The sequence below is a fragment of the Neopelma chrysocephalum genome, unplaced genomic scaffold (genome assembly GCF_003984885.1).
Source record: "Neopelma chrysocephalum unplaced genomic scaffold, ASM398488v2 Primary Assembly neopelma1_26, whole genome shotgun sequence".
In the NCBI taxonomy this organism is placed as follows: domain Eukaryota; kingdom Metazoa; phylum Chordata; class Aves; order Passeriformes; family Pipridae; genus Neopelma; species Neopelma chrysocephalum.
In genome coordinates, this window is record NW_020897695.1 from 7,820,632 (window position 1) to 7,892,720 (window position 72,089).

At 38.2% G+C, this 72,089-nt stretch overlaps 2 protein-coding genes across 4 annotated transcripts in view; one reads left to right on the forward strand and one right to left on the reverse strand.

Moving 5' to 3' along the window:
* The first annotated feature begins 14,942 nt into the window (after positions 1-14,942).
* On the forward strand, positions 14,943-59,879 carry CMC1 (C-X9-C motif containing 1). Its single transcript, XM_027675437.1, has 4 exons — positions 14,943-15,041; positions 27,472-27,564; positions 58,189-58,279; positions 59,614-59,879. The coding sequence occupies exons 1-4, from the start codon at positions 15,017-15,019 to the stop codon at positions 59,726-59,728; spliced, it is 324 nt and encodes a 107-aa protein (XP_027531238.1). The 5' UTR covers positions 14,943-15,016; the 3' UTR covers positions 59,729-59,879.
* A 4,844-nt stretch (positions 59,880-64,723) lies between these two features.
* AZI2 (5-azacytidine induced 2) overlaps positions 64,724-72,089 on the reverse strand; it is a 24,552-nt gene continuing 17,186 nt past the window's right edge. For all 3 annotated transcript variants that reach the window (XM_027675434.1, XM_027675435.1, XM_027675436.1), the window contains exons 7-8: positions 69,783-69,898; positions 64,724-67,033 (exon numbers count right to left, since the gene is read on the reverse strand). In XM_027675434.1, coding sequence (XP_027531235.1) covers positions 66,645-67,033; positions 69,783-69,898 — 505 coding nt within the window. In that variant the 3' untranslated portion in view covers positions 64,724-66,644. The remainder of the gene's footprint in view (positions 67,034-69,782; positions 69,899-72,089) is intronic.

Genomic DNA, 72,089 nt, shown 5'->3' on the forward strand with positions numbered 1-72,089 from the left:
GCTGACTGACAACCATGGTCTAAACTCACTAAGGTGCATGAAATGTTCACTTTCCTTACCAACACATGTCCTTATTTACATTAGAGGTTTGAAAGCAAAAACCATAACCTTTATTGGGGTATGTAACTCAAGTGTTCCTTACTTCTCAGGTCAGTCCACTGTATCCTGGAATGTTTTCCCAAAGCACTAAGTGATACTAGCTCCCCTCTCAGGGAAGTAGAAAGTCCTAAAATCCCTTCTCTCCATTCTGTAACTTCATATTGCTTATTTGTTTGGTGGACTGACAAAGCAGTTAGAACAAATAGTCTTGTTGGGTTTAAAGCATCTATGAAGCTACAGAAGCAGAGGGGAACACGCTGTCAGGAAAAATGAAATGGTTGCCCAGTCATTTTGGCAGAGCACACTGAGGTGCTGAACTGTGAAGGGGAAGGTCTTAAAAGCACTGACAACATGCCGTGATCAAGCAATGCATTACTTAATACTAGCTTTTGCACCTTCATCAACACCATGGCCTTGGCATATTCTAGAGTTTTGATTAACTGCTGGTAAATTTTACAGATTTGGGGAGACTAGATTTTGTGTTTCACAGGGTTTTTTTGCAAAACATACCAAACATATAATTTCTTTCATAAATTAAGACACTTCAGCAATAAACAGGAACACTTCCAGAATACATTTAACACATGTGAAAACAACTGAATGCTAATGCTTGGATCAAGCCAGCAATTGTCTTTGTTCTCTCCTCCAGCTGAGTAGAAGGCTTAACACATTGCCTTGCTGGAATGGTATTGGTGGAAAAACCTGTGCTCCCATACCAAAAACCAGAGTGGTCTGGCCATAATAATTACTTCTAGGGCATAGGTTCCACATGATTTCTTCAAAGTGATTGGTAGTAGTTATGTTAAGAGCTGTGTGATATCCCAGTGAAGTAATTTATTGCTCTTCATTTCTTGATGAACCTGCCTCCTCTGTTTCTTTCTTTCTTGTCCTCTAGACATGTAATTTTAAGATTAGAGAACCCATCTTCATAGGGCCATTCTTATTTCCTGCTGCGGAAGGACAATCCCTTGGCAAATATGGAACAGTTGCATCAGAAATAAGACACACAAAAAAAAGGCAGCTATGGTTAAAATATAATATGGCATAAAAGCCAACTGTGTTAAAAACTGTCTGGAATGTTTAAATTCAGATTTTCGGAAAACTCTAAAATAATTATATCTGCCCTTAAACCACGCTTAAGGACAGCTGCAAACATCAAGCACAGGGAGTGTGTAGAGACACTTTTCAAAGCCTGTGACTGTGAAGAGTAGACCACTGGGTACTGTCGGTCACAGGCAGGAGGAAAATAAAGCTGACCCTGCTTAAGAGGGAATTAAAGAATCTAAAGACAGCTGCTAAATATAGGCAGAGTTTACCCTGCTGCTGGACTTTGTAAAACAACAATGTTGTCAGAGCTCCTTCCCAGGCAACCCAGAAAGGTGCCTTAACAGGATGAAAGAATCAATTCAACCACATAAAGATGGCTTACAGAGTACCTGAATGGCAACTTTATCCCGTTTCTACTGGAAAAATATACTCTGGGCCAAGGTAAACTGATATAGCACAAGTGAAGGAAGTTTGCTCCTATAGTACAAACCGAGCCAATTCAAAGCCAAGCTCAGCAAGTCAAAAAGTCCATTTCTATCTCCATACCTGAATGTAATTTTTAAAGTAGTTTTTCTTCTGCATGAGCTTCAGACTAGAAATTCAACAGACTGCTCCTCATGTGCGAACTTCATTCAGCCTTGACAACTGAATGACCATTTCCTAGACTGCTTACAAAGATTTCTATTTTGATTTATAAATACAAGTATTATGTTTATTTTTTCCTTTTGCAAAATACTAATTTATGCTTAGAAGAAATAGTATGTGCCTATCCCACTAAATGCATGCACACATTTGGAAACATTTGGGGTTGCTTAAGGTATTCTTAATTTTGCATATTTTTCAAGAGCAGGAGGTTAACTAAGGAAGTCATTTGAAAGGCATTTATCTGGTGACATGGTTTCTGCTGCAGTCTCAAGACAGTGGAATTGAGGAGGGGAGATAAAAAGCAACAATTGTCATTAACAAACATACACAGTTTATTTTGTGGTTTGTATTTCTACATTCTAGGTTTGAGCATGTTTAAGGGATCCGAATCTTCTGAGAATCTCTTCTCAAAGAGACTGCTGTTGGTCTGCACTTCTGCATGTTGCAAAATATCCAGTGCTGCTTGAAAGGGAGAAGATATTTTTCAGGGCAAAATGGCATTCAGTTTTATAAGCTTTATCAATGAATTATCCAGGTAATATTAAAATGTCAAATACTTTATTTTGAAAAATACAAGAACTTTCCTTCCAAATGTGAGTCAAAATTACTTTTAACATTTATAATACAACCTGGACAGAAATTTATACATTTCTAGCTGAAAGGTTAGGAACATTCTTTAAAGTTTTCTGTATTTCAGACAGGTTATACTAATCTTAAATAAAACACCACTTAATTCCTACATACCTTAAGAATTTTACATATTTCACATGGACATTTTTGTCACCATTCATCATCAATTTTGCAAGAAAATAACTCACTCTCTCTTAATCTCAATTTCTTTTTCTAAGATGGGCAACACCAATATTAACATTCCAGGAATGAGCCTAGTTGTTGTGAAATAGTAAAAGGAAAAAAAAAGTCCTTTGTTGGGTTTTTTCTTGGAAATAGCAAAAGAAAAAAAACTACCAACGCACAAAACAATTATACAAATTACCTTTCTAAATGGATTTGAACAATCTTGATATTTGTTAGTTGAAACCAAGGGAGCATTTCTGGTTCTCTAGTAATTTTAATGGCAAAATGACCTAGGTGTGCCCCCATACAACCCAAATATTGAATTCTTTATCACCACTACCAACACAAGAGGAGACCTAAAACTTGACATTGACACATACAATATCTGGTAGTCTAGAAATCAATAAGAGCAGTGACCTGCTTTCAAATGAAAAGCAGGAAGGATCTCTCCCAAAGGCCCTAATGTCTATATGGCCTTCCAACTAACCACCAACATACAAGAAAAATGTAGGAGCTTCAAACATGACTATGGAATGGACAGAAGTACAAAACCCACTTCTTTCTATGATTCAGGTTTATATATGCTACTAGTTGGAGTTTTTTATACTGCAGAAGTCAGAAGTGGTCTGAAGTAAATGACAGAGAGGAGAGAAACTGAATGAAGAGATGCTAAGAAGAGTCTATGGCAAAACCACCTAGCCAGAACAGCACAGCACTTACAGAATTGCAGTAGTCTTCTGACTAGTAGTGTGTGAAAAGCTAGGAGGGTATTTCTGGTGTACATCAAACACAGTAAAAGCTGAAGTGAGACCTCGAAGCTCTTTCTCTTTTCTAAAACAGGATATTAATTTAATTATGCAGAAATGGTGTGTGCATTTCTTCTTTTTCTGAGCCTTGTAAATCCTTCTTAGAAAAATTGTTGCTTTACAGTAGCACAGCTTCTAACTCCAATGAGTTTTAAGTATGCTTGCTGCTCTTCCTTTACTGCAGACTCCAGCTCCTCCCTGAGTCACCTCTTTAAAAAACAACTATTCTGACAGTATGTTCATCCTTTCTCAGGGTTTATTGCCAATTTCAAGAGCCTAATTGCTGTAGTGAACTGTGAGGAATATACTACATCCAAACTCTAACTGCAATGAAAAACTACCTTTTCCCCCGCTCTGTTACTTCCCTATTTCAGAAGCAGATTTTCTCCCTTGCTAATGCAAGTATCTGTTGTGGAGTATTTGTCCTTTACAATAAAACCAAAACATCCTTGGTTTCCAGCATGATTGTTACAAATCAACACCAATTTTGACATTAGTGTTGCTCTTTAAAGCAAATTTGATAGTTTCCCAGCAGTAGCATTGCATTTCTTTAATGCTTATTGACAGGCAGGTCAGTAGCCAGTGACTTTTTTTTTAATGACTATTCTTTTGTTCTCTTTGCAGTACCCGCAAGGACTTGAATGACAGAAAGTTCATTTTTCTCCGAATGAACATCTGATTAGAGTAGCCCATGCTTTACCCCCCTTTGGGAGACATGCTGTCAGCCAGCAAAGCCATGGTGGTCGTGGTAACTGTCACTGCATATCCAACAGCTGCTCTGTTACACATTCCCTAACCTGGCAAGAACCACGCCGCTGAGATTCTGCTGCTTTTCCCCACCCTGGCTCTGTGCTGCCCTAGCCCTGCACCTCCAGCAGGCAGGCTGGGCAGCAGCTCTGGCTGCAGCTGTTTCTCACTCTCCTAGTGCTGGTTCACCACAGCAGATCTCCCTAAGGTGTCTTCTGGAGCAGACCCTGAAGGCTGAGTGTCACCCCTGTCCAGGAACCAGAGCTTCTCAGCTGGAAGCCAGCAGTGCCCTAACCTGGTTGCTACTCACAATTTGCAGATGGCCTTATACTGTGGGGATTTTGCTGTACCAATGGAATGAAATTATGAGGGAAAAAATATGAAGTGAACATTTTTAATTGTTTACATTCAAAGCAGAACATGGCATGATGAATAAAAGGTCAATCAAATCAACAACATATGTTCCCTTAATATCAAAAGAATCATGTTCGTGCAGTTGCCATGCTCTAGCCGAGTGTTAGCTCAAGGAGAACCTGGGCTACGTAAGGCAGAACTAAATGCAAATTGCATTCAATAGCTCGATGTCCTAATCATCATCTGGGCAGTCATTTTAGTTTAATGCTAAATAGTTCAAAATGGTATTGTAATTATACAAAGATAGGTACCATAATATTTTCTTTGGAACGATGCTTTAAATTTCAATCTTTGTTGAAGATGCAAGTAGAACATGAATGGAGCTTAAACTACCACCACAACAGGTTAAACCTTCCTAGAGGTATTCTGGTTGCATTCATGCAGGATGTCCTAATTAGGATTGTACTCTATGTCTCTTACATATGAGTAGCTCTGCCTTCCACAATGAAATCTAGAACTGAAATCTACGCAAGACATTCTTAAACACGATGATATTCTAGAAGTCTAAAGGTAAAGCAAACTGTTGGTGTTTTTTTTAAAAATTAACATACATTCCTGCTTGTGTAAACCACATAGAGCTTAAAATAATGAAATTCAGAATTTCCCCTGATTTTTTGACTAAAAAATTTTGAGTCAATTAAAAAAATATGAAAAGTGAATTACAATGGTGCTTATATACTCTCAGTTACATTATTAATAGCTGTCATCATTTCTGTCAAAGTGCAAATGCATTTAAATACTTTAAAATGATAGCAATGATCTGTATGCAATATTTTAAATGACATTCCAGGTTATGAATTCCTTTTTATGGCAAGTTATCATGCAAATGGTTAAACAAGAAGCAATGAATATGAAGGAAGTGTAAAAGTTGCATCTGCAAACTGCAGTTCAGCCACACACCTGATTAACCGTCCATACTAGTACAAGATCAAGTGCCACTCACCAACCAAACCTTTATATTTAAAAAAGTAAGCAAAAACTTTAACGGACAACAAAGTATGGCAAGAAAGACAATTAATATGACAGATTTAGAGATGAACTGGAGGATACTGGATGACAGCATAACTGGCATACCAATGGGTTTGAAATTGGAACCCTTACAAGAATAGCATTTGCCAGAGATGGTAGATAAAGTTTTGCAACATACTGCTTCTTCACCTGCTAAAATTGACCAAAAGTGATCCTTATGCATTACAAAGGGCAAAGCTGTCACATTGTAATAGAAAGCAAAAGAATAACAATTTTTTTGTTTTGTTTTGTTTTGTTTTTTCTATGCCTGAAAGAGCTATGGAAGGAAAGATGTAACATTAAGATACTATACTTACAGTATATATTTCTGGAATCCCAAATCTTTGTTTGAGAAGCCTAGCCATGAATATTTCTGGAATGAAAAATCAAGAACCATAACAAAGTGTAAGAAGCACTTGTTAAGGACCCAATAAAAACATATTAAAAAAAGAAAATTTGATTCTCTAAAGGTGCTATGATTTCTCCAGTTAACTTGGCTGTCCCTTTTTTGCTCAGATTTCCTAGCTGAGGAAATAAATACCAACCTATGTAAATGTCCATGTCCTTGCTAAACAGGGAGGAAGGACCCTCAGAACAAACAGAACTTTTATGCCTGCAGGTGCCAGCACAGCGTATAGCACAGCCAAGTGAAAAAGAGTTATTCTTACATTCCAAATGCAATGTTTCTTTAGAATGCAGGGGTTAAAATCTTGCTGTTCCTCCTAATCTGTTGTTCCGTATCAGAAAATGATGAAATTGAAACTTCAGCTTCTCCTCTCTACAGCTTATCCTAGCATGGGAATTGATTCATCACACACTGCAATCAACTTTTTGGTACTTAACTGAATACAAATTATGATACTGAGGGAGATTTACATGTTTGTGTTGTTGAGCACAATGCTCATGAAAAAAAAGTTGATTTATCTACTGCAGTGGATTCTGTTACATTTCCAAATACCCACTCAAAGTAAAACACAGAAAGACTGGGAGGATGGGAATTTTAATTGTTTTTTCTGCTTTTCTACTTCTCTATGCTAATTGATGTAATTGTTAATTTTCAAAAGGATCATTTTCTGTTTGTTCCAAGCCTTTGACTTACCAGAAATATCAAATTTGTTCTCCCATAATTTTGTTGTAGAAGTTCTGGGAAATCTCAGAGATGTTATGAACCTTACTGAAAGTTTAGAGCACTGAATATTCTTTTCTCTAAAATGTGAATTAGTCACTGAAATTAAATAAAAGGTGTTATAAAAAGTGGAGTTAAAAAAAAACCTCCAAGAAACAATGAATTTGAAATAACCCATCAAAAAATCCCTGCTTTTCTGAGTTGAACAACACTTTGCTCCAGTTATGCAAAAACATGACAGAAAGTTAAACCTTAGTTAAACCTTAGTTGCACTTTCTTTTGACACATCACCATTCAATCATGTCTTCCTTGATGCTATGCTCCTTCCTAATTCTATAGGAAAAGTAGGAAAGAGAATTAAGTACACATACATATAATACTTACACTACATTTCATATATATTACATATGTATAATAATAACAGACATGCAGTAGATGTCTTCATACCAAATATGACATTTTAATGTCTTCTTGCTCTCTGCCCTTATTCAATTCTGCCTGTTACTCCTTTCAGTTGTTTATACTATGATATCTTTGGAACAGATATGCAGACAATGCCTGAAAAAAAGAGACCGAAATCCCTGATACTGATGTTAATAATTTACAATAATTAAACTAATGCTGGAGATAGGTAAATAATAAAAATAATAAAATCTACAGTCCCAAATTTCAGCTTATTAGGAAAAATTGAGAAATACATTTAATTGGAGAGCAAAGAGATGAGCTAAGAACCAGCCATCAGAACTGGAGTCACACAAAGCCTATATTACTTATGGATGTAAATATCCCAGTGAGGTAGATAATTAGGAACACATCAGAATCATATCATAGGGAAATACATGTCAAGAGCTGAGTTTTCAAATCAGATCTCCCTTCCCTGCATTCAGTGCTCCCTTAACACTGAAATGAATGTCAGTAAATGAAAGTGCAGCAGCTGTAAAACTACATTCAGCAACATAAAAAAGATCAGAAAGGGAGATGAGGATAGAAATAACATTTCTTTGCAGCTACAATGAGAATTTATTTCTCAACTCAAAAATATGCGACATGATAATTTCACTGACTTCCCCAATAAGCCTCCTGTACTTACAAACAGGCAAATGCTTAACTGCACGACATAGATAAGATACTAGGAACTAAGAAGTTGATTTTCAAAGCAATGGATGAGCACAAAAAAGCAAAAAAACTTTTTTCCCCTCACTGAAATTCAGGTTATGGACTTTTATGACTGCCAGTACTTCCTCTTGACGACATCCATTTCCCAGTAAGTAAAACCACAGTATCAGTGCTGGTCAGTTGAGGCTCCTTAGAAGAGCAGTGTTAAATTTAAAGTCAGATTGAATTTTCCAGACTGGTGAATATGAAGAAGCTAAGTGTTCAGCATTATTATTGTTCCATCACTCCTGTGCACCTAAAAACTAAAGGGAAGGGAAAAGCCTTGACAAAAAAACCCCATGCTTTGGGATTTTTCCTACCATATCTGTCATGGTAGGAAAGCATCTTTCTCTACTCACATTCTGTTTATCAGTCTTTAAGTGTCAAGTCTGAATTAGAAACAAGTACAGTTAATATATTCAATTATTGTAAATTTTAAGGAAAATAAGTCCCTGTACCTCAGATTGTTTTTCATGTTTTATGGAGAAGTAGACAAATAACCACAGACTTTTTCACAATGTAAACTAAGGAGGTGAGCAAATATAACATTATAGATAATTATATAAAACCATCCTACTGTAAATTTGGGTAGGGAGAGGTATGCGGATTTACTATAAGTTAAATACTGAGAACTTGATGCATGCAAAAAGAAGCTGCCTGCTTACAGGAAGATTTTTTTAGACAGCATCAGGCTCATATTGAGCAATGACATTTTTTCTCTTTCATTTCTGCATCCTTCTCTACATACGTTGATAAGTAGCTTTGTCTTCTGCCCTGATGACTCAGATCTTAACATTTTCAGTGATGGCAATCCAAATGCAGAAGTATGGACCGTACTTAGGCCTAATTTTCTGAACTATGAGTAGTGTTACAATCTCAGTGGACTATAAATTGAGGAACTTGATCTTCAGATCTCTAGTTTACCATTAACATTCCTCCACAATGCCCGGCAAACTGCTTAAGCTCTTTGTGCTGTTGTTTCCCTATCTCTGAGGCTTTTTGTGGTTTAGAAATGAAAGAAGCAACTACTGTGGTTGAACTTCAAGGCAGAATGATGATCCTACATTACAGGGTGGTGTGCCCAACGAGAAGCAAACATTTCCAGAACTAAAGAAACAGACAATGATTCTTAAGAGGATCAACCAGCAGTTAAGAGGATTTGTATCTCTAAGCAGGGATTTACTACACAAAATGAGTATGTACAAACAAGACTAGCACTCAAACAGAACTGACTACCTAGTGCGTTTCAGTTATTAAAAGCTTACTCTTCCTTTTTCTTTACTTGTAATACAACCCCTGACATCAAGGATGGAGCTGTAACCCCTGTCCGTGCTATGGAATGGATTTGAAAGTACCTTAGAACTCGAGGGCTTGCCTCCACAGAGACGTTCTCTGCTCTGGCACAACTCTCCCCCCAACACATAAAAACCAGACTAAGGAGTGATTAGGAAATGTCCAGGCTACTACTAATGGCAAGATACCAGGAGGGCTCTTGTGCCAGCTCACATATTTAGAGGACTGCACCACACAGTGGTTACAGTGACCTAGAAGCCACATCGAACACTGAACCATTTCCTTTTAAACATATATCATCAAGGACTAGCCCTTCTCTGTGTGGCAGGTAAAAAAATGGGAAAGGATGAAGGAAAAGAATGGCTAAGTAACTTTTCAAAGAAAATCACAAACAGAAGGAGAACTTGTTACTGTATACAGAGCTGCAAGGAGGGAAAACAAAAATCCTAAGCTTCAGTAGTGGCTAAAATAAGTTTCTAAATAAAACCTCCAGTGCAAATGACAGTCAGTCTCTAAGTGTTGTGAATGTATTCAGACAGCAAAGCACTCTGATCATAGCCTGAAAAGTAATTGTTCTTGTAAGCAAGGTAAATCAAACAACGAAAGTTCATAGTTTGCTTTGTTTTCGTGGTGAGCCTTCCCTTGCTTTTACACTACTGAATTACTACTATTTGAAAATCTTGGTACCAGTCAAGTGGTCTACATCTGGTACATCATATAGTTTATATCTCTGGGGTACATCTAGTCTCTTGAGATAAAATGAGGACATTTTGAGGAAAAAAAAGCCAATGAAAGATTGTGTTGTTGTATGCAGACTTCAGAAAAGGAACTGAAGTGTTTTGCACTCTGCCAATCAGATCTAGGAGTGACTGGCAAACATAATTATTATTTGATGTAATTTTTCTACTTGAGCAGATGGCCAGCTCCCTATATACTACTTCAATGGCATCTTGCTAGAAAGACAACAAATTTTGGTAGTCACCCTGATCGGATGGTTCCAACTCCTCTGAAACATCAGGGGAAAGGCCAGGCCCATGAAGGGAAGGCTGTCATTCCTAATGAAGTGGTAAGAGACAGGCCACAGGACTTGAGATAGGCCCTACCACCACAGAGCTTCCTACTTAGCAACATGCCAGTTGCGGTTCTTCTAGAGAAAGAGAGAGGCCAAGGCCACACAGTGCTAATGCCTGCATTGTGAAGATACTGCAGAAGTCTATCATCAGTTACGTGAGACTTGACAGGCTGCGGGTTCAGAGGTCTGCAAGATACTAATATCCAGAACAAGAAGAGTTAGAGATTACTAAGACAGGACAGAACTAGTCCAACACGCCTAGTGCTTCTTCCTACAGGAGCAGATTCTGATGTAAAGACCTCCTATCCTTAAACAGACATATGGATAGGTTTAATTTTATGGGGGAGTAAAGTGCTGCAACTTGCACAACCAAAAGACACTACAAACTCCTTCTTCATGTTTTTCCCTCTCATGAAAGACATGTCTCTAGTCAGTGGCAATCTCAGATGGCAATTGCAAATAAGGCCCTGAACAACTTTGCAGTGGCTCCCATAATAGTATCCTCCCTCAAGAAAAGGAAATGTTTCTTTGATTCTAAATATTCTCATTTAAAGCTCCCCCACATCTCGCTCTTATGAGTGAATGTATTTCACATGGGTAAGCTTAGAAAAGAATCACAGCCTTTTACTGGAAGTTACATTTCATGAAACAAGATCAAAAATGTCAACAGCGAAAATGTCGAAGAGGTGCCATTTGAAAATATGCCTTTGAACTTATTTGACCAAGGCTATTGTTTAAAAAAAAAAAAAATCACACCTGTGTGTAGACAGATAGGCTCTTTATCTGGTAAGAACTAGGTGTGGAGACACGTGGGATAGATAATTAATCTCTATTGCTATCTATAGTTTCATTGTTAACACCGTCTTGGTTGAAGTGTGAAAATATGTTCACACTTTTATAAATGGGCGATTAATCAAATGACAACATGAATCTTAGGAACACAGAAATTACTGTCACCCAACACTATTTCTGACAATATATTTTTAAAAAATTTTATAAGAAAAGCATCGTCTCGGGTATCCTTCAAGAATATAAGGGAAGCTACCATATCTTCCCCACAGCAACAATCAGTGCATAAATTGTGACCACCATCACCAGTCTACTTCCCCTAGTGCACCTAGTATTTTATCCTTGGGGAATTAATTGCAGGGAACATTTTCCTTATATAGACAAGTTCCAAGGAACTGTAACAGAGAGATGACATAAGCAGCACTGAATAACCAGGAGCAGTAGGCAGTAGCCACTGTCCCGTTAAGGCCCTGTTAAGTAGCAGTTGTGTGTATTAAGCACTACTGGTCTCACATCAGTGCCCCAGGAGATGTCCCAATTAAGCAAGTTTACAGGATAAGTATGTCAGTTAAATGAAGCATACAGTACTAACTTGTATCAAAGTGCTACATGGCAAAAGCCCCACACATTTCAGCACAACTTCACAGGGTTGCCCAACTTGTGCAAGATTCATATTAGAAAAGATTTGACTAAACACAAATTGCATACTCCAGATGTCATTTCAGAACTCTCTCCTGGGATAAGATACAAGTTAGACCTCATGTTTAAAGAAGACCCACTTTGCACTTTTTTTTCTTTTTTTTTTTAATGAAACCATCCCTTTATACCCTTGGATACTTCAGGATACTGTTCACTTCCACAGGCACTTCCACATTAATTAAAGAAGAAAAACTATCTTTTCTCTATACAGGTTGATGAACTTAATAATATCAAGAATGCATATAAAAGCATGCAGAATATGTATTTACAAAGTGTTTTGCTTTTTTATCTATACTACTAGAATTCTTGATATGGCTCTTAACACCTCGTATCTCTAACACAGTAACTTCCTCTTTTCTGGTTGTGAAAACTGTTCTGCTTGTATCCATTTGAGCTGCTGTAAGAAAATAATTTTCCTGTGTCACCGTGTTGTCCACTATGCACCTCCTGGGACCACTGCACTGACTCCCAAGTCAGACATAAGCTATTTATCTTAATTTAAAGCCCTTCGTGGACAGTTTCTGTCTTACTTATGCCATTCCTGCTCTCCATAATGTCAGTCTCATTTGCTTATCTGTCAAGGTAACACTTTCTGCAATACGTTCTCATTTCCAATAATTTCTAATAGCCCCAAATAGCACAAGATTATTATCAGACCCACAGCTGCCTATGCCCTCACTCAAAAACTATTTCTTACTCTCAAATCTCCATATTTGTTCTAGCCAAAGCTGTTCTAGACAATTTTTTCCTTTGTATTTGTTCTTATTTCCTCAAGATATGTCTTACTCCCTTGCAGTTCTTAGCATTCTTCTTTTTTTTTTGGTCAGACTTGGAAATAAGACTTGCAGAAAAATCCTATTTCTGCTCTCCAGGCCTGCTACTGGAAGAGAAGAGGACAGCTTCCCCAACTTACAAAGTTTTTGGACTTCTGTTTTTGTGAGTATTGCCTTCACGAAATAAAGTTCTGTCTAGCCTAGCATCCTGTGATAAAACTGACACAATACACAGAGCTGACATGTAAATTCAAAGATCTTCATCAATAAAAGAAATCTTCAGAGTTCTGATTTTGCAGGGCATATATAAACACCAACAGCCAGGAGTTTAAGAGCAGCAAAAATCACTAAATAAAATAATGCCTTTTTTTAACTCGACCTACTGTTGTAAGTGTACACTCTCCTTTTTTTGCCGAAAGCTTCTCTTTATATCACATGTTCTCTTGCATTTTCTTGTTGCAGATATATATTAGAACTCTTTGCAGATTGGCTGGTATCTTTTTTTTAGCACCCTTACATTCAATGCAGAAGTGGCATAGGCCAAAAACCCCTTAATAAAACAAATACAAGTAAATTGACATGTTGCATTTGCACAGCCCTGTTGAACTAAAATTCTCTTAATCAGTGTATAAACAGTAACTGAAATGGTACAGTTTACAGTTATGGAAAACCATTGTAACATTCACATTTTACTGTAAGGAAATAGATCAGACTTGTGGATTTTAAAGAAAAGAAAAGAATAAAGGCACTTAATGGTGTAAAACTGAAATGCTAGATCAGTAAGGCCAAAAGCAATCGTGTGGAAGATTTTGCCTACATCACGCTCTACTAATTTCTGTGAACATATCAACATGAAGAACTTGGCTCTTAGTGTGGCCTCAGATTGAAACAATCTATTTTCAAATAAAGGGATTGAATTTTCAGATGGGGAAAATAATGCAAATCTGGGGAAAAAACTGGACTTGAAATTCCTTTAAAGAATAAATAATGTGGTGATTGTTATCAGAATTCCTCCTACTGATTTTTTCTAGACTGCTTATTATCTTCCAGAAGCATAGAAGGTCTATCTGGTGTTTCGGGAAGGCTCCTGGACTTCCCATTTCCCTAAGAATGTAATATTTAACACTCATCTTTCCATTTAACAGGAAGTAACAATGCCAGATAACAGAGGAAACGCTATATTTAGAAGCATTTTTGCAGCCTCCTGCAAGTGGCTACTGCATAAAATGACTGATTTTCCATACCACCTGTCACTCTAAAATGTTGAACACAGGAAAAAAAAGTGGGCTTTCTTTAAAATCCTGGGTTGTATTTGTTAAAACAAGTCCTGAGTTTCAGATATGTCTCCTTGTTTTTAATTATTCTTAATTTCTGGGGAATCATGTTCTCGGATTTTTAAATGTGTGGCAATTTGTCACTTCTTATTTAATTTTTTTTTTAATTGCGTGTTTTGTTTCCCAAACTAGTCAGCATTGCCTCGTGCCATGAAAAACTAAAGATTAGTCAGTTAAATATACTGCAGACTCCTAAATATGAGTTTCACGTGGGACAGTAAATTTTGTGATTCCTCTATCAACCACACAGCTGTCACAGGAATGTGGTCCCAGTGATACCAAGGCATGAGAGAGGATCTCTTGCCCACTGATTGGGAAGCCCTTCTTAAAGGTCACAGACCAACTCATTGGTTAAAACTGCCACCACTGAAATTCTTTTCACTTCAAGCCCTTGCTGTGGAAGCCTCAGGCTGGAGGCCTGGGCTGGAGGCTGTGACACCCAGCCCCTGTCAGCGGCTGCACACACTCACAAGCTCCCTGAGGTTCCCAGGGAAGTGGCACTCTCTGTACCTGGGCCCACAGGGAGCCCAGTTCTGGGCTGCTCAGTACAAGAGAGACATGGAGATCCTGGAGTGGGTCCAGCAGAGGGCAAAGAAAATGACTGGCAGACTGGAGCATCTCTCTTATGCAGAAAGGCTGAGGAAGCATAGAGAAGATGACTGAGAGGGGACCTCATCAACATCTACAAGTATCTGAAGGGAGGGTGTCAAGAGGATGAATCCAGGTTCTTCTCAGGGGTACCAAGCAATAGGACAAGAGCCAGTGGGCAGCAACTGATGCAGAGGAAGCTCCATCTGAACATAAGGAAGAACTTCTTTACTGTGACCGAGCACTGGAACAGATTGCCCAGAGAGGTTGTGGAATCTCCCTCACTGGAGATGTACAAGAACCGTCTGGATGCAATCCTGTGCCACGTCCTCCGGGATGACCCAGTTTGAGCAGGGAGCTGGAGCAGATGACCCCGTTGTGGTCCCTTTCCAACCTGACCCATTCGGCGACCCCCAGAGACCGAGACCACGCCCGACCCCTCAGCCCCGCTCACTTCGACACCACCCCAATCCAGGGCTCGCTTCGCCCTGCGCGCCCCTGCCCGCTGAGGGCGGGCCGGGAGGAGCGGGCGGGGCCGCGCCTGCGCCGCAGGGGCGGGGCGTGCGCGGCGTGCGCGGGGCGTGGGCGCAGCGTGTGCGCAGCTGCCGGCGTGCGTGGGGCCGCAGATGGAGCCTCCCCCCGGCGCCGCAGGTAGGGGCGGCCGTGGGGCGGGCGGGAGGGAGGGAGGACGGGGGCGGCGGAGCGACCCCCCCCCGCACACACACTCCCCCGCTCTCCTCCCCCCTGCCCCGCCCGCCTCGCCAGGGCTTCCTGTGGGAACCCCCCCCGTCGCTTTCCGCTGGCCCCGCTCACCCGCCGGGAGGGCGGCGGGCTGGGCTGCACTGCAACGCCCGCGGGTGCTGGGAAGGGCCACCCCGAGGGGCTCCGGCCCCCCATCCGCAAGGTTCCCGGCGGACTGGGGCATCCCCGCCGCCCGCAGCGGGCTCCCGGCGCCCTCCCGCTCTCTCGGCTCCCTTTCCTCGCCGCCCCTTCCGTCCCTCCTTCTTGCCGCCTCTGTGACCTCCAGCGGCCGGGCGGCGCCCAGGCAGCCCCGGGGAGGCGAGTTGCCCGCCGGTGCTGCTGTGACCTCTGGCTGTGTAACGAAGGAAAAGGTTACGTGGCCTTTGGCTTCGTGTTGCCGAGGTCTTGCCCGAATGGTTATAGACACGTGTCCACAGAATTGAATGAAAATCCGTGTTCTTTATACCCGCGTAGTGTTCGCTCACCTGCCCTAAACCCCTGAGTCAGGTGCCTTCAGCTTGCTATGTTAAAAGGCCATTTCCCCGTGAGACCGAGCCCTGCTGGTGTGGGCCGGCTCCAGCTGACACAAGGTGTTGGGACACCCGTAGCTGGTGGCAGACTGCAGCGGTCGTGGCTGTGCACCTTGGTCGGTGCAGCCTGTGGCTGCTTCTTCAAAAGCTGAAGAGTGTTGGCCAAGGTCAAGCTCCTGATTTCTGATAGAAACCTGTCCTGGGCCTGGCTTTCCAGGCCCTACAAACAAGGCATTCATAGAGCAGTTAAGTTCTAGGTTTGTTTCTGGGTTTTTTGATCGTATTCTCTAAGTGTTGATCTGTTACTGAATTAAGAAAATGTTATAAAACTTAATGCTGCATTTTGAGTGGTGGATGTTCACATCTACAGCATAATTCCACTTCCCAGTTGTCCTTTGGAAAAAGCCTAGTTATTACACTAGCTTAATTCAACCTGTTGTGATTTCAGTGTAGAGCAAAAAAGTTGGCTCCAAACACTGAAGTTCATCAGCGTTCTGCTTCCCTATGTTTCTATATAATGACATTATCTATCCCTCCCAATCCATGTTGTAGTTATGTTAGCTGTAGTAGGACTGCTGAGGGTGTACTTCGGGTACATGCTGTGTGATACCAATACTGAGATTCGTCTGCTGAGCAGTGGCATTGCTTACTGACACCTCTCTAAATCTGCTACCTTGTTATCCAGTGTCTTCTGCTTCCCTCCCCCCGCTCCCCATCAGTCCCTGGCTGTTATGGCTCTATTGAAAACCTCAGAATGTGAACTAAAAGCAGAGATGTCTAAGTGAGGTAGTAGAGAAACTGGAACAGCAGCTGCAAGAGGTGTGAGCTGCCCTGTTCATATTAGTAAGGTGTTAACCCAGATACTCTGGTGTGGTAGGTTTTAGTGTCATCATTTTTAACTGCTTCTTGGCTCATATACGAGAAAAAAAGAGGGAGAATCACAGTTCTGTAAATTGTTACTGTGACTGATACTTCATTTCGTGGTCACAAAAGACACAAATATTCTTATGGCTTTGCCAGGCAGTAGGGAGCGACTATCAAGGAGTCCTCTGAAGCTCAGAATATAGAACCTGTGAATTATGTCATGATTTGTATGGGAGGAGTTTTTTGACAGCCACAGTTCGGGAAGGAACTGTGATTGTGTCATTAGGTGATTACATTCAGTAAATGAATTGGTAGATGAATCTGTTCACAAAATTTTATGTTCATAGAATAATAGATTATCCTGAGTTGGAATGGACCCACAAGGATCATCAAGTCCGATTCCTGGCCTTGCTCAGGACATCCCCAAGGATGACATCATGTGCCTGAGAGCGTTGTCCAGACACTTCTTGAACTCTGTCAGGCTCGGTGCTGTGGCCACTTCTCTGGGGTGCCTGTTCAAGTGCCCAACTCTGGGGGAAAAACCTTTTCCTAATACCCAACCTAAACCTCCCCTGACTCAGCTTCAGGCCATTCCCTCGGGTCCCATCACTGGTCACTAGAGAGACCAGTGCCTGCCCCTTCACTTCCCCTTGTGAGGAAGTTGTAGACTGCAATGGTGTCTCCCCTCAGTCTCCTCCAGGCTGAACAAGCCAAGTGACCTCAGCTGCTCCTCGTAAGGCTCTTGGCCCTTCCTCTCCTCTAGGCCCTTCACCAACTCTGTTGCCCTCCTTTGGACGCTCTCCAAGAGCTTTATATCCTTGTTGTAATGTGGTGCCCAAAACTGCACACAGTATTCAAGGTGAGACTGCCCCAGTGCAGAGCAGAGCAGGACAATCCCTTGACTGGCTGGTGATGCTTTGCCTGATGTCCCCCAGGACACAGTTGGCCCTCCTGGCTGCCAGGGCACTGCTGACTCATATTCAACTGGCCATCGACCAGGACCCTCAGGTCCCTTTCCACAGCGCTGCTCTCCAACATCTCATTCCTCTGTCTGTCCATACATCCAGGGCTGCCCCATTCTAGGTGCTAAACTGTGTTAAACTTCACATAGTTGGTAATTGCCCAGTTCTCTAATTCATATAGGTCTCTTTGCAGGGCCTCCCTGCCTTTGAGGTAGTCAACAGCTCCTCACAGTTTAGGAAAATGTTACACTAGTTTGTTTTATCCTTCTCCAGAATGGATGTGCTGCAGCTCAGCATTGAATTTGATTTTTGTACGCACCACTTCCAAAACTATGTAGGGTGCTGTTTTTAGTAGTAGAGGCCATGGGTTATAAGAAAGCACGTTTTCTTTTTAATGTGCACTTGATTATATCTGTAATTTTCCGATGGTGATGTCTGGATCCCTAGTTGAAGATCACAGATGTGTAAAAAGAAAAGTGGAATCATTGTCGGTAGCTGAGATACGCAATACAGGCTTTGGTACCTTTCCTAGATATAGGGCTTAAAAGCAGAGGGGCTGAAGACTGATTTAATGTTTTTCCTAAGCTACTTAAAATGTCTATTTCTTACTGTCATGTGGAAATCTAGGTTGCTAACAAGTTACAACATCCATTTTTCAGTGGAAGGAGAGAATTGGGCTTGCAGAATGGTTGTAACTTTATTTCAAAGTGGCAAGGGCTGTAAGACCAGAGCTAGAAGAATATCCTGAAAGGAATGAAATGATAATTTCAAAAGATAGGGAGAATAAAATAATGGGGGATAAAATGATGTTGAATTTAAAGGGCAAAAATATACAAGTAAAAGGAAAAATGGCTTTTCAGCTGTTCTTTTTCAGCTTTTAATTAAACTTCTTTTAGATAAATTGCCAGAATAACATCTGCAATTCTTGTGTTAATGTTAGCGAAAGGCTTTTAGCCTTTGTCAGAACATCTCATGTTCTGGAACTTATGAAAACACTGGTGTGTTTTGATCATATCTGTGATGTTACTTTCCAAGATCTTCATTCATTTCTATTACATGTACTAATTATTCATTAACTACATAGGTACAGAAGTCAAAGGTTGGCATTGATTTTTATTGTCTCTTAGTCCTTCCAGTTAAAGGAATTAAAAAAAATGCTGGAAGAATGGTATTTGGTCCTGTTATTCAAAAGCCTTGCTCTTCATTTGTGTGTGGTGTTCATTCTTTGGAGTGAAAGGTGTAAATTTTATCTTGAAAGGAGTGGCTAAAACTTTTAATTGTGATTTACATTATTTTTCAGTACACCTTGTCATACACTTCTGAAAATTAGTAAAGAGGACTATGTAGTGCTGAAGCAACTGATTATCGTTATTGAGTATGGTGAGAAATCTGAGGTTGTTAACATCTCCTCTTGTAATAATGGGGGGGTTGTTGGTTGTTAGATTTTCCTGCATCCCTTCTTTTTCCAGATGTTGGGGACTTTGCTCTTTCTGTGTCAGATTTGCCTGTTACTTGTCTCTTGTTTCTGATGCAAATTGTTGCATAGTTTTTGCTGCCACTGGTAAGCTCTATTTTATGTGATCTGTTTGATTTATACAATTCAGATAGTTTGTGGTGCAGGACCTTTCTCTATTTCTTACTCCGGGTGGAAGTAAGCAGCAAATACTTGGACAACATCCACTATTAGTTAGAAGGGATGTAGAAGAAATAGGAATTGTACACTTGGGACTGGTTTCAGAGAAGAGGCGCTCAAAAGTTTGGGCTTGATTTAAAAAGTGTTAAACCATATCCTAGATATGAATTGAATTGTGTCTGTGCTGTTATTATATTTTGGCATCCCAGAAAAAATCGAAAATGTATATTTGGTTGCTGAGTACTGCTGCATGGTGTCTTTGTTTTTAAGTGAAAGAAAGTTGGGTTGAGGACTTTGCATCAGTTACCAAGTGAAGCATTCAGCAGCTTTACAATGGCAGAATTAGGGCTGTCTCTGCTAGTTTAGTCCTAGGTCAGTCATGGCCCTAGTTGTTACTGACTCTATATTTTGTGCGTTTTGCTGGAATTCTCATTTGAGGTGGGCTGAGGTAGCTCACACCCTAAGTTTTCCTAACTGGCAGGTCTGTCATACTTGAACAATGGTATAGGCTAGACATTAATGAACCTGCATTATTTCCAGCAGTAAATACTTAAGTCCTAATCTGTAATTAATTTTCAGGCCCTGTAACTGGATTTGCTGTGTGATCAGCAGTGTAAAAATATCTCCTTGTGTCGGCTTGGCTTTACTTATTACTCACTAGATGTATGAGCATTTGCAATCTGCATGTAATTAAAAAAAAGTGTGCTTTGCCGGGTCTGCTTTTCCTTTTCTTTCTGGATATTACAGACTTGCTGTAATACAGCCATTGTTCACTTTTAGCAAACAGTATTCTGGTAATCCAGTACTGCCGTATTGCAGGAATATGAGCCCCAAAGCAAAATGTAAGATAACAAATTCAGCCACTGAAAAAGGTGAAAATTGACTTTGAGGTGATGATAGAATGGTAAGAAGTTAAAGCTTTGGAAATTTTCCCTGGTATTGTCATCCCTGTACTCCATCTTAATTTAAAATGATCTCAGTATTAGAAAGATCTCAAAATCTGGAACTTTTTTAATGCAAATAAATTTATTCATATACATTTAAAGAAGAAAAAAACCAGTTGCTGCGTAGAGAAGTTGCACTGATCAGTGTCTTTTGCTTTTAAATCATGGTTTCCCAGTATCACATATATGTAGTTTCACTTGGATTATAACACTTCTGTCATTTCATGTTGTCCTTCTATACTTTAAAACCCTTAGTAGAAACCAAGTACTTAAGGCTCTAGTTTGTATGCAAACACCGATATGCAAGTGAAATTACCAAGCTCAGTAGCATTTCATGGCTGCGTGAAGGTGTTTCGGCCTGGTCCATCATCTCTCAGTTTACACTGGATGTTTTTGACTTATAAAATCCTTTACCTTTAACAGGATTCTGCATGGTTTTTGTGGGACTGAGGTTAGAAAGCAAAGTGCTGAAAGTCATGGTCACTTTGAGCCCATGAATTCCATGTCAGTAAAGGCACAGAAGTTCTCTCAAAAGCTACAGGATTGCATATTTAAAGTATTAAATTACATTGATACATCAAATTAGAATTGTAGGAAAGGACCCTAAGCCTTCAGAAGGATAAGGGGGTTTTTGTCCCATGACTTTAATGGGTCTGTCTCTAAATGAATTTGTTCCGTTGTGTGACTTAGTATTTTCAAACAGAGGCTTTGAGTAGTTGATAATATAGTCAATGATACAGACTTTTTGGATAAGTTTTTATGATGCACATAGTCATAAATTATTCACATGAATTAATGCAAGATTGGTAAATTTTATTTAATATAGGGGGGATAAGCTAGGCAGAATAATGGAGATGAAAATTTTTACTTGAATGCATTCTTTTTCTGGAGGAGTAGTAAGCTCTAATTATATTGTTTATTCAAAACACTGTTACAAGCACACTAAAATAAATCTGATTTTTAAAAAAAATATGTAACTTCTAGAGCCAATAGTGTGATTGATGAAAGGAATGTTTGCCAATAAGTGTGCACTGAACACTGTGCTACTCCTTCTGTTATTAATAAAAGTGTTAAAAAAAAGCGTACTTTTCAAGTGTATTTTTATAATTAGCTCATAGACAAGGGTCTTAAAACAAAACTTTGGAATGGAACAGCATATTTACAGCTGAGAAACAGTTTTCATCAAGTGATATGAAAAATAACTGAATCCTCCAAATTAATGCAATTTTGTAACTTAGCTATAAACTTGTTCTCCAAGCCAGCTCAAATATTGAGTATACTATAGGTCTGCATATGGGAAAAATGAGAGAATGGCTGGTAAACTCAAGTTTCAGTAGACTTATCATAAGACCTTCCCTTCCAGGAAAACAGCTTCTTTAAATGTGGTGTAGGTTAAAGAATGGGCATTTTGCTTGTATCTCCTTGATTTTCTTCCCTTTGACTCTAATAACTGTCCTATTTCTACTGCTAAAGTTCTCATTAATACTTTTTCTAGTTTTATTTGTTAGCTTAAAAAAGAAAGGCATCTTAGAAGTCTGTCTACTTACAAGTGCTTACTTTTGATAGCAGCTAGTAGAAAAAAATAGTAAGGTGTATTAAAAAAAAGTCCCTTTTATAGCTCCACATTTCTCAACCAAGCTCCCAAAATAATGAAAGTGATTGTTTTTAGAAATTTATACATTTTGAGGAGTATTATAGTTTAACTTGGATTCTTGAACCTTGACTAATCTACAGCATTTTTGCTAGTAAATAAAGTAACCGGTGTTTAAAAGTTGATATAACTGTGATTTCAAGAAAAACATGAGGTAAAACAGTTACAAATTAAAATATTGTAAAGTTACTAAAACTTTCTCTGTTCTTCATATATACTGTGATTCTTACTGAAATAGCTATAGTATTTAAAGTACTATTTTGAGTATTTTTTGAACATGGATAAGTAAACAACCTTGAGCATTTTTTGAACAAAAAAATTGAAATTATAGGTTGTATAAGTAGAAATGCATGTTTCAAAGACTGTTACTGGAATCGCTTGACACAATTCCTCTTGGATCCAGAAGGTGTGAGGTTTCTTTAAATATCTGAGTAGAGTAGATTGCAACTTTTTCTCAACTTTTCTGAGTAATCTGGGTCCCTGCTACCTGAAGTAATGAGAGAGGTGAAAGCAGAGCTGTAGCTATCAGCAGGAAATAGCAAGTAAAGGGTGAGTAAAACATTTACTGATTGTGTTGAATGATACAACTTTCCTCAGGACACCCTTCTAGGAAAGGTTTTGTCTTGGTATCCCCTGTTTGTAATAGTCTTCTAATGAGTATGACAAGCTGCTACAATCTCTTTCATTATTAGAACTGTAAAGCAGCTTTGTATTTCATTCTTTCCTTGTCCTCTAAAAGGTCTGCTGCCGACTGCACAGGTCTACACTGTTCTCAAGGCTTCCTGGGTCCTGTGGTCAGAGGCTAGGAAGCCAAGGAGTATTCATCATCTGTTTTCCCAGCTTCCATATGGAGTGACTTTGATGTGTTCTAGTGGTTGTGATGTTCTTGTTCCTATTGATGCTTAATAACTTTTTGGGTTTTGGTCATTTTTACAAAAATAATGAAACCCGTTTAAATGAATGGCGGTGGGCCTTGGCCATCCATGCCAATAAACAGCTTTTGCAGCAGAGGGTTTTGATCAACCACAGAAAGCTATTACTGTTTTAGTCTCGTGCCCTACATATTGTATGCAACAAGAGAACCATTTCAAGCACTGAGATTTGCCAAAACGCACAGATTTTATTTAAAAAAAATAGTTAAATAGTTTAACTTTTTTAGTTAAAAAAAAAGTCTTAAATGTGTTCTAAGCAATTTGTGAATAGGGATATCTCCCAGTTTAGTAATCTCTTTCCTTTCTTCAATTCTTTACTCTGGGCTGAGGTTTTATGGAAAACAATTTCTGTTTCACAGAGGTATTTCCTTTTCTGTAGCTTTCTCCCCATATATCTTTTTTTTTCCTGGCAACTGCAAGTTTATTACCTCTATAGCTGTTCTTTATCCTCTCCTCTGTTCCTTGTCCCAGGAACATTCTGGAATCTGCTGATCTCTGTCTTGAAGAAACATTCAGTAGTTTAATTACACAGATTCCTTGGATGTAGCCTTATTCACATTTTCAAGGGGCTAGTGACTTAGATGCTGTAACACCTGCAAGACAGCATTTGGTTTTAATTTTGACTAACTTCTGTGTATATTCTTACAAACTACATAGTTTTTACTGCATTTTATAACCTTTACTTAATCAGTTTGTGTTAATCCATTTTTCCCTTGTAATGTTCGATGATACTAGGAAATTTCATCAGAAAGTAAGGTAGAATCTCAGAGGATTACAGTATTCTAGCAAACATGCCCGAGTTTGGGCTGGCAGGGGGAGAAGGAAAAGCTTCTGCTAGCATTTGTCTGGCCTCTGGAAGCTGAAAGGTAACATATTCTTATTGGTTCACTTTGTGGCCCAAGGCAACGATCATCTCAAAGAGCCTACCCAGAAGAGCAGGGAATGTGTGTTGAGGATGTAAATGGGAACCGGAGGTCTCAGCTTTCAAATCCAGAAGGCAAACTGTAGGAAAACATATTTCTTACTTGTCTGGGAATAATGTTTTGAAGATAAAATGAAACAAGAACAAGACTGTTGAAATGCAGATTCTTCTATAGGGACTATTCTGCAGCAAATCTGGTATTAGAATAAGAATTATCTTTCTTAGTGCAGAATAGTGAACTTTCAAAAGGGGGGAAAATTACTTATTCTAGAAACTGTAATATAGTTGAAAAAAGGTAAAAGGAATTAATGGTTTTACACCTTGTTTTTTGATAAAGTCTTGCTTCTGAGGTGGTGTTTCTTTGAAAGTTCTTGCATACATTACTGCAGAGATGATTAGGTTGGATTGATGATCTTGCAAGCACTTGTACATCAGTATCAGAAATGCAGTTTCGTTGCACAAGAACACATTTGTCTTAGCTGGTATCTGCTATTGTTAATATTTGTGCCTTATTTGTCTTTATTATTTTGTATAAGTGCTAGGGATACCAACGTCAGTAAAGTCTTTTAAGATCATTGAAGGAAAATCACTGTAATTGTAATGCTATGGATAGTTAAGAATCAAGGAAGAATATTCAAATACTTAAGATGTTACAGTTGAAACACAGATATAATACTGCCCAAACTGAATGTCTGCATTTGAGCTAGTTGAAGAGGTGGTTGTACCCAGATACCTGAAACTTAGACAGTATAAGATGATTTAAATCTCATAGAATCGTTTAGGTTGGAAAAGACCTTTAGCATCATCAAGTCCAATCATTATTAAGCACTAAATATTTTCTGATTGAAAAATACAAAAGCAAAATCCTGTAAAGACAAAAATTTGTGAAATAAAAAAATAATTTAAAGCTGATACTTCCCAACAAACATTCTTCTAAAAACTGTAGATGAGTTTGTAAATGGTCTTAATTCTTGTTTCTTTTATACAGTTGAATAATTACCTCTGAATTACTCTTGTAGCTCTCTTCTCATTCTTTCTACTGGATGCTGCCCAGTGTCCTGATGTGCCCTCTCCTTCCTGCATTTTCAGCCTCTGCAGGTTTGACAACATGGGACTAAAAAGAGGGAGTTTGCCTGGAGCACAGCTCTGTCATGGTTCTGGTTGAGCTGGTGTTAACACCACTTTGACTACTCCTTCCTATCAGTCTTATGCCCCTTTCCTGTTGAATAATCAAACAGAAAATTGGGTGGTTGAGCTAATATAAATCTGAAAACCCTTTTTGACTGTTCTGGGCTAATAGAGAGGCCTTCTCTTTTTGGATTTATTTTTCTTTGCTTGCTTCCTTGCTTGTTTGTTTGTTTTTTCCATATAGTCTTGTGTCCTGTTTCCTTTCTAGGAATTGTATTCCTACCTACTTTTCTTTGTCAGTAGAGGGTAGCTGATCCTTGCTCTGAAGCCCTGGCCTTTGTGGTTGTGGGAACCGTAGATGCTTCTAGCCAGCTTTGCCAGCTGGGGAGGCCCAGCTGCATTTGCTAGGCCTTAAAGACTTCTTGGCTGTTTGCTGCATTTCTTTGCTATCTGCTACATTTCCATGTGGTCTGAAAGTTGAACATGTGAGAGCCGAGAGTTGCACTTGATGATCCTTCTAAGTCCCTTCCAACTCAGACTTTTATATGATGCTAATTGTTGGAAGTAGATAAGTAGATCTAATTACTCCAAGGTGTGAATCAGCTGAGAAGCACATCTTTACATGTATTTGAATTAGTTTTCTGTTTTGAGCTGGTCATTCACTGTGTGTTAAGGTGCATAATAGTGCTGATGTGATGGGAGTGAGTGAGGGCAATGGGGGACTGATAAAACTTCCCTTTTGGTGGCAGATAGCAACCCACTTGCATAACTGTATCCACATTCATAGGTCGTGCTGCCTGCTCAAAGCACCAATACAACCAAGTCAAGTTTAAAAAAAAAGGGGTGGGAGTAGGTTTAGGCTATAATTTGCACCAGTGGTACTCATGGCAGTTCAGTCTGTCTTCTTGTCTGCGAGTCACACAATTCCCTCTTACAGGTCATTTTGGAGTTATATAGTGAACTGGATCAGGGAATTTTTCTAGCTGAAAAATTTATTTACAAGAAATTTATTTACCTTTAACCCAAATTAACTTCCCCTTTCGTTCACCACAGGGTTGCCGAGCCCATCTGTGTGGGCAGCGGGAAAAGAGCATCATAGGGATGGGGACAGGGCAGGAAGGCTGCAGTGCCAGCTTGCTTTGAGTGAAGTGAGTGGAGCTGAGGCACGTAGCTTGATGGTGCCATTTCCTGCCATGTCATTCAGCTGAACTGATTTGTCCTTTTTAAAACACGTTTAAAGTTTTCTGACAGCTTTGCATTCTCTGTAACAAATGCTCGGTACAGTAATTGCACTGATATTCTGCAGAAAGTTAAAATGAAAGATATTTGTAGTTGTTTTATCTCATGAAAATCAGAACATAGAAGCAAATCTTAAGTCATGAGCTATTTGTTTTCAGTATTTTTGTTGCATTTACAGAATAGACTTTGGGGTTTTTTTCCTGCTGTAGAAATTCTAAGAAAGATATTTTTCTTGAGGAGAAGTGTAAGTCTTTCGTTCAGATTCTGTATAGTGCTCATTATAATCCTCTGTTTTGTTGCCAGATTCCACTAGTAATATCACATATGCAATACTGTGTAATCTCATAATGTAATGTCTTAGCATTAGTAGACTTTAAAAGATGATGACTTAAGGATGACTAATGTTAGTCTCTGTTGTTTTTTTTTATGTAGAGTAGCCAAAAATCCTCTGAAAAGTGGTGTTTGTAAGCTGTAGGGAACTTAAAATCTGCTTCTTTCCTTAATTTCAATACACTGCACTTTTAATTTTTTTTTCATTTCATCTTTTTTTTAAATAAGCAATTTTAAAATTAAATGATTGTCACTCAAAATAACTGTATCTGACAGTACGGTTTTCATAATATGAGCATCCCAGCTGATGCTATTCTGAAACGTAATATCGAAATCAAAGGAAGAATAAATAGTGTGTTTGAAGAAAACCAGGTATTTGGTATAACTGTGCTGAACTATACAGTGTTCTGAACGAATGTCCTTAAAGGTTTTTTAACTCAGAAGCTGAGAAGTAAAAGACTGTGCTTGATAAATTCTCATCCCTTTGTTTTGAAGAAAGTGGTTTTGGAAATGCAGATTTTTTTATAATGATCTGTCTTGTTTATTCAAAATCACTAGCTGTGTTCAAGAGTACTGTGTTCTGGAGACAACTGAAAGCAAACAGCAACTGTACTTCTAAGTGCAGAATTCAGGCAGCAGCATTTGTTCTGTTAGATTGGATTTCTCAATGAAAAATCTCCTAGATCCTTCATTGAAAAGACTTAGTTTTCTTCTCAAGAACTGAAGACTTCCACATAGCAATAAAAATTTTAGGTTGTGCTCTAGCATGTGCTATGTTTCTCAGCTTTCTGCCAGTGAGTAAAAAAGTACATACAGATAATGTGCATAGAAAAATACTAGTATCCTGAAATAAAAGTAATTAACCTCTGTGCTGTCTGTATGCAGATTTTCTATTCACTAAGGCAGAAATTAAAATGTGCTGCTAGAATTTTCTCCTTTATTTTTGTTCATTATGTACATTAAGCAGAATAGAAATATTCAGGATAATGATCATATTTGTATCTGAGCAAACTTAAATTTTGGACTTTCCATCCTTTTGATCTATGTGGTCCCTTCCTGGTACTTTTAGCTGCTGTTTATGACAGCATTGCTTATATAACAGACACTAGTACACTAAAACTGTGTTATTTCTTTAGATTGACTTTCTCTGATGTATAAGTATTAGAAATCTTTTTTTCAAAATTATCTTTTTTTCACTCTTGCAGAAAATTCTAAGCTGAGACATGTAGAAAAAGATGTTCTGATTCCACAAATAATGAGGGATCGAGCCAAGGAGCTGTGCTCAGATAAGGTGCAAGGTAAGAGTCAAATATTCATTAGGAGATCAGATGTATTCTGGTATCAGATGTATATTTGTGCCCTGAATATAATCCTTGTTTTTGAAGTCATGTAGTCAGAGAATTAATATGTGTGATCTGCATCTTATCTGTTCACTGTGAAACCAGTACTGAAGCATATAAATCTGCTGTGTTGGCTTTGGCTGCTTGGTGATGTGGACTGTTTTCCAAAATGACTTGTTCTTGAGTGCTGTGGAATTTAGTATGATTAATACAAAACTTTGCACATTTCAGTCTACACTGTGTGGTGACAGAGCCACACAAGAGTTATTGCATTCCTATATGCATTATACATAAAAAGGCTCATGTGAGCCTTCAGTTAGGGCTTCTCTCATTATGATAAATTCATTTAAATGTTCCCAGTATTCCTAACTGCATTCTTTCCCTGCCCCAGCATTTGAATGATATGTGCACATAAACCCACATCTGTTATTAGACAGACATTGAAATAGGGTGATGCAGTCTACTTCTGTTTTCATTTTCTTTTGAAGAGTACTGGACAATAACTCTTTGAAATTGTATCACCACTTCTTCTGACACCCAAGTCGTCTAGATTGGTGCTTTCTAAACTTTTTTGATTGTGCACCACATCAGTAAAAAATTTCTGAGTGCACAATCCCAATATATATATATATTTATTTATAAATTATGTAAATGAACCATTGTACTAGTATGTTAATATGCACTATAAAATATGAAAATAGAAATTAAAAAAGGAAGAGATAAAGATGAAATAAACAGTACTTAAAAATAATTTTTATGCTATTTACCAATAGTACAAAAACACATTTGCTCTGTAAAGTTTACTGTTAATAACAGTATTTTTTATTGAGATTTATATGACTTAACATGCTTCATAATCTTCATTTAACACTGTGATAGAGGAATTTGAAGGTCTGGTTCTAAGTTTATTTTATTTCAATACTTGATTTTAATGGGTGTCATACCTGAAAAAGATATCTCACAAAGATGCATAGATCCCAGTGGAAGAAGTACATTGTTCCTTGCACTTATTAAACTATAGCCATTTTTTCAATCCCATCCACACATTTTGCAAAGGTTTTGCTTAAAATTGGACTAGTAAATGACCATCTCCACAGATGTCCGTCAGTTGTTCTTCAAAACTCATTGGAAGGTGTTGCATATTTATATTTTTAACCCACTGAAACTCTCATTTGGAAGATTTTTGACAGGTTAGAAAATTCTGTTTCTATTCTTTTGAAGTGTACAGATGGAAGAGATTTTTGTAGGTGACACATTCACATTGTGTTTGGCAATAAAACCAACTCAAAAGTCGCATAATGAGGGGAACATATCTGAACACCTGTTTTCAAAATGCTCTGTCCAAAGCACAAGTTTCTTTTGCAAAAGAGTTACTTTCTCACTCGTTGTTAAAACATCATCTTCACCTTGAGGGGACACACTGAGTGTTTAGTTTTTGGAAATTCCTGCTAGGTAACAAACTACTCACACCGCTTGTCATCACCAAAAAGGTCAAAAAATTTGGAACCCTTGTCTTTTTGTAAAAGAAAAATGTGTCAGGTTTGACAACTCCCTTAAGCGTTTTGCCACAAGGTACCCAGCGAACCTTTGCAGGGTGCCCGAGATTTTCATGGCCCCTCCCCATCTCACTACAAGCTGTGGCAAAGCTGCTACAAAGTCTGGTAAACATGCTACTGTTTGAAGGGCTTGTTTTTATAAAGTTACCACATCAGTGTCATCCTGTAGCACTTTGTGCACTCCTGGCTCCAACTGCTTTGCTGGGATAGTTCACCTATGAGTGATGTAGTGAAGTGTTTCACTGTCTCTGTAGCTTAGTCTGGAATCCCTGTTTTATTCCAGTCAAAGCAGCCGCTCCATCAGTGGACACATTTGCGCAGTTTTTCCATAATAAATTGGTTTTTATTCAAGAAGCCACTTCCAGTTGAGAATAGATCTTCTCCAGTTTATCTTTCCTTCAGTGACTCACAAAAAAAGTCCTTGTGCATTTCATTATTGACATGCAAATAAACTGAGAGTACTGTACTGTACTGTACTTTCACCCAACTGTATAGTAAACCTCCCACACTGGGTAACTTGTTCTAATATTTGTTTCTTCAAATCTTCAGCATTGTCTTCTGTGCATCTTCCAACAGTGTTTACTGACAAAGGAGTGCATTTTAGTTTGTTGTCACATTGTTTTCCCTGTATTATTTCAGTGATTTTTACCATGGCAGAAAGAAAAGTTGTTTCCTCAATGGAATGTGGCTTTTTGTGTTTCACAAAAAGAAGCTTCAAAGGAGGCATCTAGACATTTATCACTAGCTTTAAAGTCAAGTCTAGTTAAAATGATCCAGTGTATTTCTAAGCAGCTGCTTTTAGGGGTTCTTCAAAAGATAAAAAAGAGTAGTCTTACAGTAATTTTGATATTGAGTAAGTGGGAAAAGAGTTGGGAATATCTACCAGAGGAAAGTAGCATCACATGACAGGTACCTTTCAGTGGTGTCAGAAGGACTTAATAGACCTTTTTTCATTTGAACAATAGTTGAATCATTTTTACTTTGAACTCCATACCTGTTGGGGGAAAAAAATGAAAATGAAAAGCAATTGCAGTAATGTGGGTCATTGAAAAAAGATGTCAGTTAAGAATAGTCTGAGAGCTTGCTGTTTGTATAATATTGTTTGAGAGTAAACCAAAGGGAGATTGTGTATGTGTTTTTCTCCCCTGAACTTTCTCTGTGTAAGATGAGGACTTTGGTTTCAGCATCTTCATTTTCTGTGGCAGCAACCAGTATTGGAGATTCTTGAGCTGTGAGTTGTAGACTGTTACCTTGCAGCTTCTCTGTTGTTTTGCCTCCATAAATTTTAAAGCCAAATGTTATGGTTTTTCTTTTTCTGTGACATTAGGCGAAACTATAATTTCTTTCTCCTGTATAGAATTCAGTTGTGTTTCTTTAGGAAAATGAGGTTTGTGGATGCATCTGTCTTCCCCTCATTCCTGTCACCTGCAAGCCAGCTTTGATCAAATTGTGTGGCAGTTAGAAGTGCAAACTGAGTATTTCTGAAAAAAATTTTGATCAAACAGGCAAGCAAAAACCCACATTGATACCCTTATTAAAAAATAAAAAGGTGGTAGCATAAGTTCAGCTGTTTTGTTGTACACCTTTTTGTCTGGATGGAGGGGAGAGACCAAACCATGGGAAATGAAGCTTAAGCAGTTTTGTGAACTGGAGGTTTATAATTTCTTAAATCTATTGTGAAATTATTCCTGGAATAAATTTGTCTTGTTAGTACACAGGGATAGGTGTTAATCAGAGTAAATAGGAAATGCTTTTTATGCTGTAAACAATGATAAGCTGTGTAATTAAGTAATCAAAGCTCCTGCGATTCGGTTTGTGTGCTGCAGAGTGTACACACGTGCATGAAATGGAGCTGCTTACATCAAGTGGCATAGCTACTCCTTTAACTTGCTCTCAGTGTAGGATTTTTCTGCTTTATGTTAATTTTGTTTGAAAAACTCCTATTAATACGTTTCGTTTTGTCTTTCGGAAATTGCGGTAAATGCATTGGTAATATAGGAAATAAAGCTATTCCACAAGTGTGGGCCTTTACAATTGGCTTGATCATGCTGGGTTCACATGTGTCCCTATGGGGAGCCCCTATACATTCAATAGTGCTCTGCGTGAGCGCGGGGGTCCATCTGTATCCAGCCCGTTACCTTAGCCTGCAGCTATACCACCTAGAGCTGTGTGCTTATCAGAGCTAATAATGCAAGTAATGACAGCCTGTCCAGCACGTGTTCCAGAGCTGTCCAGGGAAAAGAAACCCCAAGGGTTAAATAAATAAATAAATAAATAAAAAGGTTTTGTTAACTCAAAAAGTGGTCCTGCCGTCCTAGTGCACGGTTGAGTTGGTGAACCGTTGGTTGTTAGCCTACTAGAGTGGTTTAAGGATGAAAAAACCATGAAAATATGTCCATCTGATAATTTTTAAGAACAATTCAGTGTTGTGTCTGGTCATATTTTACTTAGATTAATTTTATTTAGATTATTTAAATTTACTTAGCCCTTTTTTCAGATTGTTCCAGTATAGTTCTTGTGTGTGCTGTGTGTTTCTTAAGAATTTTGTATCTCTCTGTCTCAGAATAATTTTTGTGTGTTTTAAGACTTTCAAGCACTTTTTCGGTGAAAATGGATATATTGGTAATTTTACTAAATTGGTTAGACAATGCTTTCTGGGAAACATTAGTCAGTGTTAAAGGACCATTATGTAAATTGCTTTATTGTATTCATATCCATGCATTGTATGTATGTGAAATCGTGGGCTGCTATATGAGTTACAAAAATAAAAACCAAGCAAACAAGAAAACCCAACAACATTGTCATATGTGGTCTTTTCACTGTATTTTTTACAAACTGTAGCATGTGTTTGCCAGAAATAATATTATATCCATATATTTCTGTATCAGCATGTCCTTCACATTTCAAACCTATGTAACTTAAAGGAACATTTATTAGCTAGTGCCTTGTCCATTGATTTTATGAAATAATTTCTTAAGCTTTTTTCCTGTGGAATTATCAAGTTTTTGGCTTTGATTTCCAGTTGTAAAATTTAGATATGACTAAAAGCAAAATCACAGCACATTTCAGGAACCTGGATTTAGCATTTTTCATCAGAACCGTTCTCTTTAGCATATCAAAACTTCTATATTTTCATCTAGCTGTGCTTTGCTTTCCATTACTGCTCTCTGCTCTCAAACAAGGGACACTCACAAAAAAACCGACAAGAGCTTTGGTTGGTCTTGATCATATCTACAGAAAAGTTTGTCCAATTTCTTGAGAGCACTTACTCTGCTGTTCCAAGTTACGAATTCTGAAACTGAACTTGATGGTTTAAGGTAGAGAAGAACTGTTGGAAACAGAAATATACAAACTTGAAGGACTGTTAACTTAGTTTAATTAAATCAAACTTAGTTTGATTTAATTTTGGGTTACTTGGTTTGGAAAATAGAAACAGCTAACTGACTTTGACATGTTGTGGGTTCGGACTCTGAAGAAGTCCTGAATTGAGAACTTACTGAGTCACTGAGTCAGTCATGAAATTAATTCTGTATTATATTTCTTGTATATGTTTTGTGTATTTGTTGCACTGTAAAGCATTTCTGCCCACCTTCCAAAACCTCACAACATTTTTTGCTGGGAGAAGAGCAAACTTGCTCTAGAGACAAGGAGTTTTAGTTCTGAACTTTTTTCTTCTGAATTTTGTTGGCTGTTACTGATACATCATCTGGATTTGGGCCTTTCAAGATTACCAAGAGGTATTGCAGATGTCTTCTGTAACTGAGACTCATTTGTAAGGTTCAAGGATTCAAGTAAGAAATTGAACTACACACTTTTCAGTGACTACAGGGATAGATAGTCCAAATCAGCCTGGTTCTGCCATCAGAAAGATGGTGAAGTAAATGTAGCCATTTATTTTTTGAAGCATATTGTGGGAGACATCCATTTGACCCAGATGACAAGTTGTTCTGTCCTTTAAAAAAAATTCATTAATTTAAAAAAAATAGTTATGAGGGAGACACAAGGAAGATATTTCCATCTCCTTCAGTGGAGTAAACTATTATGTTGGTTCCGTTCTCTTTGGGAGCTGTGTAATTAAAAGCAACTGGAGTCACACTGCTGAAAAAAAATCATGATACTTGGCAAGGCTTTAAAAAATGGATTGGAAAGTATGGCTGGAAAAGGACATTTCCAAGCAACCACCCTCCTCCCATTCTCCAGATTTCCCATTAGCCCTCTCCTCCTCAGGGCTCATGTTGATACTTAGTGAAGATGATGGGATGCAACACTACTGCAGGCTTCTCTACAGTTGAGCATGACCAGTGTCAACCAGAGTTTTGATAATGTGCAGTTACTCAACAGTCCTGTCTCTGACATTATCTCTGTCCCCGTAGGGGCCACCTGCTCTACACCATGACCCTTACACCTGACATATCAAGGTCCATAAAACCAAAGAAATTTCTGATTGAACTACATGTGATACTGCACATTTAAATGCCCAAGCATACCTTTAGACATTCCTTCTTCTTAAAAAAAGTCTTTTTATATGTACTTTCTTATCAGAAATGCAGATAATGAAATGTATGGAATACTTAGCAGTTTTTACCTGATATTGCTCACTTTCTTTTGTATTGCATGCCAAGTTCTGTTAATTGATTCAAACCCTTGCTGAATGCTAGGGGAGAATTAGTCTGTTGGTACCTACAGTTGTGGTTCTGAGTTTGACGCTGGAAGATGCTAAGACTGATAGTAGTGGGAAATTACATGGCAGCTCACATTTAAAAATTTTGATGAGTCTTATTGTCTTGAAGCAAATTAAAACTAAGATCACCATTTATAACTGAACTTTACTCATCTGCGTTGCCTTATTGTGAAAATACAGCCCTTACCACTGTTTTTTTTTTAAATTCATGTCACTCCCAGGAGTGTCTGGGAACACAGTGATGATGAAAGAAAAAAGATCAAGTGACTGATAAAAATCAATGTGTTAACATGACAGCTCCTGGTACCTTTTTTTAATTGAGCTGCTGTGACCAGAAATTGTTTACATCTGCTTATGTACATATTATTCAGAGTTAGGTAGAAAGCCTGAGAGGTGACACGGGAGCATTTTTATGACCAAAATAGCCTTCTCTTATGAGGATGAAAAAAGAACGCTGCATCATTACCTGCAACTTCATTTTCTTGAGGGGAATGTTATTATAATTTGAGAGCATAGTTTCAATTCAGCAACAAAACTGCAGGTGGAGAATGGAAAAAAGCTGTTGTCTTCTGTTGCTGTATTTATTATCTGAATACTGATGTACATTGTGGTCATATTGTGTGTGACCCCATGACCCTGTATGAAGCTATTGATATTACATTATGTTGTACATGTTATGCAGTTGTCAGTTAGTGAAATTATTTTGGATGCTTTAGTAGTGTACTGCTATATTTAGTACTGGTAATAAATTGCCTTGTCCTTTTTTTCTGGCTAGTCTATCTGGTAAGAGTAAGATGCTGAATTTTTATATGATCTTGTTTGCACACAATAGCATTTATTTTGAAAAAAATATTCAGCACTATATGTTTCCAATGAACATTTACTCTCATCACATTTAACTACGTGAATTGATACAATCTCTAGAGGGATTATGGTATATTGAGCTTTGCCCCAGCAAGCTGGGTAGAGAGAACAGCTATATGTAAATTAAAATTTGAAGAAATGAAATTCTAGATCTCGTGGTCTTTTTTTTGTTTTTAATGATAACAGCATTAAATAGCCTAAGTTAATTTTGGGGATATTGCAGAAAAGAAATATGAGGGCATACTGTGTTTCTTCGTGATAGAAATTTAAGTGTTCTAGCTAGTTTTCAGGACTTTGAAGAAAATGTTCAGGGATAGAACTTGCCCTGTTTGATTATTTCTGTCCTTCCCCCCTCCATGTCATTTCAACCCACCTGATGACAAGAAATGGGTCAGACTTCTAGCTTAACCACTGCAACTTAGTTGTGTAGGGTTTTTTTATTTTTTATTTATTAGGGAATGGAACAGCTTTTACAGGGACAAAGAGAAATGAAATCACTTTCAATGAAAGAAAGAGGCCTCATTATAGCCACCAACAGCAGTTATTGACAGCTACACTTCCTATTAACAAGGAGCATTTAAGAGTTTGGCTGTTGGATCTTTGGACTTGATCTAATTTGCTAGCATTAATTAGTTTCTTTTGAGCACAGACACTTGGTGCTCACAGCTATAGATTTGGAGGACTAATTAGGACAGAAAATTGAACAGAATGGGGTAAGGCATTAACCTTCAACCATTACCAGCTGGGGCTCTGATAAAGACCACAGAGTCCAAATGCTCCTATTCATGCAAAGAGTACTCTAATGAATATCAATTTCAGCCAGGTTGCCATATCCTACAAGCCCTGTCTTAATTTTGATTCTCTTACCTGGTAGAGATTTTTATGTATAGATATTAAAGTGGTATTGATCATTCAGAACTCACAGATGAGAACCTCCAGAGGTTACCTGTGTTTTTTCCAATCTTTCAATTTGGTTTTCTCAAGTTACAGATTTTATTGGTTTTCAGCTAAGATCTTGAATTTCAAATTGATTTCCCTGTCCAGCATAAATATATTAACATAGCCCAGATTAATTGCACATTCTTAACAAATGCTAGTTTAAATAGATGACGACTGCGTGTTTTTGGCTTATTGCAGTACATGGTAGTAATATCCATGACAAGAGCACTCACCAAGCGAACTGCTGAAAGTTGAACAATAGGATTGTTTCTTTTGCAGCTCTTATGATGAGATACAGTTATTATATCGTGGTGTTAAGTTGGTGATCAAGTTTTAGGAGGAAAACTATTCTTTCAGACTGTGGATTGGTAGTGTTTTAACATCTACAGAATGGAGATATTTAACCTGTATATAAAGAAAGGAAAAAACCAATTGCCTTTGTCCTCTTGTATCATTTCTTGGATTATTGGAAGAGTTTAACTTGAAATTAAGAGTCAGGATCATCAGTTGTTTCTACCCTTTAGTCATGTTGCTACTCCCTGGCAAACTCCCCATTAAATCTGGATCATTGTTCCTGTCTTCATTTGACTTCTGTACCTGGAAATTCTGCCCAGTGATGACAAAAGTGTAAAAGACTCTGCCGTAATTTCTTCAAACTTTTTTTTCAAGAAGGACGCTAAGATTGTTGTGTATGTCTTTTACATGCTCTGGTTATTTCCACCTCTCCACTGGTAAACTCTATACTGTTAGGTTGAATAGCTGGTTCCACCTCTTAGGGTCCTAGTGAGGTTAGATTGACCCAAACTGTAAAAATAGAGAAACTCAACCTTGCCTGTACCTCCTAATCTTGGGATATTTCATGGTATTTAGATAATTTTTCAGAGAACACTGGGAGGTAAGTGTCCATAGGGCAGCAGCCAGTGGATAGGGGAGAATGGTCAAGCTCCTCTCCTAACAAAAGGGGGAGAGTAGCATGGTTGCTGTTGCAGCCACTTAGTAATATCTTTTCCCAGATGTTATATACAGTATTTGCTGATCTCATAGATTTCTTTCCCAGTTGACACATTTTGAATCTTCTTGTGTCAGTCATTCTTACTGCCAGCAAGGGAGAGCATACCTGGGATTCTGTAAGGGGTTTTTTGCATTCATTCAGTTGATGGTGGTGATAACCTATGGGTACTGTGTTGGAGTATTACAGTGAGGTGTTACTGTGGCGTAGGTGGACGTGGCAATTCATCGTTAATCGTGTGACTTACAGTAACTGTTACTTTAACTGCGTGTCCTTAATGATGTATTATGTAGTTGCTTTGCAGTTTTGGATTATAAACCCCTCTTAGATACTACATTCAACAGTTACACAGTTAGCACTTTGGGTAAATAAATCTTAATACTTTTAAGAGGTCATGCTGTATTCCCATTGCATGTGTATAAATATTTATGTAATTTATGAATTATGAATATTACCGTGGGGTTACTTTCACACAGAAAATAGGTTATTTTTCAACAGTTGAAGTCAGAATGTGTTGTGTAGGTACCATTAAGTTCAGCAGTGGAAAACAGAACTTAGTTTGGTCAAAAAGTAGCTAGTATATTCAGAATACAATAAATAGTGAGCTTTCAGGCAGCCTACAAGCAGTGTATTGACCTTGTATTCAGCATACGGTACTAGGGGAAAGCTTCTGTCCACCACTCTTTAGAGAACACATGAAGTTGACAAGTGTATTTGCCAAAGAAAATTGCTTATCCAAATCACAGAAATTGAAATTAAGTATTAATTTCGGTTGAGCTAAATGGGAATCAGAATAGAAGTAGTGGTTTCACCTAATGTGCTTTGATTTTGAGGCAGTGCATTATGAGAGTTGTAGTTTTGATCTCCCATTTTTTCCTGTAGATTGGAGACTTATACCTGTTGTACATATCTGTGTGTGGAATACTACAAGTTAGCGGAGCTAGTCAAAAATAAAGGCAGGAATCACAGGTCTTATCACGCAATAGGGGAACACAAGTTAAAGTTGAAACACAGTTTGGCAAATACGCTTTCAACAAAATGTTGTGTTCTAAGTGTTCTTCGTGCTTTTTTGTGTTCTGGAAACAATCAGAGTGTGTTTGATGAAATCTCAAAAATTTTCATCCTGTTTTGGGATGAAAACATTTTAAACTTCTTTTTCCATGTGGAACAGTAGTTGTAAAGATTGCTTAGCTTAAATTGAGTGAGCTGTCCCTCTGGCACTTATTCTTTGATGTGGAAGTTAAATGGGTCCTGTGGTGACAACATTGACAATGCACAATTTTTTTTTTAAAGTAGAAACAATGTTGTCTGTTGCTGAGTAAAACCATGTTATTGTACATTATTGTTCAGGTCCTTTTAATAACAACAAAAAAAATCCCTCTCTCTCCCACACCCAAATTTAGTTTTGTTGCTATTGTAATTGCTTTCCAGTAATTGTCTCTGTGGTGCTACATAGAAAAAGGGTAGAGAGATTTGTGTTCTGAAGAGTGTTCTACTTACAGGTCTGATGCCTAAGAAGGAAATATAGAGTACAGTAATGAAATGTCATAAAACGTGTGCTGTACTGTCATCCCTCTGAATTTTATTTTGAATAGTCCTGCAGAAAAGAGCACCTGGAAAGTGTGCTGCCTAAGATCAGGATAGATCCCTCTGCAGGTAGTGACAGAAGGTGAGAGGTATTTTGGATGAGGAATCAAGAGCTGCAGAGCTGGTCAGAGGCTGGGAAAGGAGATGGTCAAGGAATGCTAGAGCTTTACTAGAGTTTTGGAGGTACGAATGAGGCTTTAAATTATGATCAGGGAACAAGAAAAACAGTTTAGCTGTTGTATTCTGGATTTGAGAGGGATACTAGAAAGGATTTGAAAGCAGTCATGTAAGGGATGGAAGGTAATCATTCTGATAGGATAATGAGTAGGAAAGGAATTTACATTAGGAATTTTGAAGAAGATAATGTAGAAGACCAGTGCATGAAAATTTCCCTTGAGTGGAGTGAACAGTCTTCTCTTGGTATCTATCAACTGTATTGGGAAGAAGTTGAAATAGTTGTAGGGAATCTGGGACCTTATGGTATTAAGGGATCTGCCTTCTTATCTTTTTCCTAAAACGGGTTTAAAGAAAGATTTCTTTAACTCCATAAGGCCTTTTTTTGGACTTCTAATAGTTAAGTTCAGGATTTCCTTGTGTGACTTTTATCACCCATAAAGTCTTTCACTTTATAGGCTTCTTTCTTTCTGTCTGTGATCCCGAATCTCTCAAGGAGGTATCTAATCATTCTTCTTTTTTCCCCTCTTCAGTATAAACTAAATATGCCCTTCAAATCAGTAACATATTTCAAGGATATTTAAATAGTCCATTTTGAAGCATGAAAACATATATTCTGCTCATGTGTGCAAATTTATCATTACACTTGCATGCCAGGCTTGATACAGGTCTTGCTTTATTTCTTGGTGACAGAAATATCCCATACTCTTTGCTGTAATGGAATGCTCATGAAGTTGGTGTAAAAAAGCACTGTGAAGTTGTGGCTTGAGATGTAATCCCACCTGTGACTGTAGACTGTCAGACCTTCTAAAAGTCATTTTAGGGAGACACAGCTTATGTTGGCAAAAAGAACTTCCGAATGCTATGGTTTAATATGTGGGAAATATACAGAAATTGTATAATGTGGGAAGACATAGGAGAGAATTGAAAGCAGGACTTCTTGATTCAATCTAGACTGGTCTAACTGTGCTTCAAAAGCATGAACTTCAGTTCTGTAAAATGATTATCAAACCTGAGTGTCCTAGAAAATTGCTGCATTGGAGGGCATATGTTTCAAGCATAAAAGGAATGCAGGGATGGAAAGGACTTCTAGAAGACATTTTGGTCCGTCATCTCTTGGGGTCATATGTAGCACACCTATGATTATCCTGTAACCGGATTGATGTTCCAACTTCTCTAGACAAGCTGTTTCAATGCTTAGTGTTATTTTACCTTTCAAAGAATGCTTTTTGTTTTCTAAATTCTGAGTTTTTAATGCCTAAACTAACTTTTCTTTGTATATTAAGCAATTCATGTTCTCAGAAATTGGGTAGATTTCCGGTAGTGGTCTGAATAAAAGCAGCACTTTAAATGGAAGAAATAGGATGATCTGATTTATCTTAAACAGGCAAAAGGAAAAAAGAAAAATAGAAGCCATCCTGGAAAACTGTTTCTACCCCAGAGTCTCCCTGAAATGGCTTAGGGAAGGTATTGAACCCTGAGATTCCAGAATTGTTTTCAGAAGCATGGAGAATTTAAACACAAAAACTTAAAAACTTTAATGTTATGATGTGAAGAAATGACATTAAAATTCACAGGGAGAACTAGTGCTTTCAGATTGAAGAAAATGGTTTCTAGTAAACAAGAGTGACCGCAGTCTGCAACTTCAAACTTTGTTGCCCATTACTCTTTCTCCTGCCTTTGGGGTGGTAGTTTTCTACAGTGAATCTGACAGCCCAGTCAAAATGATTCATAAGGCCAATGGTGAAAAGTACTCTTTATTTTTCTCTGGTGTAAATAATCTCTATCATTCTTTATGTGTCCTGATTTCCTCTTCTTGTTTCTTTGCATGTGTTTTCTGAGTGTTTTTTTTAGTGTTTCTTCTTAATGCATGTAACCTCTCCAATTTACAGTGCGCTTTCTGTTAATTGTTTAAGAAGCATAACAAAAGTATAGTGTAAATATTGCTGAAGAAATTGAGCTTCTAAATATGGAAAACCAGTGTGTTAGAGGTTTTGCATGGCAATAATTTGTCCATGATACCCATCTTGGGTATGGCTGTAGAATAGAAACATGGAGAAGATTGATGCCTGTCTTGTGTGTCATCCCATTCCCTACCCCAACAATGCAGCTTGCACAAAGTTTGGGTGCACAGGAAATGTCCCTTTTGTTTCTTTCCAAATTGCAGAACATCTCAGTGAGGGAGATATTTGAAAGGAAAATCAACATGGTAGAAGAAACATGGCATGGCATTTTGAGTGAGATCCAATGCAGCAGGACAAGCACACTGACTGTCAGGGATTCACTTGGGCATATATGTTCTTTCTACCTGCTGGGAAGTTCAGGAGAAAATTCTACCAGGCCATAATGGTTAGATTCTTATTTTTTTTTAAGGTACTCTTCTGCATTATTGCCTTAATGTAGGCTTCAACATATATCTAGTTAATGAATGAACCTTACCATTGCTTTCTATAGAATATGGAAAAGAAGAATATAAAAGAATGTGTACTGTTGGGGTTTTACAACCAAAGATTTAATTACTAATTAACTAGTAATTAACTCGCTAATCTTTAACAGGGCACTAAAAGAGTTCACAGTTTCTGTGGTGTCTTCAATGACTTCTATCAGAAGTCCTGTGTTTAAAATATTTTATATTATCTATGTGTAACAATGCTTCATGACTGTTGAGTAATAGTACTAATGGTTCTTCAGCTTTCTCTTGATAATTCAGGTGTCCCCATACTTTTGAAACTAATCCCAATTTAAGGAAGTTAAAAAGCATATACGTGTATGTGTGATGGATTTTTATTATTTTATACATTCAAAACAGCTTAAGAAAGTTTTGAGTCCTTTGTGGGTAGTGAGAATGGTGTGGAAAAGAATGCTCTTGCAAGACTATTGTGTAAATTCATTTTGATATGCTCCATCTGTTGAGTAACTATGAAACTTCAGCAGTTTTAAAACAAAATATTGTTTGGGGAATCTGTCTCTTCACTCTGCCATCAAATTCATGTGAATACTAGTTACTGACTGTTCATAAACCTTTGAGAAACATCCATTATTGGGCAGAGAATACTTAAATTACAACCCCAACAAATAATTTTTGCACTTCTGTAGAAGGACGATATTTAACAGAGATGGCAACTTTTGCTTTGGCTGCCTTCTCCTAACAGACTGTTCAGATGAATAGTTCTCGTCTCATCTTTTTCTTTTCTGCTCTTGCTGTTTAAATATCAATTCAGGAAAATATGGCATGTGATTAACTTTTTTTCTAAGTTAAATATGCTAGTTCCATTCTCTTCTAGATAACTACTTACACATTCATTTATGTATCTGAATTTAGTATCTCATTACTACTATTGTTGGAAGTAAGATTCCAAGTTGGACTTTTAAATCCAAAAGTATATTACTGCTGCAGCGGAAAACTGCTGGATTTGGATGATTGCAGTTTGTGTTGTGCCATGTGCATGCATGTAAAGAGATATGGTAGTAATGAGTGTTTTGTATGTCCAAACCCTAACCGATTGTACAATGACTTTTTACTTAGGCAGGTTTTGTACTAACAGTTTTCAAGTGCTCAGGTCTCTAAGCCTTGGCTGAACTTGCAGCAAAAAGTCAGAATGATCACCAAAACCTTGTTATATTTCAAGCAATCAGAGGAGGTGAATCTGAATAAGAAACAGAATCTACCCTTCCTCTTCTCCCTTCTGCAGTATTTCAAAGCTCCAGGGGGATAGAATTTACTTCATCCTGTTCTGCAATGTTCAGAGAGGAGACCTCTGTGAGTGGAACACTAGCCTTGGAGACTTATGTCAGCTTCTTGAACTACTCCTTTGATTTTATTGTTAAGTCATGTAGGATGGGAGACATTTCATGCTAGTTCTAGACATTTGGATGTTATGTCGAGTCTCTTACATGGGGCATAACTGCATTCTAGAAGTATCAACCTCTCTCTCTCCTCATACCCCCTTCCCTGTCAAGGCAACAAGAAGGAAAGCAAGGTACTTCCAGAATTAACTTTAGGCAAGACGTGTAAATATTAGGTGGCTAAAATTAGGTAAAGTGAACTCCACCGGAAGTCATTTTTATTCTCTGTTTACACATATAAATGAGAATAAGACAATAGATGAAGGAGAACTGTCGTGGTCAGTGCATATGGGGCATCGCATTGGTATGCATAAAGCAAGGATGGCTGTGCTATGAATTTTTGTTGGGGTGTTTGATCTCCTGCAAAAGCCATGTAGAAACCCTTGGACTTTGTGGGCATTTGCCAAGCTGTTTTTTGAGCTGTTTTTTTCTCTGTCTGTCTTTGGTTGCTTCCACATCTTGGGAGTCCCATTGGTTTGTTAAGTGCCTTCTCTAACGTTAAACATCAGTATGGCTGAAGTTCTCTGCGGGTGTGGACTGACAGGATAGTAACTGTAGAGTGGATTAGCTCCCACTAATATTTGGTGGAACTAGGGAAAGGCAGTTGATGCCTGCTTGTTCATTACAAACAAGGCTCATCTGGACACTGGAGTTACCTACTGTAAAATTTGGGAGGAACACTTGGAATTGAATGAAGGCTTTTTACTTTTATGGTTCCAAGTATTTTGATTTTTTTTTTCTTTCACCACTAGCAACAGGCCTGCACTCTGAAGACCAAAAACTAAATGAAAGTATTTTTCTTAACTAATTTGACATCTTATTTCCCATTTCATCGCTTTTTTTTGGTCACAAAATATATAAGGCTGAAATTATACTGTGCAGGGAAAAACAGGCAAATAATCCCAACAGCATAAACTTCAGTTTATAAATCTGAGACTTGCAACCAGACTGTTGTACAAGAAAACAGATGCCATGCAATAAATTAATACTAAGCTGAATAATAAACAAGATGTATTGTTAAAGGTCTGTAATGCAAAGAAAGTGATTTCAGACTTTCATATGCTTTTTTTCTGTCTTTGTTTAAATGAGGCCTTTGCATGTGTTTTCTTTATTGTTCTCTTTTGCACACATTTAAGCTTTGTTGGGTTGAGAACTCAGTCTCTGGTTGGGCAGTGGTGATTAACTTACACTAAATAGGCAGCAATAATGTGATTTGAGAATGAAAAGGATTCATTTCTTTTAAACGAGGGGAAAAAACCCAAGGTTGAAGGAAATAGTTTACATAATCTGTAAACTAGTTAAGGAGCTGAATATTTATGCAGGTTGAAATTGAAGCTTAGTTGCCCTCTAGGGGTTTTACATTAATACAGCATATGCTAGCTTTTGGGTGTTGTTTTTTTTTCTTTCAGAATAAAGGTGAGACAAGTCTTTGGAAAAAACTTACATACTGACAAATCTGTGGTGGTGGAGGCATGTGTACATCTGCATTCAGTGAGTAAAGCTCATTTAGTTCTAACCCCAAAAAACAGAGGAGAGATTTTTAGCCAGATTATGTTCTTTTAATTTCAGTGTACCAGTGGAGAATGCACTCACAGTTATCCAGTCATAGAACTGAGAGGTCTCAACCAGGAAAGACCCTTACATAGAACTCAAGATATATCCCAAAGAGCTTTCAGTCCTATGTAAACATAGATGATAAAAGGTTACTGGGGGATGTAAAGGTGCTGCTGAAAAGGCCACAGTTATGGCAGCATTAGGACCCTCAGTCAGTTTCTGCTTGTGTCCCAGCCACTGAGTGCTGCTTGAAATTCTGTGTGTCCTCAGCTGCCACTGGCTCATGTGCAGGATCTTCTGTCACATCTTGCCTACAGCAGCTTGAGCCCTAGTTATGGCTCCAGTGGCTGAAGGTGTTAGAAACAAACTTTGTCTCCTTCTTTAGAAAGCAGTTGACAAAAACTGAGTAGTTCTTGTTTGTTTGTGTGGTATTTCATAGGAAGTATCCTCATGCCATGGGAAGAAGTGTGACTAATGGCTTCTAAACTGAAGCTACATGTAGATTTCCCCTTGCCTTAACTTTTAATGTCTCCTGTGCCAATGGTTTTGTAGCAGATGCACTGTTAATACTTATTGAACAATTGCTAAATAAATTCATAAAAGTGCAGTTGTTTTTCTAAATATAGAGACCACATTTATGTGATTATTTTTGCTGTTTCTTTCATAACGGTGTGACACTGTATTACTCTAAAATGCTCTTGCATCAGAAACAAGATATTTGGAGCAGGCAGAATAGATGCACTTAAGCAACCACCTCCTGCCAAACTTGAGTACTTGTGTGCATACAGCTTGAGGAGCACAGTGTAGTCAACTGTCAGAAGTTAGAGCGCTGTCCCTGAGGCTTCATTATACCAAACTGCACCTGGATTTGTGCCAGTAAAGTTGATGGTCTTACATAGATTTTTATGCCATTTACCCATTAAGCTTTACATGAAGAACAGTTTCTGGATTTTTGAGGGGCTTTCATACCTACTTCCTGATGTGTTTTGTTTTGCTTTGTAGATTTGTCAAAGGCTTGTTTTAAAGTCCCCTGTCTACAAATATTTCATTTTACTGTCTTCAGAATTATAATGTTTCCTCTGAAGAAATGGCCTCATCTCTTAATTTCTGTATGAAATCAGGTCTGTTATTACAACCCCTTATACAGATTAATGCTTTATACAACGCTTTGGCCTGGTACTGTTTGGTTCCAACAGCCAGGACCATCCCAGAAGCACCTGCTTGGATGTATCTGCTCTATGCTTGGGTATAACATCATGACTTCAGCCTGATGCTTCCTTGTCAAAACCTGTGACTTTGTCAGCAGAGCTCTGTGGCATCACTTCTGCCTTCTCTTGCTCTCTGATGCTTGATGTCCATACCCAATCTTCCTGGGCAGTAAATGTTTCCTGGAAGCTGTGCTTTGGACAAAAAGGCATGGTAGGTTAGAAAGGAGGGTGTGTTGGTTGTTTTTAGGATTTTTTTCCTCCCTTCCATGATCAGTTTCCCTTTGTGAGTAGAAGCCGATGAACTGATTGCTATCCTTATGCAGGTTTTGGTCCGCGACAGAACTGGTCTGTAAATAAGGTAATAAGCTGTCAGTCCTGCATTGTTCTGGATAGCCTTGGCCTCATCTGGTCGGTGTAATATCTCTGAAAAGTTGGAAGACAACGTGTATTACAAGCTCCGTGAGGATGTGTGGTGTGGGGGAGTTTGTGATCCAGGGGAGCATCCTAATTGCCCTGTTACCACAGGGCAGTATGCAGTGCTTGCTGCTCATGGAAAGTTTTTCGGGACCCAAATAAAATACCAAGCTATGCGTTGTCATTTCAAAAAGCTTTTGTGTAACAATTTCAAAGATACAGGAGGAGTGTGGTGGCTGGATTATTTGTGGGCTGGTATTCAATCCTTTTTAGGTACCTGGTAATTGCAGTCATTTATTTAAAACACTTAATAGAAGATGGAAGATATATGTTACACAGTTACTACCAAATTTCCAGATCTTGCTAAGCTTTAGTAGTGTGCTTTCTTGTCACATGGTTAAAAGCCATCTCTTCAAAATAATAAAATAAATAAAGAAGTCTGAAATTCTACATGCCTCTGTAGTCAATGATGCAATTTCTTTTGAAAAAGTAATTTTACATACTTTATCACATTGTGGCAACGATTGCAAAGGGTCAAGTTACTCTTTGCTATTCAGTTCAGTATATGGAAACAGCACAGTTTTTATTTTTTTTTCTGAAAAACTGCAGTTCTGCTTCTGTCATCCTTACAAGCACTGAGTAGTACCTCATTCAGCAGGAATTCTTCCCACACCTCCAGACCAGCATTAGGCTAGCTATGTTTGAAAAAAGAGACTAAACATATACTGTGAAGTAAGATAAGTATATGATAGCTGGTTTGGAGATGTTGGAATGATGGTTGGGGATGCATTGTGACCTGTAAGGGAAAGTTACTTCCTCTTTTAATAACTGTATTAATCTTTAATATTTGACCCTTTTTGGAGTGCCCAAAAGGCCTGAAATTTTGACCGTGTTCTGTAACCTGTCCTCACCCTCCAACTGGAACTCTGGAATCAGTTTCACTTGTGCTTAGAGGATATTTTGGTTCATTCTGAGAAGGGAGAACTACTGCTACTACTACCAACCTTCCGTATTGGAACTTTGAGTTAAAAACATAGTTTTGGAAGTCCAGTAAATTGAACTGAGTGGGGAGGGGTGGAGGGGGGCAAAAGGGAGACTCCCCAAAACAGCATGCTGTAACTGAAAGTTGGTGTTGTGGTGGAACAGCTGGGCGAGTTCCTCTTCAGGAGTTCCATAAATGCCCTGCTCTATCCCCACCGTGTGGTAGAAGGACATTACTGTTACTCCTGCCACTCGGTGAAGCTCTGTCTTTTAGAAATAGATACATTTTTTTAACTTTGGAGTTCAGCTAAAGAGTCAGTCGCTATGGGACAGAGGGAGGGGGATGTTGTTTCTTTTAATCATATGTTATCCTACCTTCTCAGCTGTCCCTGAGTGGCTCAGCAGCTCCAGACGGAGATGGGAGGATAAGCAGCGGCAAGGCTGCTCTGTGCAGCTCGAGCTGGATGCACTTGTTTATATAAAAGCAGGCAGTGACAGACAGTAGCCATGGGGGAACTTGCATTTGTTCCAGTTCTGCCTCTTCCAGCGCCTGGTATGGTAACACTTGATGTCAGGGATACTTACTGCAGGGTGGCAGGAAAATTAGATCAAGTCAGTCTTAAAGGAAGCAGTTGTTTGAAACCAGTGCAGTTTAACTAGGTGGCTGTACTCGTTGGGTATGCTTTACTTGAAACCTTATATAGAAGGCGATGCTTGTGCTTGACAAAAACATTCCCAAAGCAGGTTTCTTTACCAGACAAATCACCATTTACCAAAATAAATTGTTTCACAGCAGTGTGCTTACTTTGCTTAAAAGGATATTTTTTTGTAATTTCAATAGGAAGAAAAGGAGATCTGCTTTTCTTGATGAATTTGCTCACGTAGCCCAGCAGATCATCATCTTTGAGCACTTAAATCTGCCTTGACTGGCAAAGTACAGTCACTGTAAAGCCTTATACATAATAGTTATGCCCTTGCTATTTCTCCTCTGTCTTCTGAGGGCATAACCCTCTTTTATGTACTTCTGTGCTCTGGCTGTCTTGCTTAGTCAGAAGCAGGAGGACTTAGCTCTTAAAGAACTGGGTTGCTGGAATTTAATAAATATGACAGTGTACTAGATTTCTGTGTGTTTGGGGCAAAATACACATACATATGTAGATATGAGTGTATAGACATGCGTATAAAAATGCTGACAATTCCGTATGTCCAGGGTGAGAGATCAGATCAGGTCAAGCTTGTGTCTACAGCACTAAAACTAACAAGCAGATATTTCCTGTATCTTCTGTGCCAAAGCTCCATTTGCTGTTGAAGTCCAAGTTTGTTGAAATTCTACTGATTAAACACCTATTACTAATAAATTATGTTTACCACAGCATTTCATTAGCATTTAGCGATAGTCAGGAAATTACTGGCTGACAATTTAAGGTGTATGTTTTTTAAAAGTAATCTTTTCTGGCTGTCAGTCACAGTCAGTCAGTCAGTCATGGCCAGATTTCCCAAACGAAGATTTGGGAAGGGCTCTACCCACGTTTGTTACAAGCGCACTGGTGGCTAAAGAGGCCAATAAGAGATAGGCATGTCTGGTTGCAAAAGGCACAGCAGAAAGACTCCTTAGGTGGTAAATTCTGCAAGACACGATTCTTTCTGCGTTGTCTTTTCTCCTCAAGAGTGATCCTGCGTTTTTTCTCAAAGGCATCAGCAGTGTTAAAGATAGTGTGCCTCCAGACCTCCCGATTGGAGACCAGAGTAGACCAGTTATGGTGATCAATATGGCCGTGGTTGAGATGTTGTTTCACTTTTCCTAGTAAGATTTCATATGCACATTCAACATTCATATCAAACTGAAAAGTAACTTTATTCTCTCCACCCCTTGTCCCCCAGAAGACATTTTGGTCAGATCTCATGTGTGCAGGATGTAGAATGAGGAGAGCTGACCAGTCCTTGTCTAAGCAACAGAACTAAATGCTCCTGAAAGTACCATGAGAATGCATGCGTATATTTTTTTCAGAACTCTTTTTTTTAAAAAACTCTTAATTACTTTATTCTGCCATATTTTTGTTAACAGTTTTAAGTATTAGTCTGGGTTTTGTTTAGTTGAACTGATTGGATTGGATTGGTTTGGATTACTGTATTTGGCTGTGTTCCTCTGCTTGTTATTTGTGGTTTTTTTTTCTTAAAACGATTTTTCTCTTTCTTATACTCTGCTTTTCAGTTTCATTCCCTATTTCTTGGTGCTTATTATGAATTCAGAAAGAAAAGGTCCAATAATCTGCTGTGGATAAGTGTGGGTTAATTGGGACAAACAGAAGTACTGTCCTGCTGTCTCTTGAGGTTTCTGGATATACCTCTTACAAACATCTGCAATTCTTAGTCTGAATGGGAGCAAATTTTAAACTACACAGAGCATTTGTAGTGAGTCCGGTGAGAGAGTTTCCCCCAGCACAAGCCTCTGCATTGTACTGGAATGGGACTGTGTCTTTATCGTTTGTGGCTTTCCTGGATTTACTCGTCATTCCTTGATGCTAGTTTCTTAAGATCCTCTTTTTTCCCCCAGAAATCCTGTCTTTAATGATTGTTGGGTTTGAAAATAACAGAAACCCTACTAATGTTTCTATAATGAAAAGGAGATTAGCAGCTGAGTGTGATTTGAATTAACTGATGTTGGAGAATCCCTATGTGCCTTACATGTGTTTTCAGAACTGGTGTGATATTATGGTTTCCAAAAAAACCCCACAAACAACACAAATGAAAAAAAACGCAATAATTTTTTTAATGACTTTTGAAACAGAAAGTTTAAATAAGCCACTGATTTCCTATATTCATTCTAAGCAGTTGACCAAACCCAGAACCTTGTAATATCAATGCATTTAAGAAATGAAGATTTGGAAGACTGTAGTTCCTAAGTGAAGGTAGATGGCATTTACAGGGCAAGTAACTGGATTGTTCTGAAAAAAATCCAGACAACCAATGCCCAAACATTTTTGATCTGCACAGAGTGCCTTTCCTCCCTACTGCTTTGGCCTGTTCTGCATCCAGCTGAGACATACTTTGAGGCCAATTAATTTTTGCAGCAGGATTTTGAAAACTTGCTAATGAAAAAGGCACGCATGGTATGAAACAAATAAATACAGTTGCAATTGTTGGGACTTCAGCAGGACTTGAGCAAGCCAGGGCAGATAGATGTTAAAGGAATTCAGGGTAGCATGTATCTTTCCTGTGTTGGGATGTTTTTTCCCCTCTTTCTTTATCTTCTTTTGGGTTCTTGTCAGTTTAGACCCACCGTGTAGTGATTGTAAGGGTTTTGAAGGGCATGTGAGAACTTTGTGCTTCAAGGTATGAGGCAAGCTTACAGCTGATAGGGGTGAGGAAGAAACTTCTCTTGAGAAAATGTTTTTTCCATAATGTAAACTTCCGGACACATTTTTCTAAAACAGCAATTACTGGCTTCTGAGAAAGATGGTGTACAGGACAAGTGGGCCCTTCATCTGATTCAGTATTTTGTTTTCTAATCTCTAAATGTTCCCTAAAGCAAAGTCTTCAGATTTGTTTCTAGGATATTGGTAGCATGCATTCTTTATCCCAAGACATTGTGTTTAGAGAAACAGTTTATAGCTTTTTGGGAAATATTCTTTCTCTGCAGTTTACAGTTCTGCTGTTTGCCTTCCTGGTGATTCTCTTGTGCTGTATGTTCATCTCTCCATCATGAAATGAGGGATGTTTCAACATTTCATAATGGAGTGCCAGAGATGCTGAGGTCTACTGGAGAATCCTCTGTTTGCACTGTGTACTTTAAGATAAAGCTGCTGTTCTGTGCTGAGAGTGCCCTGGAAAAGATTGGGCAGAAGGATGAATATCCCATTCCTGAATTCTTGGGATTCTCTTTCTTCCCCAGTCCTGAATTGTGTGCTACTGTAAATCATCTGCCCTAGGACAGATGTTCCCAGCAGTACATCGGAGCTACAAAAGCTGAAATTTAGCAGATTTTGGGGGGCTGGAAAATAGAAAGTATATGTTTATTTTTTATGTTATAGCAAATGAAAATTGTGTAGACAAAGTATTTGATCTGATAACAGAGGTTCACTTGAAAGAAACAAGGTTATTTTATGTCAATTTTCTCTTTGCCCTATATAAGATACATTTAATTATTTCATGCTATCTCCTCCTATTCAAATTAATCTGTCATATATATTGTTGCTCAAATTAGAATAAGTCTTTAATCAGCTGTGTTATGCATGCCATAGTAGACTAGAATGGAAAGCTACTCCTGGCATACTGACGATGCGTGTATTTTATTTGTATTTGTAATTTAAAAGTAAAATCAGAAATATTGATTTCTACTTGACTGGAGAGATGATTTAGTTTGAATATCAGACTGATCTTAATCAGGTGAGAATTAATTGAGTTGGTGGTATTAGATATTCAGTGATGTTAACTGAACCGTGATCAATCTACAGAGAAGCTTTCTTTTGTACTGTGTTAGAAATATCAAATAGCTCGTACTCTACAATATAAAACAATCTCTTCGTGTTCATCCTTCTACTTCCTCTGGCTCATTAAATGCACCAGTAATCTGTTCTGTGCATACTGAGTAATCTTCAAAGTAACAAGCTAATAAATCACAATTTAATAGAAAATTAAAAGCATAACAATTTCACCATAAAATGTTGCTGACAATGTTTTGGATCATTTTAATGTTTTTGTACACATTTTACAAACATAGGTTTTAAGATCTTGTCCTTGTTTACATTTTAAAGGGAACTGTTCCCTCCTCCTTCCACCATCACCCCCTAAATCTCCATTTTTACTTGGGCGTCTTTTCTCCACCCAGTGGTAGACCCCAAGGGATGACCCAAACACTGGACAAAACTATTTCCTTTTTTTGTGTAGAGGGAAAAACCTACTCCAGGAATAGAACATAAATGTGGTTTGAATCATGATGCAAGCTTTTTTTTATTTTAAGAGTGTGATAGCAGTATCATAAGTGTTGAGAAAATATAAATGGTGAGATAACACCTCTGTAGGACTTTCTCTTAAGTAGTAAAATTGTAAAGTCTTTAAATAAACGAGAGCCAGACCCGAGAGGATCAATTTATCTTGATAATGGGGAATATTTCATTTATTTTGTGTACAAGAACATCTGCAAAATAGATGCACAATTATAATTGATAAAACTGCAGTTCTGACGTTATATGAATGGTACAACACTTTGCAATGTATGAGGCAATACAAAAGTGCTAAATATTGTTATAGTCTGAATCTACAAAAAAAGGAACTTTCCGAAATAGCCTTCACGCTACAAACAGTTCATACATTGAAAATAACAAGGATGATCCCTTGGTGTTGTTATATATGGTTGTCTAGAGATGAGTCCCAAACACTTTTTGTTCTTCTCTTGCTTTGAGCATGAAAAGACTTTAATGTTTGCAGAAAGAAATAATTAGGTATCTAATATTTAAAAATATTTAAAGTAAAAAAAAAAGTCCTTTAAAAATCTGCTACAAATATAATCTGATGCTGGTTGTTCCCCTTTATTGAATCACAAAAAACCCCCCCAACTTTCAATTTGTTTTTAGTGCTTGGGGCAGGACGTTACATTTTTTTTCATAAAGTGTTTCCTTTACATACAAGTAACTGAAATTTTAGCAGTCCAACACACTGATTCCACACTTTCATTTTGAATGCAACACACTGAAGAAATCAGCCTAATTCTGCCTGGGGGTGGAAGGGTGTTGTGGACTACAGAAAGAACACTTGCATCTTAAATATGGTGCCTTGTTTTTGTTGTCCACTGTTTGTAAGTCCGCAGACACTGAGATTAAGAGTGTTAAATTTAACCTTGTCTGGTTTAATGGTGTGGAAGAAAATCATCACCTTTATTCAGCAGAGCTGTGGCTCTGTCTTATGCCAGATGTTGGTTTGTCCCTTTGAGTCAAAATCCTACAAGTTTTTTATTTTTGTCATACAGGAGCAAATATTTCTTGAACCTGTGAATATGTTTTAGAATGAAAATGGGCAGTACCCTGGTTTTTTATTTCCTTTTTTTTAATTAAGAAGTGTATGTACTAGGACATCTGTTGGTGGACCCCCACTAACTTTGTTATAACTTTCTGGTAATGTTTCTGATCTTTTAAAATTAACACTTTAGTGTGTATTGCATATGCTTCTCTGACTGCTTGTGTAGACAGGGAAATAATTTGTCCAGTCTTTATTCTGTGATAAGTGAACTGTTACCCAGTTTCATGTCAGTTTCCATCTGCTTTCCTTATTACCTTGTAATAAAGTCATAAAACAGAGTTGGGGAAAAAGCAATTAAAAATACAGAAGAAAAACGTTCTTCTTAGATGCTACTTTTTTCAGCAAAGATTAGTGTGGACTGTAAAGATCTTTGTAAACAAAATGTTCTTTGTTGTGTCAACCTTCTAGCTAATTATCAAAGAAACCTTAATAAAAGAGTGCTCTGTAACTTCAAGAAGTTCTTAATCAACCATCAAATATACTAAGTCAAATATACTCAAAACTAATTCTTGATACCTGCAACATAATTTGTATAATTTTATATTTGAATGGAATTACACAGAGACTTGGAATAGGATTTTTATTTAAAAATGCATGTCTGGACAGCTTTATGAGTAATTTTAGTAGGCTTTTTAAAGCTCTTTTTTTTCTGTTCTGTGACTTTGTGTCAGGATCTAATTTCTGCTTGTTCTCTGTGTTGTGCTTTCTCAGGCAGGTAAGTTGGGATAGGGAGACCCAGTGATATCCTGCTTTTGCATCCTGGGCAAATTTGGAGGTGCCAGGGGCCAAATTGAGCTTCCCCAAATTGATCAGGGTCTGAGATGCTCCCTGCTGAAGAGTCAGTCCTTGCTAAGGCTGATTCCTCACTGACCTCAGCCAAAAAGCCCTCATGTCTGTCCCTGGAAATCATGTGAGCTATGTCGTCTTCCCCTTGTAGGCAGATCACTTGCACATGCCAGTATGCCGCAGTCAGTGAGTGAGAACTGGCCAAACTGAATTGCTCTGTATTCAAACATGGTTGTTCAGCTTTTGTTCAGTTGAGAGCAGACCTTTGTCATGGCAAAGTTACCATTTGGCCTTACGTATGTGGTTGATTTAGAGAAGGTACTAAATTGCAGGCTTGATTTAGCCGTTTAAATCTCTCTATGTGGCTGTAATGGCCAAAACATAATGAGACTTAAAATTCTCAGAACTGTGCCCAAAGCTTATTTTGGATTTGCTTTACAAGAGAAGCACAAAGCTTTCTGAGAGAGAGAGAGGAAGGTGTTGAAATCCAGCCTCAAATCAGTGATGAACTGTTCAGCGCACTATCTCTCAGCTGTAGCCTTGGGAAGACATCTTCGCTCCATGTGCATCCCCCTAGACCCAGCTTACAGCATGGAGAGGAGCCTGTGGGATAACCTGTGTCAGATATGCTGTCATGAACCATCACTGCTGCAGGTGAAAGGGGGGGTCTGTGGCCAGTTTCCGTGGTAACTGGTAGGCACCTGCAGCTTGTTGACGCAGTAGTGGATCTGTCCTTGCCTGTGCACAGAGCATTCAGTGATGGACATATGTAGCTGTCCTGGAAAAGCCTTGGCAAAGGGTTGATTTTATCAAGGGCAAGCTTTTTCCCCCTTTCTAACAAGGCATTTTCACTTCTGTTGCATTGAGCTCTGTCCCTCAGTTTGTTTAGTTTGTATTTATAAATATTGGGGTTAACTTTTATTGTTTGTTTGAAACGTGTCTTTCTTTTGTGTTACAATCTGCAATGAATTTGCAGAGTGGTTCAAATTTATCTCTAGTTTTGTGCTGCTTGAAAGAAAACAAATCAGCCCATGAACTTGTAAAATCACAGAAAGTCATTTGCTAAAGTCGTAAATATTGGATCATACACAGGATTATGAAAAGATTAATTCTGCTCTGAAAGAGCAACTCTTCTTTGTATGATGTATATCAGGAAGGAGGTTTGTTTGAGCCTAAGGGTGGATTCTCTAGTGTTCTGATTACCACTCAGAGCTACTAAAGTGTTAAACTACAAAAGGTTTGTAACCAGATCCTGTGTATCCACTCATGTTGTGGTGTTTTGCTGTGCACCCTGAACCTTTGGTCCATAATGCAGCTATTGCTTGAGTGAGGAATGAGTGGTGATTGTCAAGATTACAGAGATGGAGATTAATTTTTGGTTCGAGATTATATCTGGATCCCTTGTGCACTATTTGCGAGATTATTCTCCAAACCAGTAGTTTTAACACTCTTTGTGCTGCTCAACATTGAGACATTTTATTTCATGGAAGAGTTCATGGAATCATAGAATATGCTGAGTTTGAAGGGACCCACAAGGATCATTGAGTCCAATTCCTGGCCCTGTGCAGGACACCTCAAGAATCATACCATGTTCCTGAAAGCATTGTCCAAATGCTTCTTGAACTCAGACAGACTTGGTGCTGTGACCACTTCCCTGAGGAGCCTGTTCTAGTGCTCAGTTACCCTCTGGGTGAAAAATCTTTTCCCGATATCCAACCTAAACCTCCTCTTGACTCAGTTTCATGCCATTTTCTCAAGTCCTGTCACTGGTGATGAGAGTGAAGCAAGATAAAGCATAGTTAAAAATAAAACAATGTTCTCCAGACTCCTGTAAGGTTTCTGGTAAATGTTTGTAACTAAACCTGTCTTGCACCACACTCCTTACATGGCTTTTAAAGAGAAGAGATGGCTAATCAAATTTTGTGTGCTCATGTAAGGATGCCCAATATGCTTTAACCTCCTTTCTTCCTCTCTCTTGTTAAGCATCAGTAATGTTAAAGCTAAATAGCTGGAAGCAGTTTTATCACTTTGCAGCAGTGCCTGGCCCTGTAGTGCAGGTAGGGCTTTCTGAAGCCAGGGAATGCTTGCAATTGCAGTTCAGGTTTTTTAGTTCATTGGGACATCACGCCTTTAACCAATCAAGACTGGTGAGCTAACAAGTGAGAGGGACCTCCCGTTGTCTTCTGTGGTTTTGTACTTCACAGCTTCCAGAAGAAATGATTACTTCTACAAAAAAACCTCAACCCAAAACCTCAGCACAGCACTTAAAGAAGTGCCCATGGAGAGTAGAAATCAAACTGGTCATTAGACAGACCATAAGCTTTCAAAGGCATTGAAAGTTTATTCCCAGAAAAAAAACCAAAGGACATTTTTAGAAATGTACTAGTAGGTATGATTTTTCTGAGATGTTGATATAGGGACAGTCAATGTAAACAATCCAGGAAAGAATAGAAGAAATGTCAGGTTCACCTTTGAAAACCAAAGAAACATTTCAATAACCTGATAACACTTTTCTTGTGTTGTTCTGAGCTTACACTGCTTTGTACATTTCAGCTGTCCAGAAGTTTCCTCAAAATTGTGCATGTGTATTTGGATGACTTTAGGTCAGCACATGCTGAACGAGATCTTAGAAATTCGGTGTGGTTCTTCGAGCACAGGTTACAGGGTCTTCCCAACTGGTAATTAACCAGTCAGTTTAAACCCATTTTCTGCATACTTTCATCTGTTTTTCAGGTAGTGTGTGGTGAAGTTACCAGTGTGTAACACTAGGTGCTGTGTTGGAGCATGTTTTAAGTGCTCATCAATAAATAATACATTAAAAGTAGATAAGAAGTCAATTCTTTGCAAAGTTTTGCAAATGTGTATATTTATACATTTGGCAGTATAAGGACACTTAAGTCTGTCATCATCACTTTCAGCAAACACTACCTTTACTTGTAAATTATTTTGGTAAAAGCCTACTTCATATAGCCGTGGGCAAGCAGATTAGTCTCACCTAGGGATTGCTTGCAGCTGTTAGATCACTTTCTCCTTAAAGTCTTGCCAGTAGTGTCCAGGATACTAGAAGGTGAATTTTGCTCCACAGAGGTCCACGATTGCTTGATGCCCATTTCAGTGGGCATCTGCTCTGAGCAAAGGAGAGGATTGCTGCTTTTATAGACACAAATCTATTTTCTTGTTTATTGAAGTCTTGATGTAATGGAAGTTACATCATCGTACAGATCAACAGTTACTTAGGAGGCAGATTTGAAACTTCAGCTAAATGTCTTGAACACATACAAGGCTGGGTACAGGACTATGTGACGGTGTGTTTAACAGTCGTGCCCATATTTTCACATGGTCGGTAACTTGCAGGTGCTTGAGGTGCCTTTTTGATGCCTAGTGTGACTTCAGAAGGTATAATAAGTAAGAATATATAAGTGAGCTAAAGAATGGAAGGGATACAAAAATTGCTGTTTCTGTAAATACTACATAGCTGATCGCTGCATATAAGAAATGGAAGATTCTAGTGTAAGTACATGAAATACAAGTCTTACCGTCCAAGTTTTTGGACAAAACAGAGTAAGTAATGCATGAACATATGATACTCATTGTACATATACACTGAGCATAGATAACATGATTTATACTGTGTTTGATGTAGCAGCATTAATTTTTGATTGTACTGGATTAGTTGTAAATTTTGCTAAATATGTGCAAGAAGATAACGATTTCTGTATGCCCTAAATTTGCTGGATATTAAATCACTACCAGTAAGAGCTTAGAAGAGGAAAAATGGATGCAATTCTGGATGGGGATGCAGTAGAAGGGAGCTTTGTTCTTGACCTGGGTACTGGTTGATCTTGGACACTTGGCTTTCTCTTTCTCTCTCTCTTTCTTTTCCATCTGCTAAATGCAGCTGTTAACCTTTTAGCAGACCTCTTAGAACAAAACAATTTGAAGTCTTCTGATAGAAATAACAGCTAATTCTTATCTAGAGTTACTATTCAGTGAATCATTTGTACAGGGTGTTGGTAACAATGAGGCATAATTTTAGTTACTCCCAGATAAAACCTATGTCCTTAACCATGACTTTGCTGTTGTTTTAGTATCTCACTGACTTGTTTTTAAGTTTTAAGACCCTGAAAACAGACCAGGTACTTTCACTTCATTGAACAACTTAATTGTTCTTAAATGCCAGATATCATGATCCCAGAAATGTAGATCATCAGTATTTCTGTGGACAGTGCTCTTTACCAGACATTTGGACTTTGAAGAAATTCCGTATTGAAGAACAGCTACAGGCCACTACACAATGCAGAGAAGATACAGAGAAGACAGCAGTCCTTCATGGAGCACTGCAGTGCCATGGAGTACAACCTGGCACTTCCAGCTTTCTCCTTGCATTCCCAAGAGAGATTTTTGGAAATGCCAGGAAAGAACCATGACCTCACAGTTTATCTCCAGTCTGAACCTTCACACGAGATTATTGCCAGTGGCATTTCTTTGAGGCAGTAATTGCTGTCAGCATTGCTGCCCTCTTAATTTAGATTAAATTAATTTAATGTGGATACAAACATACTTCAGTAATTCCAAAAGCTTTTGCCGTAGAGGAAACACTAACAACCCTGGTTTACCTAATTTTTCATGATTCCTTTTGTTTTGCTGTGATAGCCCTGAGTAGACTGTATGAAAAGCAGGCACAAGAATCATGGATTTGCTGCAAGAATAATTTCAAAAATCTGTTGGTATTAGCAATAGCAGTATGTGTGTGAATGTGTTACATGATGAGGGGAAAATCCCAATTAAAATCTTGCTGCTAAACAAGTGACAAAGATCTTGCAAACAGTATGAGACTCTGGGCCAACTATGGTTATATTAATAATAATAAATCAGATCTGGTTTGATACCTCCTACACATGGATTTTTTTTTACCAATTGTCATTTTTCTAACTTTAATTTAGTTCGTGTTGATTTTTTGCTTCCCAGCTTTTACTAAATGCTGTCAAGAAACTGGTTTTCTTATGGTGGTGAAGTGTCGGCAAGAGAATACAGCACTGAAAGACTGCCTGGTTGGCTAGTAAGTCCCTCATGAGTTTTCATTGGTTTTTTGTGCATGGCCTATACTAATCTAGAAATGAGTAGAAATATTAACTATTCTCAAAAGGCTTGTGCAAGGTTAGGGACTTTGATGTATTTTCTGTAAATGGTATCTTTTCTTTATTAGAACCGTGTTGGTCAGGCCCTAACTGACAAGATTTTATTTACCATATAAATATATGGCTGTAAAGACTCTGTCCGTGATTTACATGGTGACAGATTTCAGCCCAGATGTCCTGTAGCCCTGTATTTGCTCTGTTGCATCACATATGTGAGGATGGGGGTGAGCAGGGAAGCACCTTCATACTCTGTTAGTGAGACAGGATAAGTTTGTTTTCATTTTGCTTCTTGAACTGTTCTTTAAGATTTAGTCTGTCTTGAAAGTGTCCTGCTGTTGTGAACAGCAATAGCAGCAGCAGCGGGAAATTGTTAGATATAAGAGAGGTCAACTTGAAGCCATGGTGGATTGAAATGTTTCTTTTGGAAGTCCTAAGTTATTCCCAGTGCCATCAGGCTGAGTGTTAGATTCTTAAATCTGCCAGGGTGAGAGTTGGGGATTTTTTGAGTTTCACTGGGAGAAAAAGGATGTTCATTTGGTTTTTGGTGGAATGTGTGTCCTGCTCTGTTAAACCAGAAATTAAGACTAATTGCCTTTGAACTAGTGACAGTTATTCTCAAGTATTTGGGAACTGATGAAAAAAACATGTCCAATCAGGTGAGAATTCAGGCCTAACTGCAGTCAGAACTTGCTGGAGTTACTCAGTTTTATTTGTCAGTACCTTTGCCTTTTTAAAAAAATAAAATGAAACAAAATGCTACTGGAAAAAATGTTTAGTGCTTGAATTGTTATACTTAAAAACAAAATTATAAGAAAAAGGAATTGAATGTAATGATCAAGGACCTACATATCTACTGTTTGAGACATACACTTTAACCTCTTCCAAATAGTTGTTTGAGTGCATAAAAGAATATAAGTGGACTCCAATAGATTTCCATACTGAGGAAGATAACTGCAAATAATAAATTATTCAGCTGAACTGAAACACCAAATGTCTTTCCCTTTTTCTACCTTTCCTCTTGGTGGCTTCACTGTAGAGGCTTGAAAAGGACTATGCCTCAAGAGAAAACAGTGTCATGAGAGAATGCAGATCAACTACTATTTAGAGTTTACAAAGATAACTGTAACATGTATGTACTTTAAAAAAAAGGTATTTTATTATTGAAGGCAGGCAAGTTTTCTTTGGGTGTTAATGTGCAGTATCTGTTCCATATTCCAAGACGAAAACCATTATTACGTATTTTTCTGTCTTGCAGCTATTCTGATCCATCATTCTATGAAGAATGCAAAGCAGAATATTTGAAGCAAAGAGAAGAATACAGAGCAACTGGAATTAAGAAAAAAAGACAGAAGGTTACTTCAAATGTATAATTAAAACTTAAAATGAACTTCTCACATTTTATATACAACTTTGATTTTCAATTGATTTAAACAGACTTAAATGATCTGTACCCCTGTGTGGAGTTTAACTGAAATACACAAGATGAAATGAAGGGAGAATAGAATAATCTCTAAAATTAAATTTTTAAATTTTCTGTAGTTAAAGATCTAAAGCATGCTGTTGCAGTTTGCAAGAGAAGGTGCGAAGGCCTGTTCCTCTGTCTGGACTTGAGATTTTGTTACCAGTTTGCAAGTTGGAGTTTACAAATCCAGAGTGTCCATTTGGAATTTAAAGCTTGTGTCTAGGTATGTGAGCTAGGCTACATAAAAAATTATTCACCCTTAAATTGTATTAACTGATCACAAATTGTGTATACATTGAAGCTGGTCTATTAGTCATCACCTGATGCTGTGTATGGAGATGCACTTCACTAGAAGAGAAGGGTTGCAAATGCAGAAGAGAAGAGCTGCTCAGACCAGTGTGAACTAACATTTTCATGAGAATGTTGAGTCATATGAGAGCCTAGTAGTACTTTTGCCTACACTGTGACTCATTTTTAAATGATGTTGCCAGAAGGGATGGAAGCCTTGTGTTTGTGCGTGGCCCAAACTGACCGTTTTGACTCTAGAGGAGAATGTAATCTGATCCAGACTTTGAGAACACAGAATAAGCTGCCACTCTTCAAGAGCGAGCAAGTGACCACACTTGCAAAATTATTGCAGCTATAGGTGAGTAAACAACTAAACTAGACATGTAAAATGCAGGTCACTTCTTGCAGGAACTAAGTGAAAGGAAGTCCCTGATTAAAAAGGGGCTTACAAAAGATCTTTCGTGTATTGGTACTTGAAGCTGCTTAATTGTAGAACTCTCAAATGCATAAATGACTTCACTAGAGATAGTAATTCAAAGTTTTACAGGCTATCTTGGAGTATCCTTTGAAACATTCTGAAATAAAACCAAATTCTTTACAAGTAGGGAAAGGCTGCACTTAAACTTGGTAACTTTAATGCCCTGGTTTGAAAAAAAAAATAAAAAATTCAGAGTACATAATAGGATTTGATACTTCTTCATCAGAAGATGCAAAATTTGACTTATTTTAATAGTTTCACCACAAACACAATATTGCTCCAAAGCTATTCAAGTAGGAAATTCAAATCAGACTTTGACATCTCTATGTGAAGGTCTTAACACTGCAAGTTAGTCCTTGCCCTTTATTCTGTGCCTTTTATCAGTAATAACGTTGCTTCAGCAGAGTGGCTGGAGGACTAGCGAACACTTGTGAATGAAAAACTGAAGAGATGTGTAGCATTCTGCCTTGTAAGGCAAACTTAAGTGGCACTCAGCTCTAAAACTAACCACTTTAAAATAGCGTATGTGGAACAGTGTCCTACGCGCGTACTTGCTCTTTTCTCCTTAGTTCAAGCATTTTGGAAAAAAAAAATATTCCTAATCAGTTAGTGGAAAATTAGTTGTTTTGCTGTATTTTAAAAAAGAGTAAACTTAAGGTAGATGGCGAAATGTATTTTTAAAGATAGCGCCTATTCTGGTATGCCGTTATGAAAATCTGCTACATTTTCAACCTCTGGAAATCCAGCCTGGGTATTTGTAAATGTTGTCAAAAGCCTTCCCAAAGAGGATTTGTGTGGGAGCAAGCATTCCCTTAGGGGCAGTGGTATGTGCTGCCAGTGGTATGTGCCTGCACTGAGGGCTCACCTGGGTCACCCTTAGGTTTCCAGCACAGCTGGTGATCAGACACAGCATCAGCAATGGGGTCTCCTTTTCTGGCTCATCAGAAAATATGTTCAGCCAGGGCAGGGGAACCCCAGTGCAGTGACCAGTACTGCAGGGGAGGAATTAGTGCCTGGAGTAGAACAAAGCCCAGGGTGGAACCTGCAGGCATTGCTCCCCCACCCTTGACGTGCTGTATGTGAACAACAGCCACAACTCACTTCTGCACTGATAACTAAGCTCTACGCTCAAGCCTGAAATCCCGTGTACTGGATGGTGCTGTCAGCCATTTATCTCTCGTTCCCTACACTGTTGTGGGCGTAAGGAAGAACTGGGTTATTCGAGCTCCTCCTCTGTTTGCCCTGGGATGCACTCAGAGATGGGATTTGCCCTCGGCTCTGGCATCAGCTTCCTCTGTAACACATCCATGGCCGTAATGTGATGTTCCCCAGTTTTGAATTCTTAATTTCACACCTTTCGCTTTCTTACTGTCTTGTGCAATATCCTGTACTTTAATTGCATTTACATCTTTTATTTAAAGTTTAAATGAAAGAATGAGTACTATGAAGTGACAAACTCATACTACTAAATTCCTTTCGGGTTTGTTTCTGTCTCAGCTATAAACTCTCCTTCCTACTCAGTTTAGCAGGAGGCAGCCCTAGATTCTAAACAAAGTAAGAATACAGCAGTAGTATTGGCAAAGCCTTCAGCTGTGTGCAGGGAACTGGAAGTTTTTTTGCTACATGTTGAATATTTTTTAAAAAGCACTTACTTAGTAATGATGAGAGGATACAACTCTGGAAGCCTGTCTGTCTTTCCCCCTCAGCCCCTCCACCTCCCAACAAAGCCAAACATGGTAACTGCCTGTACTTGGAGAGAGCAGCCAGCCCTAGGTGATGAGGCAGGGAGCTGACATTGTGCAGACATGCAGTACTTCATCTAGCCATCTCCATCTAAGCCAGGGATTGCAACTCTCATTAATGGTCACTAGATATTTCTTTTTTTTTTCATTATGAAATAAATTCTGCAGGGTCTGAAGCGTGGCAGTGCCACTCGCCCATCATAGTTAATGTTTGTATAAAAGCATCCGATGTTTTCTAACGTGACCTTCTGAAAAATGAAGGTGGCATTACCAAGTGTTTATAGCCCCAGTTTTAACACTGCCTGTTGCAACTGAAGCTTTTGCAAAGGTACACTGTGGCCCTACGACAAGCCTGCCCCCCTGCTTACCTCCTGTAACCATGTGCCCAGCCTGCTTAAAACCAACCACTACAAGGCACTATTCACTGGCATTGATGGAATAAGGTCTTAAAGCTGGAAGACTGGTTTGTCACTGAGCACCCTTGCTCAGCACAGCACGGCATCTGTTGCCTTTTCTGCAGCACAGGGGCTTGTCTGTGCCTCTTCGTAGCAGTTGGCAAGCCCCCAAAACACCCCATTTTTCACTGGAGACTGCACCCTCTCAGTGTATTAAAGCTCTCTTCAAACTCCTGAGGGAGGCTCCCTACAAATGCAAGATCTGAAAGGAAGGAGGGAAAAGGTGTTATATATGAAAAGCTTTCATTCGCTGTATTATGTTCATACAATTGCGAGTAGCACACTCCTCCCCCCCAAAAAAGGGGGGAAAAGCCTGACCACTCAGGACCCAAAAAAAAATACAAAAACCATATCAGAACCCCACGTGCCCTTTTGTATTCAGACTACACAAGGCTCTTATTGCCCTGTGACGACTGTTCTTCAGAGGGCCTGTCTGAAGATTAGACAACAATAGAGGTGTCAGTACTGGAGCTTTTCAGTCTTCCTTTACCAGGCCAGAGCATCATTTAAAGCTACAGGTGTCTCAGCATAGGAGTCTCAAAGTCTGCTGCACACTGGTTTTGAAATAAAGTTCAATCTGCTTTATCTCACCAGTACAGTTCATATGATACTTACGTGGGCCTGTGTTTCATTACTTGGAACGCGTATTGTCTTATTGTAACTCCACCATATGTCTAGTGCTGCTCTTGTCTTTTTCCAGCTGTAAAAATTAGATAGTGCATCACAGCTAATTTGGGAGTTCACTTTCTTCAATATGGTTAGTTCACGCAAGAGGAAAACTGATCAGTTTTAAACCACCAAACTGGCAGGGAAACTTAACATTATCAGATTTTAAAAATATTTAAAATTAACCAAACAGTGCAAGTTTACATATACGTTATTAGAAGGTTCATCCAACTCCCCAAATATCCAAATACATATTCATCAGCTTGCCATATGCTCACTTAAATGTGCAAAGCAACAACGTCCTCCTGTCCCAAAAGCTGTCTTCCATTTCTGTTAAATGGAATTAGGGCTTTCTTAAATTAAAAATTGTCACACTGGTAGGAAGGTATAAAATATTCAAAGTTTGCATTCAAGTTAAAATTTGCTTGGTGTCATTTAAGAATTATTTGAGGATTTTGGTCCTTACTATGTGTGATTTTATATAACACAAGGACATGTGCACACAAACACCAGAACGCTGTTACTACAGCTACTTCTGCATGTAATCTGCTGTCACTGTGATGAAAAGATTTCACTTCTGAAAATGGAAAAAGCACTGTAAGCCACTAGCGGCATGGATTTAAATGACTTTTCCATCTTCAGTCAAAATATGATTGTTAAGCTTAGGAACAACAGATGCTTCACAAGCCAGCAAGCTCCCAGGTGACTCCAAATCTGGGGACTTCCTTTTCAAATGTTACAGCCTGGACATGGCAATGAATGATTGGATTGGAAATGCTGCCTACAGCAAGCTCTCCATCATCAGTCCCACTTCTCTCCAGTATCAGCATTCTCCTGAAGTCCCTCTCGGCAAACATTGCTGCTGCCTCCTCCAGAACGGGAAGCAGCACAGAATATAAACCAAGAATCAAAGGCAAAGCCCAGAAATTCTCAGGCTCTGCACAGAGCAGCTTAATTTTAAGTTCCCCTGTCACAGAAGACAGGGCAGGCTGATCAGAAACCTTTTGACACAAATAGTCGAACAGCTTTGAACTCATCGTAGCTTAAGGTAACTAAGTCCTTCAGGTTTCAACATCCAAGAGAATACTTTTCCCAGAATATGCTGAAGCAGGCTACAGCAGATGGCTGGTTTTTTTCCCCTGAATGAAAAAGGATGAACCTCAAATTTAATTGTTTGTATTTGGAGAAATATTTATACACAATCAAGGAATTAAAACTTAAGTAAAAGTTTTGTGCCAAATACGGAAAGGAGATTTGTAAATGAAACCAATTTCAAACAAAAATAAATTTATTTAAAATCTTACACAATAGAATTCCTTCATTGCACAAATCGTATTGATGTCTGTTGGATAATACATTACTTAATAAAAAAGCCTCTGTAATATTGAGGTGGGGAACCCCAAAAGTAAGCCATATAGCTTATGCAGCCACATGAGAAATGTTTTCTTTGTTATTACACAGGTAGTTGCTTTTATCAGCTAAAGCCTAGTGACTTGGATTTGTTTTATGCATATTGGTTTTTGTTCTATTACTTTCCAAGAGACTGTACTCCCCTGAGTCAGCTGTGTTCATTGGTCAGAATAAATTCCAGCATCTGACACCATTTCCATTAATCACAGATGACCCAGTATATGTGAGCAAGATAATAGAAAGAAAAACTGTATCTGGTGAATGGGAAACATTATTTATGTATGCTGTTTGCTACTATAGTAGAAAGTAGCTGGAAGGCATTCTTTGACTTTGATAGATAAAATGAAAGAGAAGGAGATGGGTTTCATACTTACTGTGCAGGGAAGAGTGTCTGGAACCACACAGGTCATGTGGCACCTCAGTAACACTTTTACAGCCCATCATTACTACAGCTATGCTACAGTCATAGCTTCCCCATGTATTTGCAAGAAGTTTTCAGATAATTTGCTACTAAGCAGCTGTGAAATTAATTTTTATTACTTTGATCTGAAGCTGGACCTGTGAAGTCAAATACTTCACCCACCCACACAAGTGTAAATAGCCCATTCAGTATTAAATATCTTCCTGCCCATTAAAAGTTAGGCATAATGGATCTAAATTACAAAGCATTTTTCTTCAACCTTCAGAGCAGTCAAGACATTTCACTTAACCCTGTTGTATTAAGCCAGATATGAAGCAGATAATTAAAAAAAAAAGGCATAAATTGTATTTACCTAAAAACAGTTCATGGCCTTAAGAGTTAAAAAAAATAGTACTTAGACACCCATAATCTATAAAGCAGGCAGATTCTAATAACTAGTTCTCAGTGGCATACTAAAGATACCACAAAAATACTTATGTATATCAACAGTGTGACAACACCAAGTCTGATTAAATTAAGGCTTTGTTTCTTTCACAAAAAAAAAGTTAGTATCCATCACCACCATACAAATAAAGAGTCAAGGTTCTGGTGCTGTGCAAAGGAGGCACGATATGATAACTGCACTGTGAGCAGGATGGTTCTGTGGCAGCACCGCTGCGCACAGAGTTAAGTCAGTTTCCTTCAGCAGGAACAAGCTGAACCTCCAGGATTCACAGTGTTCAGCAGCATTACTTATGGTCCTTTAGAATTCACAATCAAACCGTAAACGGGGCAATCTAAACAAGACAGCCTAGGCGTGATTTTTCTCTTGCCACTATCTAATATAAATCAAGGATTTGGGGAAAAAAAAAACAACTCACCTTTCTTGGTTAAAGATTACATAAAAATGCATTTCTAAACCAGAGGAATCAGAAAGTTAATTGAAAGGAGGAAGGGAGAGATAATCCAATTCTTCATTGTATGTCTTCTGAAAAAGGACACCATCAAAAAGTCACCTTAGAGCTGGTACAAGTTTTAACATCGGAGACCAAATAGTTTCTTGATAAGATACAAATAGCAAACAAATACAGAACTGAATTATTTTGTTTTATTCCATGAACTCACTTTTCAGTGTAACCTTTTGCAAATATATGTCATCTGCAGTACAAGACTATCTAGGCCCAGTGCTAGATTTCTTTATTTTTGCATTATACCAGCACAGCTTTACCATCAAGAAACATACTCCTGATTAACAGCAGAGGAAGACTAGGCTTCTGTTTCAGAACTAGAATTAAAAATAAAGAAAGAACATTTCAAGCAATTTCTTTTCTGTCTTAAAAAGTTCAAGCGTTAAGGTGCCTATTCAGAATCATTCCAAAAATTGTTTAACTCTTGTGCAGACAGTTTTGATTACACTGATCCAGGTAATCTGCTGGACAGTTTAACAAAGTTGGGTTATTTTTCATTTCCCAAAACATATTTTCATTAGGCTTTGGAGGACTTGGGAATACCCAGGAATTATCTTCCAGAGAGCTCTTTCCGTAAGAATGGTGTTCCTGAAACATTTTGCCATCAACTGGAATGGGTCTCTCATCTGCCCATGCTTGTAGAGTCACCCTTTCCGATGGGATGTGGACATCTCTCAGCAGATGGGGAGACACAGCATTGCAGAAGACTTTATTGTTTTGTGAGAGGTTTTTATAGACTACCCCAGATGTCAAATTCAGCTTTGAAATGTTCGATTCAACACATTGTACTGGTGCAGTAGGGGCAGCTGAAGGAAGGAGATAAAAAAAAAATTTAAAATTACATTATCTAATGCATTTTTCATGTACTCCAAATGTACTACAGTCTAGCAGGGATGTTAAACACAGTGTTTTCAAGCCACAAGTTTTCAGACCATATTCAGTAACTACTTAAAAGTTACAAACGCCATACTAACCTCACCAGTCTGACTTTGCAAGATGAACCCAAGAACCTGAAATCACAATGTCTAAAATACACCTAACTCCAAGGAAACCTCCTGACTCCCACTTGAACACAGGTAAGTAAACTGGTGGATCTTTCTGACTGGACTGGAATGAATGCTGAAACAGGATTTTCAAGCGCTTGGAGAAATCACCCAGATGCAGAACATTGAGTGCTGCTTCCTCCTCTACTGATTCTTTTAACAAGTTGTGTTCTCTGGCTGCCCAGAAACCGAATTCTCACTGTCCATGAAGCAGTAAGAGGGAAACACGTGGTGTTCCAAGGTTCTCTGTGTGCCACTGTTGTCTGACTTCCAAAAGTGAAGTGACAGACTGCAATATTCAGCCATCTGAAATTCCAAGGAAGTTTTAAACTGTGCTAGGAAAGGTAGGATTTTGAAACAGAACAGCATCTACCTGAAATGGAAGAAGTGCATCTTCAATGCACATCTGAACAGATGGCCAAATAAAACCAGATCTTTTTTTTTTGTAGTGATCATGTACATAAACATGTAATGGGAGTAGATTAATGCTTCCTGCAGTTAAAGAAACTCACATCTTACACACTGTTTTCTAGAACAAACGTGAATTTTGAGTATAAACTGCAATTTTTAACTTTAGTTCCTAAGGGACAGAAAGAGGAACCATCTTGGTCAAAGAATACAACTTCTGTTTGTCACTGTGAATTAAAAAGCAGTACCCAATTCACAAATGTCAACCAAAGCCACCTTCCAATAGCATAGGCATCATGTCTGAAAGACATTATAAGGCACTGGATTTGGCCTCTTTGTGCTGACAGCTGTAAAAAGCAATTTGAGGCCTACAGACCTTTAGAAGTTCAAGAAAAATGGAATCCACTGAAAATAGACTGAAGATGCAAAAAAAAAAATAAATCCCCAAACAAAACAGAAAAAATCAACAATAAAAAAGTCCCACAGACACACATTTGTTGAAAATGCCTCCATATGCAAATGACAGATAAGTAGAATCTGCACATTAACTGATATTGCTCATGTCCCACACAGAGTAACAAACACGTGTTCTGCAGACTTAATGCACCTCCGAAATGGCAGCTCGTTTGTAGATGCTAAAACAGCCAGTACTAGAGGTATAGGAAGTGAAAGGTTTAAGTCAGTTCTACCCATATTTTTCATAAGCCCAGATTTTTCTAAAAATATAAGCATATATTTATAAAATATCTGCATCATGTTCCTAAGGGTGGCTGACGAGCAAGGTCAACAGACCTGTCCACTCTTACATACTTCTGAAAAATTACTGAAAAAAGCCTACAGAGAAAAAGGCAGAAGTCCCTATTTCCTGATCCATCAATAACACCTTTTATGGCTGTGGATGAACAACTCCAGAAAATGAGACTGTTCACCAAGGAGAAAACAAAAGTCAGTAGTTGTGTAGTGGCAAGACAGGTAACTCCAAATTAAAACAAGGACAGAAAGACACTATATGATCACGTCAAACCTTGACAGATTTAAGATTAAAGACCCATTCAGTTCTCAGTTTCTCTGCTGAAGTTATTTGACAAATGTGGTTTAGAATTGTAGGAACACAAACTCACCTGGTAACATATGGCCAACTCTACAAAATGTGTTGATAGTTTGTATCAGCCAAGTACCAGAGAGAGAGTGATCATTAGTCACTGCTGACCACAAAGGCAGGGACTGACCGGGAGGTGAATCCTGTCATTACCTCACTGAGCTGTTTAGAAACAAAATGTCTTGATCCGGTAATGGACAGGGCCATCAGAGATTGTCACCAATACACTGTAACCAAGTTCACTGTTTTTCACCTGTATTCTGAGCACAGTAAATACCACAATTGAAGTAAGCACAAAACAAAGGAAACAGATTGTTTACCACAGTGTTTGACTGACAGTCTAGCATTTGGCTCAAGAGAAACATATGTATGAAATAGAAGAACTGTCTGATGAACTGCTCACAGAAATTATAAATACTCTATACAGAAATTATTTAACCCTTATATAAGGCAGTTTTGCTTCCCCAGTATTTTGACATTCAAAAAAATGTCATATTGTGCAGCATTTTGCTAAAAAAAGACAACTTTTCTGAACACCGACATAAAGAAACATGGAACCATAAGGAAACTTCAGTCTGTTAAAGTCTGATTTTAAAATATTGCCAATTTCATATATTCTGTACTGGGAAAATAAGACTGCATTTGCAAAAAGATTTTTTTTCCCCCTAATATGAAGTAGTTGTGGTAAAAGGTCAAATACAAGTAAACTTAACACCTCAGCCTTGTGCACATAAGCAACACTTGACTGAGAAAAAAGCCACAAGGGGAACAGAATACAGTACTGAAGAAAAAACACATCAGCAACACCTTTATGTGTGAAGTTGACCAGTATGAGACAGAAGCAAAAGCAGAAAATGGGTAAACTGGAACCATAATATAGTCTAGCTTATCAACTTCAATTGATGAGACTGTGATAAGATATGATAGCTAGTTCATTTTTAAAATAGGACATCTTGAATTAACGGTTTGTGTTTGTAAGGTCTATTACTGCAAACACTGACTTGCCTTTATTGGTTGCTGTTGGATTTCTTTTCAGTTTTCGTAGAACCTCGGCTTGCACATCAGTCACTCGGCGCAAATTAGACATTTCTCTTTTCAGTTCCCAATATGCTTGTTGCACACTTTCAAAACAAAAATTTATTACCAGTTAAATATTGCCACCTCTAAAGCAGCCTATTACATGCTTATCAAGCATTATCTGTTAATAAATTGGTTTTGCCTGACATACACTGCAAATTTTGCTAGAGTACCATAATTCAAAATGCACTGAATGATACTGATAATTACCTTAAATTGATGGACATTTGTATATTTTATTTGATTTGTGCATATTACAATATATAATACACTATATATTGACATACTAGGTAATAATAATTTTAATTCCCCAAATGGAGAGAAATATGAAGCATACTTTTTCCTTTCATTATTTGAAACTAACCACCTTCCCATAAAATAAGAAATCTCAAAGGAATAGTTAAAATACATAAGTAAAGTGACACTAAGTTACAAAGAAGGTAGTTTTAATTTGAATACCTTTCAGTAAATGACCACACACTCCGTCACATATTATGATCCTAGTAATATTAACTGATCAGAATTTTAAATATTCCATATATATTTAGGTCTTACACTGTCTACACATTGCTACACTGAATTCAGACTACATACCTGAGATCCAAACTGAGCATTCCCACACAGACCAAATTAAAACATAAAACATACTGTTTCATATTCAAGTCATCTATGCATGATGTATTATTATTATGTTAATACACTGCCTTATCAGACAGCGTAAAAAATAGTCACCCAATTCATTCTCTAAGACAGTATAATATGAGAAACTTATTTAGCAACAGCAGCACTGTTCCAACATTGGCATTACAGGTTAATAGTTGGTGAGAAAATCAAGAACAAAAAAATTAGAAGTCAGCATTACCATATGTTTCTTGGTAAAATTTCAAGCAAAGGTTCACTGAATACCACTCTTATGTTGATTAATAATTAACTTAGTGTTCAAAGACATAAGGATGTAGTTACTTCAACTTAAACATGAAATCAATAATTTAATGCTTTTTTAATGCTTAACATTCTACCAAAACGCATTTATTGAAGAGAAGTATCATGGGTGAGAGTTTCCAGAAGATTTCTTTCTTCCTCACTACATTCACCTAAGACATTTATTTGAAAACAGCTCAATGTCTCAAACTATCGAGATGACTAAGAATTAATAAGCTTTATAACTGTATTTTCATGCATACGTAGAGAGTTCTATCCCTCTAAAATAGCAATAAAGGATCACTCCTGCATGAAATATATCAGGCACAAATGTGTTCAAAATCACTCTGAGAAGCAGGTACTAGGCTGTCCTGCAAGTTAATGCTAACAGTGTTCCCTTAAAACAAAGAAATTGAACTTTCTGCTATGCTCAGAAATATCTCACCAGAATATAAACAGTCAGATTGAAAAAGCACCATTAAAGAACAGAGGAAGCCGATAGTTTAATAGGTAATGTATTAGGTGTCAGCAATTCTGACAGAAAGTTAAAATTTTCAAAACTGATATTTCAAGAAGTTCAGATAAACCTGGAGCCTTTCTACTGCAGAATCCTTTTGGCTCTTTGAACTGTTGACGAGAGTTCATTAAAGATGACAACTGTAAAATTAGGTTGATGTGGCAACCACTCTTCATTAATTCATGTGCTTTGGTCTCAAAAATAAGACCAAACAAACTTAAGTTGTATCAAGACAGTACTGTCCAATATTTAACATAGAAGTGGTAAATATAAGGATAGCTCAGTGTCTGCCACTAACCAGAAGAAAAGCGTTTGGATGAATTTTGTAAAGTGCATTTAGCACTTTTACAAGCATCTTGCAAAGGACTGCAGGTACCAGAATTCCACTTAAATCACACACGACACATCTTAATTGTTTTTGTGGATGCTGACCTAGAATACCATTGCAAAGCCTAATTTTCAACTAATTTGCAATTGAAAACCAAGGATACCCTGTGCTTCAGGGTTTATCCTATACTGCCTTCTACATGTAATACGAACCTTCAATATGACCGCCTGTCTAAATCTACAGGAAAGTAGATTTGCAAACTGAGACTTTAAAGTGAGATTTGCAGACTCCTCACAAATGTGAAATAACTACTCTCCAAAAAGTTAACTGACTGCAAATGCCTCCATCTTCCATAAAAAGCAGGATTGCTAGCTACAACAAATGTTTCTCACAGGAGGTTTTTCATGTATGTTTTCTACAAATTTTTGGATGGGCTTACATATTCATTACACATTCATTATTTACATAG

Coding starts and splice junctions, on each gene's coding strand:
- CMC1 (XM_027675437.1), top strand. CDS start 15,017: ATGGAGCCTCCCCCCGGCGCCGCAG. Junction 15,042..27,471: donor GCCTCCCCCCGGCGCCGCAG/GTAGGGGCGGCC, acceptor TCACTCTTGCAG/AAAATTCTAAGCTGAGACAT. Junction 27,565..58,188: donor GTGCTCAGATAAGGTGCAAG/GTAAGAGTCAAA, acceptor TTTGCTTCCCAG/CTTTTACTAAATGCTGTCAA.